At 45.1% G+C, this 50702-nt stretch overlaps 1 protein-coding gene across 1 annotated transcript; it reads left to right on the top strand.

The window, feature by feature from the left end:
• The first annotated feature begins 15263 nt into the window (after window positions 1-15263).
• LOC121567020 (cis-aconitate decarboxylase-like) lies at window positions 15264-28474 on the top strand. Its single transcript, XM_041876958.2, has 6 exons — window positions 15264-15690; window positions 16347-16404; window positions 17025-17212; window positions 18007-18099; window positions 24917-25122; window positions 27316-28474. Exons 1-6 carry the CDS (start codon window positions 15673-15675, stop codon window positions 28241-28243), a joined length of 1491 nt encoding a protein of 496 aa, XP_041732892.1. The 5' UTR covers window positions 15264-15672; the 3' UTR covers window positions 28244-28474.
• Window positions 28475-50702: the final 22228 nt, after the last annotated feature.

Here is a 50702-nt window from a genome sequence, read left to right as displayed (position 1 = left end):
ACACCTAGTGACTGAAAACAACTGAGGGCTAAATAAAGGGGGAGTAATCAAGGAGAAAATGATGAGCAGGTGGGTGTAATGATGGTTGCCAGGTGTGCGCAGTGTGGGTTGCCAGGACCGGTGGTTAGTAGACCAGCGACGTCGAGCGCCGGAGGGAGAGAGCAGGAGTAGGCGTGATATGGAGAGTTGGAGCGGAGAAGACATGCAGAAAGTTAGGAATACAGGATGAAGACACTGCATGTCTCCCAAATGGCGCCCTATATTATTTGTCCCAAAAAATTCCTATGCATAATAGAGATATATATGTGATCGTATAGAAAAGTGAGCAATGTTTGAAATGCCTATGTTTTAGTCAAATGTTATATCTGTTTGGGCTTCTTGCGGTCAATTTGCAGTCTACAAATGATTTGTAATCGGCCCTCGGCTGAATATGGTTGATGATCCCAGCACTATATTGTGAAGCACTACTTTGACCAGGGCCCATAGGGCTATATAAGGAATAGGGTGCCAAACACAACCTCCGCTTTTCACTCTCTTTATCTGTTGAAGCAGGTGAAGAGGAAGATCTTGGAAATTTCATGTAGCGACTGACCGATGAGCATGAGGAAAGCGTTCATGACCAGGAAAGCGATGGCGCAAGCTGTGAACCCTAAGAACCCTGCTGGAGAAATCTGTAGCATGAGACCTGAGAATAGAACAGAGAGTACTGGTTACTAAACAGGTCACAGAGCATGGAGACAACAACAGCAACACTGACTAACTTTGCTGAAAATCTCCTCTTGACATTATTGTACGATTTAGGCTAAACTTAAAGGCACATTCTTCCTGTTAGGATCTGTCAATGTGTGAAATGTGTGTGTATGTCAGTGCCAAAGATGAATTTCAGTTTTGTGTAATGGATAATAAAGTATTCTAATCTAATCCTTCAGTGTACGTCCCAAATGGTACCCTATTCCCTATATAGTGCACTACTTTTGACCAGAGCCCTATATAGGGAATAGGGTGTCATTTAGGAGACAGCACAAATCAACCGCATACCTGCGAAGGGGTACCATGTCCATGTAGCTCAGACAAGGATGGGATGAAGGATGGAATGACTGACCCAAACCTCTGTCCTCCCCTGACCTGCAGTCTGCAGACCAACCCATTTACCACCGCTCCCGACACCAGCATCAACGGAACGCTCAGCCGCAGGAACACTACCCTGTGACTGGACGAGGCCAAGTGGAGCGCCGAGAGAGCTGCCACCCCATTGGTCAGGTAGAATAGGGTGTCAGTGATCTGAATGGTTGGTGGTGACGATGACAGCGCCCCCTGGAGTTTTCTCGGGGAACAGTAGCAGCACAGGACAGAGAGGAGGCGGTCAGAGGAGATGAGCTGAGGACCACGGGGATCAGAATCTTCTCAGAAATGGAGTTGATGAGGCGGCTGAACGTCCCGTAAAGCGAGGCAACGGCAAACAGGGAGCAGGACACCCCGAAGAACATGTAGTACCCCTGGAGGGGGATCTGGGGGACCGTGGACACGGACAGCTGCAGGAACAATGCATTGTGGGCAACTTCCAGGGCGTCGTTACTCAGACTCACCACTAGGAAGAGCAGTGCCGCCGTCACAAAGAACCAATCACCAACCATCGCCGACCACGAAGGGCATGATGATGTTTACCATGGCTGAGCAGAAGGCCAATAGTATGGAGAGGAGGATGTAGGGGAGCAATCCCGCGATGGCCGACTGGGGGATGGGCAGGGAGAACATCCAATCAGGGCTCTGCAAGGTGCCATTGATGAGTTCTGCTGACAGGGATAGGTTGGTTATGAGGGAAGTGGGCATTGTCATGTTGCTCATCAGGTCATGTGACAGGGTCAGGTTGGTTGTGATTGGTTGGGAGACGCGTGTGGAGCCGTAGCTCCCCTAGAGTGCTGCGTAGCCGATGAAGGTGGTGCTGCTTAGGTGGTCTTATTTGCGGAAAGACAGGAGGCCGGCGATCAGCTGACACACTCCACCTATCAGGATCAGGCGAACACACAACACTGTTAGTGATGTTAAACAACCACCTAAAAACACACAACACTGATCCGAACAGGAACGAACTGATCCCATTGAATAACATGCCTAACACCCCCGGCCATAGAAACTGTCTGGAAAACCATCCGAGGTTGCCATGGCGTCTGTCGTTTTAGCTACAGCTGTAAAACAACAGAGACAGTAATAATATTATATGAACATGAGAGAGAGGACAGCAAAGAAAACATTTAAGAGAAAGACGGATGAATGATGAACATACAAGCTATTCAGTACCCTATTATTCCAGCATCGGTCTGGGGTGGTGTTTAACTATAAGGCTCTAGGCTGGGGTCCCAAATGGCACCCTATTCCCTATGGGTCCTGGTCAAAAGTAGTTCACTATATAGGGAATAGGGTACCATTTGGGACGCAGCCCTAGACTGGTGTGGTTGGCTGGTCTGTCTGTCAACACTCTCCTACAACCCAGGGCTAAGAATTCCTCTTGCTCTAAATTTAAACCCAATATTGGCTCATTCCTGTCCTGCCAGTTTCTTTATTCTGTGGAATGGAAATAAAGTATACATGTGTTTTGGACAATAAACAACCAGAGGATATATTTGCAGAGTTGATGATGTCACTGGCCCAGTCATGGAGGATAAATGTTATGTTGACACAGGTCCTACCCAGACAGAGAAAAACAGGCAGCATTTAAGCTTTCTCTCTCTCTCTCTCTCTCTCTCTCTCTCTCTCTCTCTCTCTCTCTCTCTCTCTCTCTCTCTCTCTCTCTCTCTCTCTCTCTCTCTCTCTCTCTCTCTCTCTCTCTCTCTCTCTCTCTCTCTCTCTCTCTCTCTCTCTCTCTCTCTCTCTCTCTCTCTCTCTCTCTCTCTCTCTCTCTCTCTCTCATCCACCCACTCCCAGTGACAAACACAGGAGCCACAGTACAGTAAGGGTGACTGGAGGGAGTCAGTGTACAGCAGGTGCCTAGAGAGATAGGAGGCTGCTGCCTAGCCAACCTTTCTTTACTTCCGTTCCCTCTTTCCCTGAGACAGTGACAGGAGACAGAGCACACTTATTTACACTGTATATGTCAGCCTGTCTATCATCATATGCAGTCTATCACATATATCTGTTAGACTTACATATATACAGTATGTGTCTGCAAGTCTATTATCAAGCAGTTGCAAGACTGGCTTTAGTACAGTAAGTAGTAGAGTAGACTGATTCTAGTAAGTAATATCAGACCTCTCTCTCTCCATCACTATATTACCATCACTACACTACTAGCCTCCGCTAACTTTTCAGACAACTTCTCCACAGTATTGTAAGCTGTTCTTTACATTATCTATGTTTTCATGACATGGTAAATATTTACATAAGATACCAGTTATTTCTAATCATGCCGTGAATGTTTGAATATAATATTCTGTTATCCTGAAACTAGCCTACACTGTGCATTAACACAGAAATGAGAGGAGATGGATACAGCATGCAGTTAAAAGGGAAAGAGTATTTACCTGTTTGCAGCTGATGATGATGATTATGATGATGATGATGCTCGGACGGAGAAAGAGAAGACGCGATGATGAGTCTGATCGGACAGAGAGAGAAGGCGTTGCTTGCTAGATGTTCTGGAGGAATGTTGAAGTTTATCAACATAAATATCCAATCCTGAAAGTGGGAGGAGCTCCAGGAGTTCTTCCGGCCTCACCCCCCTCACCCCTCGAAAGGTGACATCACACCTTACCTGGGTTGTTCCATGAAATTAGTGCCTGTTGTGTCCCTTTGATATTTTAAAGGTCCAATGCTGACGTTTTTATCTGAATATAAAATAATTTCTGGGTAACAATTACGTACCTTACCGTGATTGTTTTCAATTAAAATTGTGAAAAATAAACAAAAATTGCTTCTTAGCAAAGACCAATTTCTTTAGCAAAGATTTTGCTAGGACTGCATGGGAGAGGGGAGAGGAAAACTGAACATATGTTATTGGCAGAGACGTTTGGAACTCTTTCTTCCTGGGCTATTAGCCCTGTGTAGCTCAGTTGGTAGAGCATGGCGCTTGCAACGCCAGGGTTGTGGGTTCGATTCCCATGGGGGGCCAGTATGAAAAACGTATGCACTCACTTACTGTAAGTTGCTCTGGATTTGAGCAACTTAAATGACTAAACTGTAAATGTATTAACTAATTTACCGTCTGGTGATGTCAACAGGCAGGCCAAAACTCCATCCCACCAAAACAGGTTTCAAACAGTTCTTACACTAAATGGGCATTATCATAATTTAAACAATTTCACAGTATTATTCCAACCTCAGTGTGAAAATATTGTATATTGTACATAGCCCCCCCCCTTTCTAAACCCTAGCCCCTAGGGTTACAAAACAAAATCCTTAAAACGACCCGGAGGTCGCATCAGTCTCTTGTGCCTCCCCGTGACTCTCACCGGCGGACCCCCAGAACACTCATCTGCCCCAATGTCATTTCCAGCGCCCTCCGAAGAGGCAGCCCCCGCCCCAGGCTCAGGTTGTGCTAGGGTCTCCTCGCTAGACTGTTCCCGTGGGCTCACATCAGAGTCCTCACTTCCATTCCCTACCGTTTTCCTCCCTCTGTAGGGCGCCAATCGGTCCTGGTGGACCACCACCTTCCTGCTCCGTGGGGGAACCTCCACCCGGTACGTCACCTCCCCCACTCTCTCTATCACCAGACACGGCCCCACCCAGGCACTGTCCAGCTTTGGGCACCGCCCCTTCTTGCGCGTGGGGTTGTGAAGCCACACGCGTTCTCCCGCTCCAAAGTGTCTCCCCCTAGCGCGTGAGTCATAGTGGCGCTTTTGGCGCATCCCTGCGTTCTCGAGTTGCTCTCTTGTGAAGGTTTGAGCCGCTTCTAACCGGTTCTGCAGACGACAAACATAGTTCGGGCCAGGCAAAACCCCGTCGTCGTTATCAGGAGGGTGGCCAAACGTTAGTTTGGCTGGGAACACGACCTAACATTAGTAGCGCTGGGGAGCACGCAGTCGATTCTTGAACAGCCGACCTACATGCCATAAGAATAAATGGTAAGTGGGTGTCCCAAACTCTCTGGTGTTTTGAGGTGACGATAGCCAGCTGTTGCGCTAATTTCTGTTAAATCTTTCCACCAGCCCATCACTCTGGGGGTGAAGCGGAGTAGTGCGCGTCTTCTCCTCGCCTAACCGTCTACACAACTCTGAGAACACCTGTGACTCAAAGTATCTCCCCCGGTCACTGTGAATAGACTGTGGCACCCCAAACCGACTGATTATTCCCCCTATCAACGCATCAGCTACTGTCTCTGCCTCCTGGTCTGGGAGAGCGTAAGCCTCTGGCCACTTGGTGAAGTAGTCCATAGCAATTAGAATCCACCTGTTACCGCTGTCTGTGGTTGGAAACGGCCCCACTATGTCTAACCCCAGTCTCTTCACAAACCTACGATAGTAGGATGCCAGACCCAGGAAGCTCTTAACCTCTTTTTTCCCCCCTGGAACTGGCCACCCCCTCACAGCCTCCACTTTGTCTGGCATCGTGCTGATGCCCTCACCACCCAGCTGATGACCCAGGAACGCCACCTCCCTTTGCATGAAATTGCACTTTTCCGGGTGTAATTTTAGCCCCGCCCCCGAAATCCTCTCCAACACTCGCCTAAGTGCCCCCAGTGCCCCCTCAAACGATGTGCCGTGCACCAATATGTTGTCTAGGTACACGACACACTCGTCTCTCGGAACCCCCGCCAGCACTCTGTCCATGAGCCTCTTAAAGGTGGCAGGAGCATTACAGAGCCCGAAGCACAGCACCTTGAACTGCCATTGGCCCCTATCTGTGGAGAAGGCAGTTTTTTCACGTGCCCCAGGCGAGAGGGGCACCTGCCAGTAGCCACTGCGCAGATCAAGGGAGGAGAACCACGAGGACCCTCTGACGTGGTCTAGCGACTCATCGATCCTCGGTAGGGGGTAAGAGTCTTTAGTGGTGACAGAATTTAGGCCCCTGTAGTCAGCACAAAACCTAAGTTTACCCCCTTTCTTAGGCACCATGACGACCGGCGCGGACCATGGGCTATCTGATGGCTCAATGAAATCAGCCCGCAACATGTCAGCAATAGCTGTGTCTGCTGCTTCCCTCTTGGCAAGGGGAATACGACGGAGCCAAATTTTAATGGGTCGGGCGTCCCCAGTGTCGATGTCGTGCTGAACCAGGTGCGTTTGCCCTACCTCATCTTCCCCTCAAGCGAAGCTATCTTTAAAGTCAAACAGCAGCTGCTTTAACTGTCTCTGTTGTCTCTCATCCATACCTTGACAGTTTTTCAGCCACACAGCCTCAACGGCGTCGATAACTTCCTCCTTCCCCCCGTCGGGCTGATGGGGTGAAGGAGCCAGTGTGTTTTGGGCTACTGGGCTGCCTGTGCTTGCACCATTATGGGGAGTGAAGGTCGTTGCCGCCGGAGACAGCTGCTGGGATGGCACAATGACCAAGGGAGCAGCCGGGACGACCAATGGAGTTTCGGCAAGACAGAGGGACAGCCCTGCCCCCTGCTGGCCCTCCCGAAGGCGACATTCCCACTGTGGGCCCCCCCGACAGCCTCAAAGTGCCCGAAGCTAAGTCCAACTGAGCCCCACAGTTTTTCAAAAAGTCCATTCCCAGTATACAGGGGTCCTGTACCGCTGCTACCCACACCGGACACCCCACAGTTCTCCCCCCCACAGTCACAGACAGCTGACACTTCCCTAACATGGGGGCTAGCTCCCCCGTGACAGTCCGTAGCTGGACAAGGGTCGGCTCCACTCGCACCCCAACAGGTAGTATGTCTGGTCTCACCAGGGTTACTGTAGAGCCCGTGTCGACCAGGGCCAAACATTCCACCCCCTCTACCTTGACGATGACATTGCAGAAGTCCCCCACGGTAGTACGTCCCACCACAACTACCGGACTAGGAAACAAGGCGGCAGCTACACCCTGGGGGAGCAGGTCCCCACCCTCTTGCCTGTGCTGCTGGGTGCCTCTTCTGCTTACTGTGGGTTCGGGGGCGGGGGGGTGGGCCCGCGCTGCCCCCTGCGCGAGAACCCACTGTCGTTTCCCTGGTGACGGAAGAATCTGCCACACTCCCGCTGAATGTGGCCAGGCTGGCCACAACCCCAGCAGACAATGGGAGTTGAGCTGACACTGCGATGTTTCCTGGAGCCCCTCTCAATGACAAGCGAAGCAGTCTTGACTAACCCGCCCAACTCGTCGACCCACTCTGGTTTGGTGACCTCCGGCACCCCGGCCGCCGCTGCTCTCATCTCTGGTTGTCTGGCAACCTCCACTCCCACTCCCTCACCCCAGATCAGCTCCCTCTTCCTGGCTATCTCCACTGCAGCCCGCAGAGATGGTGGGTCCGCCATCTGAACATGCTTACCCAGTTCGGTGGAAGAGAGCCCTCTAATAAAACTGTCCCGTGCCAGCTCGTCTTGCACCCCAATCGGCATAGTTGCATAAGCCCGCCTGGTCAGGCTCAGAATACCACTTGCCAACGCCTTTAATGATTCCCCCTGAAGTCTCTTTTTGTTACTCAGTTCAATCCGCAGCATGTTGGGCTGCTCATCGCTGCCAAAACGGCCCCCCAATGCCTCCACTAGTGCACCGTAGTCGCCTCTCTCGTCCGGGGCTAGCGTTAGCAGGCATTCCAATGCCTCCTCTGCCAGGCTCAGGGCAAGCTGTAACGCTTTCGTCTCGTCAGACCACCTCCCGGCTCTAGCCAACAACTCGAATTGAGTGAAAAAAACTTCCCATTTACCTTATCCATTGAACTTTGGAAGTTTAGCCGCTACAGTGGCTAATGGCAATAGGGCGCTGCCATCTCTGTTTACATAAGCAGGCCCAGCCATTTCCGCATGCGGTGACGTCGACATCCCCGTGACGTCTGTTCTGGTCGAGCTGTGTGAAGGAAAACCCGCCAGTTCTGCCATCTTGTTGACTGACAATTTAACTTCCGCCATGTGGCTCTCCAGCTCTTCTACAGCAGTCGTCGCCTGACCCTCCCGACCGGATACCCCCGAGCCCACAACGGACACTTTGTCCGACTCTTCCTTAATCTTCCGCCTCGCCCCGAGCATCATGACCGTAGATGCGAGCCACGCTAAAGCCAACCACGGCCTATACTGAAACAGCTAACTTGCCTAATCTCGATCTATCCCGTAGTTCGAAAACACTTCTGACACCAATGTAATGACCCAGCTGAGTCATAAAGGAAAAGAAAGACGGGCACCAGGTGTACAGGCAGAACACAGGTTTATTCCTAAATGGGCTATTGTTCAGGCCACAGCCCACGCCGCTAAATCCCGAACGTACACAAATATAACATGTCAAGTTAAGGGTCCCGAACAGAAGAGAGAGAGATGAGACAGTAACCCCTATTTATGCATTTCAAAACCCCGCGGGATTACCCATCATACCCCCCGAACCTTTCCATCTGTCCAGGCATATTTAACCCCTGCTAGCACCCATGAGAACAATAACACACCCACGAACACAGAACACAATACTGGGTCATTACAATATACACTGAGTGTACAAAACATTAGGTATACCTTAATACTGCCAGATGTGCATAATGGTGCCGGAGGAGATGGCTGCCATTTTACAGGCTCCTAACCAACTGTGCTATTTTGTTAGTTTTTTCGCGTTCTTTGTAAATTATATTTGTAATTATTGTGTACATAATGTTGCTGCTACCATCTCTTATGACCGAAAATAACTTCTGGACATCAGATCAGCGATTACTCACCTCGCACTGGACAAAGATGTTTTCTTTAACGAGTCTGACACGAAGGATATACTGCTTTCTCTGGAACGGGCCCAAATCCCCATCATTTGCGATATAATTCACTGTGTCACAATTCTAGTGGGTCAGAAGTTTACATACACTAAGTTGACTGTGCCTTTAAACAGCTTGGAAAATTCTAGAAAATTATGTCATGGCTTTAGAAGCTTCTGATAGGCTAACTTAAATTTTTTGAGTCAATTGGAGGTGTACCTGTGGATGTATTTCCAGGCCTACCTTCAAACTCAGTGCCCCTTTGCTTGACATCATGGGAAAATCAAAAGAAATCAGCAAAGACCTCAGAAAGAAAATGGTAGACCTCCACAAGTCTGGTTCATCCTTGGGAGCAATTTCCAAATGTCTGAAGGTACCACGTTCATCTGTACAAACAATAGTACGCAAGTATAAACACCATGGGACCACGCAGCCGTCATACCGCTCAGGAAGGAGACGCGTTCTGTCTCCTAGAGATGAACGTACTTTGGTGCAAAAAGTGCAAATCAATCCCAGAACAGCAGCAAAGGACGTTGTGAAGATGCTGGAGGAAACAGATCCAAAAGTATCTATATTCACAGTGTAACAAGTCCTATATCGACATAACCTGAAAGGCCGCTCAGCAAGGAAGAAGCCACTGCTCCAAAACCACCATAAAAAAGCCAGACTACGATTTGCAACTGCACATGGGGACAAAGATCGTACTTTTTGGAGAAATGTCCTCTGGTCTGATGAAACAAAAATAGAACTGTTTGGCCAGAGTGAACATCATTATGTTTGGAAGGAAGATTATGTGGATATATTGAAGCAACATCTCAAGACATCAGTCAGGAATTGAAAGCTTGGTCGCAAATGGGTCTTCCAAATGGACAATGACCCCAAGCATACTTCCAAAGTTGTGGCAAAATGGCTTAAGGACAACAAAGTCAAGGTACTGGAGTGGCCATCACAAAGCCCTGACCTCAATCTTATAGAAAATGTGTAGGCAGAACTGAAAAAGCATGTGCGAGCATGGAGGCCTACAAACCTGACTCAGTTACACCAGCTCTGTCAGGAGGAATGGGCCAGAATTCACCCAACTTATTGTGGGAAGCTTGTGGAAGGCTACCCGAAACGTTTGACCCAAGTTAAACAATTTAAAGGCAATGCTACCAAATACTAATTGAGTGTATGTAAACTTCTGACCCACTGGGAATGTGACGAAAGAAATAAAAGCTGAAATAAATCATTCTCTCTACTATTATTTTGACATTTCACATTCTTAAAATAAAGTGGTGATCCGAACTGACTTAAGACAGGGAATTTTTACTAGGATTAAATGTCAGGAATTGTGAAAAACTAAGTTTAAATGTATTTGGCTAAGGTGTGTGTAAACTTCCAACTTCAACTTTACATATCCCAACCAGAAGCCATGGATGACAGGCAACACCTGCATCGAGCTAAAGGCTAGAGCTGCCGCTTTCAAGGAGTGGGACACTAATCCGGACGCTCAGACGAACCATCAAACAGTCAAAGCATCAATACAGGATTAAGATTGAATCCTACTACACCGGCTCTGACGCTCGTTGGATGTGGCAGGGCTTGAAAACGATTACAGACTACAAAGGGAAGCACAGCCGCGAGCTGCCCAGTGACACAAGCCTACCAAACGAGCTAAATCAATTCTATGCTCGCTTCGAGGCAAGCAACACTGAAGCATGCATGAGAGCACCAGCTGTTCCGGATGACTATGTGATCACGCTCTCCGTAGCCGATGTGAGTAAAACTTTTAAGCAGGTCAACATTCACAAGGCCGCAGGGCCAGACGGATTACCAGGACGTGTACACCGAGCATGTGCTGACCAACTGGCAAGTGTCTTCACTGACATTTTCAACATGTCCCTGACTGAGTCTGTAATACCAACATGTTTCAAGCAGACCACCATAGTCCCTGTGCCCAAGGACACTAAGATAACCTGCTTAAAAGACTACCGACCCGTAGCACTCACATCTGTAGCCATGAAGTGCTTTGAAAGGCTGGTCATGGCTCACATCAACACCATTATCCCAGAAACCCTAGACCCACCTAATTTGCATACCGCCCCAACAGATCCACAGATGATGCAATCTCTATTGCACTCCATACTGCCCATTCCCACCTGGCCTAGAGGAACACCTACGTGAGAATGCTATTCATTGACTACAGCTCAGCGTTCAACACCATAGTGCCTTCAAAGCTCATCACTAAGCTAAGGATCCTGGGACTAATCACCTCCCTCTGCAACTGGATCCTGGACTTCCCGACGGGTCGCCCCAGGTGGTAAGGGTAGGTAACAACACATCTGCCACGCTGATCCTCAACACGGGGGCCCCTCGGGGGTGCGTGCTCAGTCCCCTCCTGTACTCCCTGTTCACCCATGACTGCATGGCCAGGCACGACTCCAACACCTTCATTAAGTTTGCCGACGACACAACAAGTGGTAGGCCTGATCACTGACAACGATGAGACAGCCTATAGGGAGGAGTTCAGAGACCTGGCCGTGTGGTGCCAGGATAACAACCTCTCCCTCAACGTGATCAAGACAAAGGAGATGATTGTGGACTACAGGAAAAAAAAGAGGACTGAACACGCCCCCATTCTCATCGACGGGGCTGTAGTGGAACAGGTTGAGAGCTTCAAGTTCCTTGGTGTCCACATCACCAACAAACTATCATGGTCCAAACACACCAAGACAGACGTGAAGAGGGCACGACAAAGCCTATATCCCGACAAAGCCTATAGAAGATTTGGCACGGGTCCTCAGATCCTCAAAAAGTTATACAGCTGCACCATCGAGAGCATCCTGACTGGTTGCATCACCGCCTGGTATGGCAACTGCTCGGCCTCCGACCACAAGGCACTACAGAGGGTAGTGCGTACGGCCCAGTACATCACTGGGGCCAAGCTTCCTGCCATCCAGGACCTCTATACCAGGCGGTGTCAGAGGAAGGCCCTCAAAATTGTCAAAGACTCCAGCCACCCTAGTCATAGACTGTTTTTTCTGCTACCGCACGGCAAGCGGTAGCGGAGCACCAAGTCTAGGTCCAAAAGGCTTCTCAACAGCTTCTACCCCCAAGCCATAAGACTCCTGAACAGCTAATCATGGCTACCCGGACAATTTGCACTGCCCCACACCCCTTCCCCCTTTTTTACTCTGCTTATTATTTATGCATAGTCACTTTAACTCTACCCACACGTACATATTACCTCAATTACCTCGACTAGCCGGTGCCCCTGCACATTGACTCTGCACCGGTACCCCCCTGTATATAGCCTCCCTACTGTTATTTTATTTTACTGCTGCTCTTTAGTTATTTCTTTTGCTTAACACTTTATTTTAATTTGTTTTACTTTGCATTGTTGGTTAAGGGCTTGTTAGTAAGCATTTCACTGTAATGTCTACACCTGTTGTATTCGGCGCATGTGGCAAATACAATTTGATTTGATATGATTTGAAGACTGAAACAGGTTTCCCTCAAGAATTTCTCTGTATTTAGCGCCATCCATCATTCCTTCAATTCTGACCAGTTTCCCAGTCCCTGCCGATGAAAAACATCCCCACAGCATGATGCTGCCACCACCATGCTTCACTGTGGATGGTGTTCTCGGGGTGATGAGAGGTGTTGGGTTTGCGCCAGACATAGCGTTTTCCTTGATGGCCAAAAGGCTACATTTTTGTCTCATCTGACCAGAGTACCTTCTTCCATATGTTTGGGGAGTCTCCCACATGCCTTTTGGCGAACACCAAACGTGTTTGCTTATTTTTTTCTTTAAGCAATGGCTTTTTTCTGGCCACTCTTCCGTAACGCCCAGCTCTGTGGAGTGTACAGCTTAAAGTGGTCCTATGGACAGATACTCCAATCTCTGCTGTGGAGCTCTGCAGCTCCTTCAGGGTTATCTTTGGTCTCTTTGTTGCTTCTCTGATTAATGCCCTCCTTGCCTGGTCTGTGAGTTTTGGTGGGCGGCCCTCTCTTGGCAGGTTTGTTGTGGTGCCATATTCATATTCATGGGATATTCAAAGTTTCTGATATTTTTTTACAACTCAACCCTGATCCGTACTTCTCCACAACTTTGTCCCTGACCTATTTGGAGAGCTCCTTGGTCTTCATGGTGCTGCTTAGTGGTGTTGCAGATTCTGGGGCCTTTCAGAACAGGTGTATATATACTGAGATCATGAGACAGATCATGTGATACTTAGATTGCACACAGGTGGACTTTATTTAACTAATTATGTGACTTCTGAAGGTAATTGGTTGCACCAGATCTTATTTAGGGGCTTCATAGCAAAGGGGGTGAATACATATGCACGCACCACTTTTACGTTATTTATTTGTTAGAATTATTTGAAACAAGTACTTTTTTTCATTTCACTTCACCAATTTGGACTATTTTGTGTATGTCCATTACATGAAATCAATTTAAATTACAGTTTGTAATGCAACAAAATAGGAAAAACGCCAAGGGGGATGAAAACTTTTGCAAGGCACTGTGTATGTACAAATTACCTTGACTAACCTGTACCCCCGCACATTGACTCGGTACCGGTACCCCCTGTATATAGCCTCGTTATTGTTATTTTGTGTTACTTTTTATAATTGTTTTACCTTAGTTTATTTGGTAAATATTTTTTTAAACTCTTTCTTGAACTGCATTGTTGGTTAAGGGCTTGTAAGTAAGCATTTCACAGTAAGTTCTCCACCTGTTGTACTCAGCGCATGTGACAAATAATGTTCGATTTGATTTGAATATTGAGTTGCACCCCCTTTTTAGCCTTCAGAACAGCCTCAATTCGTCGGGGCATGGATTCTACAAGTTGTCCAAAGTGTTCCACAGGGATGCTGGTCCATGTTGACTCCAATGCTTCTCACATTTGGCTGGATTTCCTTTGGCTGGTGGATCATTCTTGATACACATGGGAAACTGTTGAGCGTGAAATACCCAGCAGTGCTGCAGTTCTTGACGCACTCAAACCGGTGCACCTACTACCAAACCCTGTTCAAAGTCACTTAAATGTTTTGTCTTGCCAATTCACCCTCTGAATGGCACACATACACAATTTATGTCTCAAGGCTTAAAAATCCTTCTTTAACCTGTCTCCTCCCCTTCATCTACACTGATTGAAGTGGACTTAACAGGTGACATCAATAAGGGATCATAGCTTTCACCTGGATTCACCTTGTCAGTCTATGTCATGGAAAGAGTTTTGTACACTCAGTGTATATAAAACACAGGAAAATCACAGTTTGGACTGCACTGATCCTTTAAGTAGAAAATGTGCACCAATATTGCTTTTTAAAAGCCATTTATATTTAATGACATGACCTTTAATATAGACCACATGGAGAATTCAATCAATCAGATTTATATGAATAGACCTTCTAAAGTGCCAAAATTCCGAATTTTACATCTCCCTCTCTGCACCCTCTGTTACTTCCAGGAAGATATTAATCCCACATGACACCAACATTTCTCCAAGTTTTCACCATCATTGTAAAGCCCTAGTTATTTTGTTGCTTTGACAATGTAATTTCTGAAGATTAATGAAAAAAATAAGTAAACCTGGCCCTCATTTGAAGATCAACCCTGTTACCTGAACTGAACTCTCGTTTTAATATGGTGAAACTATTCCTTTTAAATACTTTTTTCAAAAGAAACATTGAACATCTAATAGTCAAATCATAGTGTAAAAGCAGGTGGGCTGGTTCTACTCTTTTGGCCATTTTGTGGTGAAAAACTGGGTGGGTGGAACATAACACGTCAACACTGTTACCCATAGATAGACAGGTTAGACATGTTTAAACAATGTTTTTTGTTTTTTTACTTGCATTCAATTGTCCCTCCCTGTTGCACACAACAAGCTTCCATGCCCCTGTCACAAGTGGATTTACGGCTGATTTAAGGTGAAATCGTCAACCTGGTTACTTTATTTGACACGCAACAGGCACTTACTATAGTTATTTTTGTATTTACCCTCTTGAGAAGGGAAAACTTGTTTTTTTATTAGGTTCAACATGTGCTCTTTATGACATCATTTTTTCCCCCCACCAAGTTACACATCTCAAAAGGCACCGAATTGGTGGAATGACCCACCTGCCCCTCTCTGTCCTGTATCAGGGATCTTTTTCTCTCTGGAGTACAACATCACACCTTACCTAAGAAGAAAATGCCTTCTTCCTGATGATGATGGTGAGCGAAAATCCCAGCGTGTTGTTGGAGTAGAGGTTCTTGTTTGTGGAATTTCCTGCCCCCTGGAATTTATGTTCCCCTCCCTGCTCTTCTTTGTTCCTCTCTGTCCCCCTCCCTACCCCTCCCGGCCCGTCTCTGTTCGGTATCGGGGATCTTTGTCCCTCTGGAGTATAAAAGACAGAAGACCTCACCTGAGAGACAACCTGCCTCCTCTCCTCCATCTACACTTCATCCATCCATCCATCCATCCATCTCACCAACAGATCTACGAGGGAGAGAGAGAAGAGAGAGAAGGAGGCGAAACAGAGAGATGAGCCCAACACAACAAAACAGAGGACAGACAGTCAAACGAGGGAAGAGTTGAACCACAGTTTGGACAGACCTACTAATTCCAGGGCTTTTCTTTATTTATTTTTCAACAAAACAGAGGACAGACATTCAAACGAGGGAAGAGTTGAACCACAGTTTGGACAGACCTACTAATTCCAGGGCTTTTCTTTATTTTTTTTGCTATTTGCTATTTACTTGCTATTTCACAGTATACAGATCACATAAGGCCTTCATCTTCATACACCATTCTCAGTCAGACAAATGGTTTGCTGTTGATGAATAGTACTTCATCTTTCACTTGCTATTTCACAGTGACAACAGACAGACAGACATGCTCTTCAAAGTACAGGTAAGCACCAGCCAATATAGTCACTCACTATGCATATAACCTATATGAGAGTTATATGAAATTATTTATATTTATAGTATGGGTCTCTCTCTATTCTATCCCCTGTCAGTGTGTAAGGTTAGAGCTCTAGAAAGGACGTTGTTGACTATTGGTGATGTGTGGAACTGTAATGTGACCAATATGGACCCCATGCATTAATTGATCCATCATATATTGATATATGTGGGTCTCTCTCTACTCCACTGACAGTCAGTGTGTGAGGTTAGAAGCCCAGAGAGAATAAAGTTGTATGTATGTCTGTCTGTCTGTGATTTGTATGGTGAATACTTCAGCTGTTAGACTCCAGTTTTATCATCTTATACGATCAGGTGTTTTTTAAAATAATTGGATGTCATGGGGTGTTCTGTTTTAATGACTCACGTCACACTTGGCTACATAACGCTGTTTGGGTCAGTACTCGTCTCATTATCTGAACTGTCAAATAACACACAGGTGATTTTTTAAAACTGAAAACAACAAACTGTAAGGAATTCCGGTAGGCCTAGCCTAAAACTGAAAAGTACAAAATATATAAAGTTTTTATGTTCATTCTTTCCCTCTGTCTCTCAAGACTGTATTAATGCATACTGCTGTCTGTCTGTTTCTGTGTTTGTCAGAGATCCTTCAGACCCATGTCTGCTACACTGAGAGGACTCCACCAGTCTGCCCTGGACGGTAAGCTCAGCTCAGCACTCTTCTCTGTACTGTGTACTCTCTGCTGTTTCCATCCTGTGTTAGGATTTTCCTTTATCACAATATCAAAACACACACACACAAACACAAACACAAACACGTTCGTTAAGTGTTTCTTTCTGGCTTGGCCATGAGGAAGCTGATGTTTGACAGTAGTAAATATTGGTATGTTCTGTTCTATTCATACAGGCTGTGTTGGTCAGGTCTATACTGTACATAGACCTAGGCTACATAGACCTACATTGACATAGGCTGTCTGTGTTGGTTCTCTAACTCTCCGTCTCAGTTCAGACGTGAATAAACTGAGCTTAGAACATACTCGGGAGGTTTTAAACATTCCTGTCTCCTCCTGTCATCGTCTCCCTTCTTCTCCCCTCTCCTCGTCCTCTTCAACACCTCCTCTCCCCCTCTCCCTCCCTGCTCCTCTCCTTCTCTCCCCACTCTCTTCCTGCCCCTTTCCACCTCTCCCCCCTCACCCCCCCTCCGCCTCCTCCTCCTCTCCTTCCCCTCCTCCTCTCCGTCCTCCTCCCCACTCTTCCTTTCCTCCCCTCCCCCATCCTCCTCTCCTCCTTCCCATTCCCTCCTCTCCTCTTTCCCTCCAGTGATACAGCATCCAGCCTCAGAGGACAGTGTGACGGCCAGTTTTGGACAGTTCATCCAGGGTGTCCAGCCCCACCACCTGACCCCCACCCTGCTCCACCGTAGCAAGAGGATGGTTCTGGACTCCATCGGAGTGGGACTACTGGGCAGCACCACACAGGTCTTCCAACTGGCCCTACAACACTGTCAGGTGAGATAATAGAATAGATACTTTACTGTCCATTTGTAACAACGGAAACTTGTCTTCTGCCTTTCCCAACATCCCTAGATATACACACGCACACACGTTGAGAGGCACAGGGTCAGCCACACAGAGCGCCCCTGGATGCAGAGCAATTGTGGGGGGTTAAGTGCCTTGCTCAAGGGCCCAATGGCAGGGGATGGTATATTGGATCAGAGACCAGCAGCTTTGCAGCAGATTATTATGTGTCGCCCGGGACTTGAACCAGCACCTTTCAGCTTCCTTTTCTCCTCGTCTCCTTCCCTTCACCCTTAACCCTACCCCTAACTGATGTGAAAGCGGATAGCTTGAAGTGATGTCAATCTACCATGTTTGCACATCAGTGCACATGAAGGAGAGGACACAAGGAGATGAGGCAAGGACGTTTCCCTGACTGACAGCTCAATGAGTCCAGTCCAGTGCTGTAACAGTGTGTAAGAGGCAGAGAAAGCCTGCGGACAACACACAGTAACTGGAGCTAGGTTTAAGGTTAGGCAGAGAAAATTGACAGACTACATAACTTTTAGAAGCAGACACTCTGTCATCCCTTAAAGAGTCAGGACAGGAATGGAGGAATGGAGTGTACTCTGTAAAGATTGGTCACTCCCCATGGTGATTGAGTTCCTGTGTAGCCGTGTGGAAACACAGTGTGATATGGACACAGTGTTGTTAGGAAGAGGAGAAAAACAGTTTGTTTTAACAGTTCTGTTGTCTGTCTGTTCTGTCTCTATAACGCCCCCTACCGTCTATCCTCTGTCCTGCAGCACATGTACGCTCCCGATGACATCAGTTCTGTTTACGGACGCAGAGGAACCAGACTCTCCCCAACCCTTGCTGCCTTTGTCAACGGAGTGGCCGTGAGTAGATACATCTACAGTAGATCTGCATAGACATGAGTGTAGATATGTAAGGTAGAATAGCATAGACACTGTAGCGAAGAGACAGTGGATATACAGTACCAGTCAAAAGTTGACACACCTACTCATTCCAGGGTTTATCTTTATTTTTACTATTTTCTACATTGTAGAATAATAGTGAAGAATTCAAAACTATGAAATAACACATATGGAATCATGTAGTAACCAAAAATTGTGTTAAACAAATCAAAATATATTTTATATTTGAGATTCTTCAATATAGCCACCCTTTGCCTTGATGACAGCTTTGCACTCTCTTGGCATTCTCTCAACCAGCTTCATGAGGTAGTCACATGGAATGCATTCCAATTAACAGGTGTGCCTTCTTAAAAGTTAATTTGTGGAACTTATTTCCTTCTTAATGCGTTTGAGCCAATCAGTTGTGTTGTGACAAGGAAGGGGTGGTATACAGAAGATAGCCCTATTTAGTAGAATACCAAGTCCACATTATGGCAAGAGCAGCTCAAATAAGCAAAGGGAAACGACAGTCCATCATTACTTTAAGACATGAAGGTCAGTCAATACAGAACATTTCAAGAACTTTGAAAGTTTCTTCAAGTGCAGTCGCAAAAACCATCAAACGTGTTACGGATACAGGTATCCTGTATGTGTATTTGTTTTTCCTCTCCTTCAGTCGTAATCCCAGGTGTCCCTTGTTTTCCTGATTGGTGGTCGTTGGGGTGTCCCACCTGTCCGACATCCGTTCGTCTGCTGATTGCTGAGGTGGACCAATCAGTGGACACTCCTCCGTTTTGCACCACCTGTTTCTGGTTTTTCATTACCATGTCACATCCCCTGGTTTTAAAAAGCCAGTCAGTTGTGTTTTCTGACAGAGAAAACTCTTTGTGAGTATGGATCATGTGGTGTCTTGTTTTTGTGTACTCATGCAAGTGCAGTCTAGTCCATATTGGACCTATGTTGTTTGTTTGTGCCTGGGAAAAAGGGGGTTTAGCAAGTCGCCCTTGGGCATACACACTAGTTAGACCTGTCTAACACACTAGTTAGACCTGAGCGGACCACCCACTGTATTTTTGTATGGTTAGCAGTAGCTTAGTGGTTCTTGAGGCAGGCAAGATCAGTTTAGTTTTTTTTTACTTTATTGTTTCCTTCCTTGGGTCCAGCTCAGCCCCTTTTCCCCAAACTGTTTATTGTGTGTTTATAATAAACATTTTGTCTTTGACGGTAGCATATGGTTGTTGGTGTATTTTGTTCTCACTGTTCCTTGTCAATATTCTAATTCGCATGAGTTATGTTACAGGTCTCTTTTCCATCCACCCTAGACTTTTAAAGCCACGGGGTTCGTAACATAACGTGGGGGTTCGTCCGGGATATCTCAATGATACCCATGCCACTCATGCAAATTGGTTTAGTGTCTGGTTCAGTGTTGAGCTTGGCAGCTGTGACTAGCTGGTTTCGTGTGCAGTATTTGTCGGCTCGTGTTGCTAGCTTAAGATGGCTACTTTTGATTTGGATGCCTTTTTGGAAAAACCTACGTGGGAAGTTTTTGATAATTGCCGTAGAGTGGATCTACAGGCTTTGGCTGACCACTTTTCTATACCCATACCGAGGGTTTTAGTGAAAGCGGAAGTTAGGAAAGTGGTGTTAGAGGTATTATTGAACGATCGAGTGCTTGAGTTACCGCCGCCTGAGCCTGCTGCTCCTGTAGGGGATGTGGCTGCTGCTCCTGTAAGCCCGTCGGTGTCTGAGGACAAGGGCGAGGCTAAGGCTCCAGACATAGCCCCGTTTTGACCCACTCCCCACTGTCAGACAGTGATGCCAGGATGGATGTCCACTCGACACTGCTCCAAATGGAGGCGGAAGAGAGGGCACAAATCAGGCGAGAAAAGTTGGAGATGCGTAAGCTAAAGGCAGAACTGGAGACACGTAGACTTGATCAAGAACTGGAGACGCGTAAGATGGAACTGGAGGCAGAGACAGCGAGGTTAGTCACTGCTCATGCTATGCCTGCTAGGAAGCCGTCCTCACCAGCTGTGTCGTCTGCTACTTTTGATATTAGTAGACAGATCACCTTAGTACCTGTGTTTAGGGAGTCAGAGGTTGACTCCTATTTTAGTGTTTTTGAGCGTATAGCAGTAGCATTGAAATGGCCCGAAGAGGTATGTTGCCTATTACTTCAGTGTAAATTAAAGCCCAAGAGGTTCTGTCAGCGCTACCTCTTGAAGACAGCTTGAATTATGACGTGGTCAAAGCTACTGTTCTTCGTGCCTATGAGCTGGTTCCTGAGGCATATCGACAGAGATTTAGGTCTCATAAAAAGTATTCGACTCAGACTTCTTTGGAGTTTGCTAGAGACAAAGGAAATCTGTTTGACAAATGGCACACTGCTAGTAAGGTAACTGATTTTAACTCTACGGGAGTTAATCTTGTTAGAAGAGTTAAAAAATGGCTTACTCGGCCGCATTGTAGTTTACCTAAACGAACAGAAAGTATCCTCACTGTCGGAAGCGTCTGTATTGGCAGACGAGTTTGTGTTGACGCACAAGAGCGTGTTTTCGGCTCATAAGGAGAGCAGGGCTGCGGAGTTGCTAACTCTTAGCCCTAGTCGACCAGCAGTACATCCAGCACGCCCGAAAGATGTGTGTCACTGTTTCTATTGTCATAAGGTGGGACATATACAGTTGAAGTCGGAAGTTAACATACACCTTAGCCAAATACATTTAAAATCAGTTTTTCACAATTCCTGACATTTAATCCTATTAAAAATTCCCTGTTTTAGGTCAGTTAGGATCACCACTTTATTTTAGGAATGTGACATTTCAGAATAATAGTATAGAGAGTGATTTATTTCAGCTTTTATTTATTTCATCACATTTCCAGTGGGTCAGAAGTTTACATACACTCAATTAGTATTTGGTAGCATTGCCTTTAAATTGTTTAACCTGGGTCAAACGTTTAGGGTAGCCTTCCACAAGCTTCCCACAATAAGTTGGGTGAATTTTTGCCCATTCCTCCTGACAGAGCTGGTGTAACTGAGTCAGGTTTGTAGGCCTCCTTGCTCGCACATGCTTTTTCAGTCCTGCCCACAAATGTTCTATAGGATTGAGGTCAGGGCTTTGTGATGGCCACTCCAATACCTGTTGTCCTTAAGCCATTTTGCCACAACTTTGGAAGTATGCTTGGGGTCATTGTCCATTTGGAAGACCCATTTGCGACCAAGCTTTAACTTCCTGACTGATGTCTTGAGATGTTGCTTCAATATATCCACATAATTTTCCTTCCTCATGATGCCATCTATTTTGTGAAGTGTACCAGTGCCTCCTGCAGCAAAGTACCCCCACAGCATAATGCTGCCACGCCCGTGCTTCACGTTTGGGATGGTGTTCTTTAGCTTGCAAGATACCCCCATTTTCCTCCAAACATAACGATGGTCATTATGGCCAAACAGTTCTATTTTTGTTTCATCAGACCAGAGGACATTTCTCCAAATTTTGGAGCAGTGGCTTCTTCCTTGCTGAGCGGCCTTTCAGGTTATGTCGATATAGGACTCATTTTACTGTGGATATAGATCATTTTGTACCTGTTTCCTCCAGCATCTTCACAACGTCCTATGCTGTTGTTCTGGGATTGATTTGCACTTTTCGCACCAAAGTACGTTCATCTCTAGGAGACAGAACGCGTCTCCTTCCTGAGCCGTATGACAGCTGTGTGGTCCCGTGGTGTTTATACTTGCGTACTATTGTTTGTATAGATGAACGTGGTACCTTCAGGCGTTTGGAAATTGCTCCCAAGGATGAACCAGACTTGTGGAGGTCTACACTTTTCTTTCTGAGGTCTTGGCTGATTTCTTTTGATTTTCCCATGATGTCAAGCAAAGGGGCACTGAGTTTGAAGGTAGGCCTTGAAATACATCCACAGGTACACCTCCAATTGACTCAAATGATGTAAATTAGCCTATCAGAAGCTTCTAAAGCCATGATATCATTTTCTGGAATTTTCCAAGCTGTTTAAAGGCACAGTCAACTTAGTGTATGTAAACTTCTGACTCACTGGAATTGTGATACAGTGAATTATAAGTGAAATTATCTGTCTGTAAACAATTGTTGGAAAAATTACTTGTGTCATGCACAAAGTAGATGTCCTAACCGACTTGCCAAAACTATAGTTTGTTAACAATACATTTGTTGTTGAAAAACAAGTTTTAATGACTCCAACCTAAGTGTATGTAAACCTCCGACTTCAACTGTATATAATAATTGCTTTCTGCACGCCAGGCCGCCAACGGGTGTTGGGCTGATTCGTACGGTTGTAAGGCCAGAATCAAAACAGATGCCTCGTGGTAAATTTGGTTTGAAAGTCCCAGATCGCAGCTATGAACCGTTCATTTTTGAGGGGTTTGTTTCCATATCAGATGACGAAGCGTCTCAGCATCCGGTTAGAATCCTTAGAGATACTGGTGCAGCCAGTCGTTCATACTATCTGATGTGTTGCCCTTGTCCGATAATACATATTGTGGTTCCAGTGTGTTAATACAGGGAATTGAAATGGGATTCGTCCCAGTGCCATTGCACTTTGTGAACGTACACTCTGAGTTAGTCAGTGGATTGTTCAGAGTTGGAGTACGTCCTATGTTGCCAGTAAAAGGTGTGACATTTATAATGGGCAACGGTATTGCCGGAGGAAAGGTGATACCCGTATTGTAGGTATTAGATGAAAGTGACCAGTCTCTCTCAGAGGAGCTGGCACAGGGTTATCCACATTTGTTCCCCACTTGTGCTGTCACACGTGCTCAAGAACGACAAGTGGGTGACGTGATAGATTTGTCGAACACGACTCTATTCAGAGAGTGTGACCCAGAGGATGGCTTGTGTGCTACCTCTGGTAAGGTGGTGTGGTCTGACCAACAGCCCAAGGAAGGGAAGAAGTATGTGGAACTTGTTGCGGATGCAATACAGTTACTAGTCACTCGTGAGCAGCTGATTGCTAACCAAAAGGTTGACATTAGCCTGGCTAAATGTTTTTCTAGTGTTGTCTCAGAGGAGGAGCTAAAGAAGAAAAACATGGCATACTTCATTGATGGTAATCTCCTCATGCGTAAATGGGCATCCCATGTTGGCGCTGGCGGAGATTGGAATGCTGTTTACCAAATAGTGATTCCTACAGCCTTTCGACAAAATGTTTTATCCCTCGCTCATGATCACCAGTGGTCCGGACATCTGGGAGTCACCAAGACTTATGATCGGGTTTTTCGACATTTCTTTTGGCCCGGTTTAAAACAAGATGTGGCTCAGTTCTGTTGGACATGCCACACCTGTCAAGTAACTGGGAAACCGAACCAGGTTATTCCTCCCGCTCCTCTTTGTCCCATACCTGTCATAGGTGAACCATTTGAACATGTGATGGTTGATTGTGTTGGACCATTACCGAAGACAAAAGCTGGTAACCAGTTTCTGTTGACAGTTATGTGTGTGGCCACCAGATTCCCAGAAGCCATTCCTCTGCGAAGGATTACTGCTCCGGTGGTGAGTAAAGCCTTGATTAAATATTTCTCAACTTTTGGGTTACCTAAGGTGGTACAAACTGATCAAGGTACGAATTTCCTTTCTAAGCTTTTCAAACAAGTGTTAAAATCCTTGTCAGTTACACACCGTGTGTGAAGCGCATATCACCCAGAGTCTCAGGGTGCGCTTGAACGTTGGCATCAGACACTGAAGTCTATGCTCCGTAAATATTGTTAGGAATCTGAGAAGGATTGGGATGAGGGAGTTCCTCTAGTTTTGTTTGCTGTCTGTGAGACGGTACAGGAAGCCCAGAGTGAAGGAAAAGCAGCCAACAAGTGCTCAGCATATGTGGGAACTCCTTCAAGAGTGTTGGAAAAGCATTCCAGGTGAAGCTGGTTGAGAGAATGCCAAGAGTGTGCAAAGCTGTCATCAAGGAAAAGGGTGGCTACTTTGAAGAATCTCAAATATAAAATATATTTTGATTTGTTTAACACTTTATTGGTTACTACATGATTCCATGTGTTATTTCATAGTTTTGATGTCTTCACTCTGCAATGTAGAAAATAGTAAAAATAAAGAAAAACCCTTGAATAAGTAGGTGTGTCCAAACTTTTGACTGGTACTGTACATAAAATAGAACATTAGCCACGAGGGAAACACTGACCTAAAGCACATCATTACCACCACCACCACAGTCATTCAGCCACACAATCTGGAAAATGGAAACCCTCAACATTCACCTTCTGTTTGTAGGTTAGAGTTAAACAGACAGGTCTAAATATAAATATGAAGCGATGATGGGCAGATCCAGGCATGTGCACAGATAGAGGCCTAGGGGTGCTGGTCAATGCCTGCTATAGTTATTACACCTGTTCATCGCTGGCTAGGGTTAGCACATTATTGTTAACAGAGAGGGAGAGGCAGAGAACATAGATATATGTGGACACTATAGGGCTCCTATTACCACAGAGAGACAGACAGACAGACAGACAGACAGGTCATAAAGACAGAGTAGCCAGCATCCCATAAAAACTTCCAGCAACAGATTTAATTGTCAGTATTTGTCACTATTTACTTTCTCATGTGGTAAACCAACTGTGTTCAACCACCTTCCTTGGTTTTCTAACGAAAATAACATTTTGATCATTAAAGCAATGAGTCTGATAATAACTGTGGTCTTTCCATTGTCTGTCTCCATTGCATGTCTGTTGTCCAAGATAACTGTATGTTGTCTGTCTGTTGTCTCTGGGCTAACTGTGTCTATTGTGTGCCTGTTGTGTGTCGGTTGTCCTGTCCAGGCCCACTCCATGGACTTTGACGACACCTGGCACCCTGCTACTCACCCGTCGGGGGTGGTCCTTCCTGCCCTACTGGCGGTCAGCGACATGCTGCCCAACAACAGAAAGCCTAGTGGGCGGGACTTCCTGTTGGCCTTCAACGTTGGGATAGAGGTCCAGGGACGCCTGATGAGGTTCTCCAACGAGGCTCACAACATCCCCAAGAGGTGAGGACTGGACCATTACTCTGGTGCTCTCTATTGGGCTGTAACATAAAGTATTCTCAATGCCTACAGGTCTGTTTGTGTGGTATTCTACCAGCCTGTCTGTGGGATAGGAGAGGCTCAGTGGCTAGTCTAATTTGTTTAGTTTAACAGGTGGATTCCCTCAGACATATAGGTGTTTATACACCATTACAGACACTCTACTTTGTTTACACTGTGAGAATACGCTGAAATGACTTATAATTTGTTAATTCCCTCAAGACCGCTGAAACAGACTCTCAGCCTCTCCTCCCTACGCAGGCCTATACTGTATAAACCTGATGACTGTCCTGTAGTATTCTGTTCTGCACTAGACAGACACCTGTCCTCACTTTAGACAAATGCAGGTTAGCGTTTTTGATCAGGAATCTTGTTCTGGAGGCAGCTCTGCAGAGTGATCACTAACTGGCATAAAATCTGATTTGAAACCTAACCCTAACCACACTGCTATCTCTATTGCCTAACTCTAACCTTAAATTAAGACCAAAAGCTAATATTTGTTTTCATGAATATAGCCAATTTTGACTTTGCAGCTGGCCTATCTAAGGGGAAAGTGCTCAGTTCTGCCTCCAGGACAAGACTCATGACAATAAACGTCCACCTGCTAGACAGACACCTGTACTCACTGGCCCAGCACTCATTTAATAATGACTGAGCTGTCAGACACTTTACTCAAGATTACTCAATTGGGCTGCTACTAAAAAATACATGTTTATTTTAGTTTTAGTTTAGTCATCAACCTGTGCTTCCAGAACATCTGGGCCCAGATTCACAAAACACTTCTTATGCAAAAACTTAAGAAGCTTCTTAAGGAAAAAAATGAGAAGTTCAAAAGATAGTTCGCAAGTGCAATTCCTCAACAATATCTTAAAATTGTATGATTTTCTTACCAACTTCTCAAATATCTTCTTACAAATAGTCTTAAGATGTTTGTTGCTAGGCAACCGTTTTAGCTAGCTATCTAGCTAGCAATGGCAATCATGTTAGCATATTTCTTATTAAGATTACAGTTCTAAAACATGTTCTTGGGTTTAAAATAATCAATATTGAAACTATCAGATGAAGTTTGTGAGTGAATTAAACATGTTCCATTGCTTTCATTAGCTTTTTCTCTCACTGCCCTGAGTTTAAAACAAAGGTTTAGCTATCTTGGAATTAAGAACATTTCCAATAACTTTATTTTCAAGAATCTAATTTCTTCTTAACTTTTTGCTTAACCTCTACGGGATCGTTGTCCTGTATACGGGACGGTTGAGCTAACGTGCGCTAACGTGATTAGCATGACTGTTGTAAGTAACAGCAAACTTTCCAGGACATAGACATGTCTTATATGGGCAGAAAGCTTAAATTCTTGTTAATCTAACTACACTGTCCAATTTACAGTAGCTATTACAGTGAAAAAAGACCATGCTATTGTTTGAGGAGAGTGCACAACAACAATAAACTTATCACGGCAACTGGTTTGATACATTCATCTCTGAAGGTAAATAATGTACTTACATTCAGTAATCTTGCTCTTATTTGTCATCCTAAGGGTCCCAGAGATAAAATGTAGCATAGTTTTGTTTGATAAAATGTAACAATTGACCAATTCAGCACATTTGGGCAGACTTGATACAGAATAGTCCAGTATTGCAATGCTTCACTGGATCAATCTGACATTTTGCACACACTGCTGCCATCTAGTGGACAAAATCTAAATTGCGCCTAAACTGCAATATCATATTGTGGCCTTTCTCTTGCATTTCAAAGATGGAACAAAAAAATAAATAGAAAACGCATGTTTTTTTTGTTTGTATTATCGTTTATCAGATCTAATGTGTTATATTCTCCTACATTCATTTCACATTTCCACAAACTTCATAGTGTTTCCTTTCAAATGGTATCAAGAATATGCATATCTTTGCTTCAGGTCCTGAGCTACAGGCAGTTTGATTTGGGTATGTCATTTTAGGCGAAAATTGGAAAAAAGGGTCCGATCCTTAAGAGGTTAAGGAGAAACATAAGAAATAGCGCAATAACATTTCCAATAACCTTTTTGGGGAATATCAACTTTGCTTAACTTTCTTCTTAAGTCTATAATTAAGGAAAAAATGGTAATTAAGAAGAAATGTATTCTTAAGAAGGTTTTGTGAATCTGGGCCCCCCTCCCTCCAGGTTCCACCCTCCCACCGTCGTGGGTACTCTGGGTAGTGCTGCAGCCTGCGCCCGCCTCCTCTCTCTGGAACGCTCTCAGTGTAGCCACGCCCTGGCCATCGCTGCCAGCCTATCAGGAGCCCCCATGGTGAACGCGGCCACCCAGTCTAAACCCCTCCACATTGGCAACGCTGCGCGGCTGGGGCTGGAGGCAGCTCTACTGGCCTCAATAGGACTGGAGGCCTCGCCCAGAGTCCTTGATGACACCGCCGGGGTAGCGGGGTTCAGCGCCTTCTACGAGGACTACGCCCCACGACCTTTAACCTCTCCAGAGGAGGAGGGGGTGCGGTTCCTGCTGGAGGACCAGGACATGGGGTTCAAGAGGTTCCCGGCCCACCTGGGGATGCACTGGGTGGCCGACGCTGCTGCCTCTGTGCATAAGCTGCTGCAGGGGAGGGGGCAGGGGTCACAGGTCGTAGGTCAGGTCCAGGACATCCTGCTGAGGGTTCCCTGCTCCAAGTACATTAACCGTCCGTTCCCGGAGTCAGAGCACCAGGCCAGACACTCCTTCCAGTTCAATGCCTGCTCTGCCCTGCTGGACGGGGAGGTCACCGTGTTCTCATTCTCCCAGGAGGCACTAAAGCGCCCCGACCTGCTGGCCTTGCTGAGGCGTGTCCGCGTCGAGCATCCCCATGACAACCCGGCTAACTTCGACCGCATGTACGGCGAGGTGCAGGTGACGCTGGTGGGTGGGGATGTGCTGAAGGGACGCTGTGATACTTTCTATGGCCACTGGCGCAACCCGCTGACCAATGAGAGCCTGAGGAAGAAGTTCCGTAGCAACGCGGGGGCGGTCCTACCCAGGGAGAAGGTGGAGGGGCTGATTGAGGCTGTAGAGGGACTGGACAGACTGGAAGACTGCTCTCTTCTACTGGCACAGCTGCAGTGACACACACACACACACACACACACACACACCTCATCACATAACTATTTTCTGACCAGCTGATCTTTCTGCATTTCATATCAGGTGTCTATAGACATATACAGACCATGAGCTTGCATCTTCAGGTGTGCATGACTTACGTAGGTCTTGGATGTTCTACCTGTTTACCAGTGGTGTAAAGTACTTCAGTAAAAATAGTTTAAAGTACTACTTAAGTAGCTTTTGGAGGTATCTTTACTATTTATATTTTTGACTACTTTTACTTCACTACATTCCTAAAGAAAATAATCTACTTTTTACTCCATACATTTTCCCTGACACCCAAAAGTACTCATTATATTTTGAATGCTTAACAGGACAGGAAAATGGTCCAATTCACACACTTATCAAGAGAACATCCCTGCTCATCCCTACTGCCTCTGATTTGGCGGACTCACTAAACACAAATGCTTCATTTGTAAATTATGTCTGAGTGTTGGAGTGTGCCCCTGACTATCCGGAAAAAAAAATAAAAAGAAGAAAATCGTGCCGTCTGGTTTGCCTGATATAAGGAATTTGAAATTATTTATACTTTTGATACTTAAGTATATTTTTGAAATTACATTTACTTTTGATACTTAAGTATATTTAAAATCAAATACTTTTAGACTTTTACTCAAGTAGTATTTTACTGTGTGACTTTACTTTTACTTGAGTCATTTTCTGTTAAGGTATCTTTACTTTTACTCAAATATGACAATTGGGTACTTTTTCCACCACTGCTGTTTACTATGGTGTCATGAAGGGACTTTGCTTGTTGCATTTTAACACTTTCTACTGTGAGACAAGTTAAAATGAAGAATCTACTTCCAATGTGAGGGAGGTGGGAGAGACTATAGGTGATTAACTTTAACTGTATATTAAATGATCTAAACAATCAAAGCTAAATTATTATAAAGTACTGTACCTTTTACTGCATCAATTTATGTATAACATTTTATGTTTACTTGACAATGTATCTCTACCGTTCTGTGTGGATTGTGAGAATGGAAACAATGAATTTGAAGGATGGCTGTGCTATGGATGTATATGTACATAATATGAATATACCACGAATGAAGTTTGAAAAATACTGTTACTGGTTTATTTTCTTATTCTGTATTTTGAGAGGAGTTACACTGTCTTATATTAAATCAAACATGTATATTATTCTTGTTCTATACTTTCATTTTAATTAAAAAGGTTGAAAATCATGCTTCTCACCTGTTTTGTCCTCTTTATTTAACTCACTGTATCAGAAGCACTACTTTCACTCTGCTAACAAATGCATTGTCTTTAAGATATCGTAAAAAACATGAACCATCAACTCACTGTCACATATTTTCCTGGTTGTAGTTCCTAAGGAAAAACATTCATTTTATTTGCTCATCCTCGATTTCAGATTCTAATGGTCAGTATACTATTGTGGTTGGTACTCTGTATTCTAGTAAAAGCATGAGCTGGCGCACACCCAAAAATGTTAATGGGGGTGCTGACTAACAGAGAGTAAACTGTAGGCTATAAAAATAGGTGAAGGCTACGGATACGGTTTTCTATGAGTCTGCCACTTAACTTTACATTGTGTATCTGTGTACGTTCGGAATTTAGCGGCGTGGGCTGTGGCCTGAACAATAGCACAGTTTAGGAATAAACCTGTGTTCTGCCCTGCATACCTGGTGTCCGTCTCTTTTTCCTTTATGACCAGCCCGGTTCATTACATTAGCGTCAGAAGTGCTTTCGAACTATGGGACGGATCGAGATTAGGCGAGTTAGCTGTTTCAGTATAAGCTTTAGCGTGGCTCGCATCTACGGTCATGATGTTCGGGGCGAGGCAGAAAATGAAGGAGGAGTCGGACAAAGTGTCCGTTGCGGGCTCGGGGGTACCCGGTCGGGAGGGTCAGTCGGTGACCGCTGTAGAGGAGCTGGAGAGCCACATGGCAGAAGTTAAATTGTCAGTCAGCAAGATGGCAGAACTGGCCGGGTTTTCCTTCGTACCGCTCGACCAGAGCAGACGTCACGGCAACGGGGATGTCAACGTCACCGGGTGCGGAAATGGCTGGGCCTGCTTATGTAAACAAAGATGGCAGCGCCCTATTGCCATTAGCCACGGTAGCGGCTAAACTACCGAAGTTTAATGGACAAGGTAAATGGGATGTTTTAGGTGGTCTGACGAGACAAAGGCGTTACAGCTTGCCCTGAGCCTGGCAGAGGAGGCGTCGGAATGCCTGCTAACGCTAGCCCCAGATGAGAGGGGCGACTACGGTGCGCTAGTGGAAGCATTGGGGGGCCGTTTCGGCAGCGACGCGCAGCCCAACATGCTGCGCATTGAACTGAGTGACAGAAAGAGACTTCTGGGGGAATCGTTAAAGGCGTTGGCGAGTGGTATTCTGAGCCTGACCCGGCGGGCTTATGCAACTATGCCGATTGGGGAAGACAAGCTGGCACGGGACAGTTTTATTAGAGTGCTCTCTTCCACCGAACTGGGTAAGCATGTTCAGATGGCGGACCCACAGTCTCTGTGGGCAGCAGTGGAGATAGCCAGGAAGAGGGAGCTGATCTGGGGTGAGGGAGTGAGAGTGGAGGTTGCCAGTCAACCGGAGGTGAGAGCAGCGGCGGCCGGGGGTGCCAAACCAGAGTGGGTCGACGAGTTGGGCGGATTAGTCAAGACTGCTTTGCTTGTCATTGAGAGGGGCTCCAGGCAACGTTGCAGCGTCAGCTCAACTCCCATTGTCTGCTGGGGTTGTGGCCAGCCTGGCCTCATTCAGCGGGAGTGTGGCAGATTCTTCCGTCACCAGGGAAATGACAGCGGGTTCTCGCGCAGGGGGCAGCGCGGGCCCACCCCCCCGCCCCCGAACCCACAGTAAGCAGAAGAGGTACCCAGCAGTGCAGGCAAGAGGGTGGGGACCTGCTCCCCCAGGGTGTAGCTGTCTCCCGAGTGGCGCAGTGGTCTAAGGCACTGCATCGCAGTGCTAGCTGTGCCACTAGAGATCCTGGTTCGAATCCAGGCTCTGTCGTAGCCGGCCGCGACCGGGAGACCCATGGGGCGGCGCACAATTGGCCCAGCGTCGTCCAGGGTAGGGGAGGGAATGGCCGGCAGGGGATGTAGCTCAGTTGGTAGAGCATGGCGTTTGCAACGCCAGGGTTGTGGGTTCGATAAAATAATGTATGTGCTAACTGTAAGTCGCTCTGGATAAGAGCGTCTGCTAAATTACTAAAATGTAAATGTAAATGTAAATGTAGCTGCCCCCGTGTTTCCTAGTCCCGTAGTTGTGGTGGGACGTACCACCATTGGGGACTTCTGCAATGTCATTGTCAAGGTAGAGGGGGTGGAATGTTCGGCCCTGGTCAACATGGGCTCTACAGTGATAAAAGTGAAGAGAGTATCAAAATGTGTTAAGTGGTTAACTGAAAAAATAAAATAATAATAAACTGTTCATGTTGGAAATTACTACTAGCTTTGTTTTGTTAGTGAATTGACAGCTCCTGTCCTATTTTATAAAAGGGAAGATGTTATGGGTGGAAGATGGCACGATGATTCCATCTGTTGGTAAATGTTAATTACTGCAACTCCAGTGTTTTACCGGTGTACTTGAGATACCCGGATGTATTGCAATATACTGAACAAGACTGGTTACTCGCATCAATGCCTCTGTCTCGTCATTTAACATTGAAACATCCACCTGTGGTAAAATCAATTGATTGGACATGATTCAGAAAGGCACATACCTGTCTACAGTGGCTTGCGAAAGTATTCACCCCCCTTGGCATTTTTCCTATTTTGTTGCCTTACAACCTGGAATTAAAATGGATTTTTTGGGGGTTTGTATCATTTGATTTACACAACATGCCTACCACTTTGAAGATGCAAAATATTTTTTTATGTGAAACAAACAACAAATAAGACAAAAAAACTGAACTTGAGCGTGCATAACTATTCACCCCCCTAAAGTCAATACTTTGTAGAGCCACCTTTTGCAGCAATTACAGCTGCAAGTCTCTTGGGGTATATCTCTATAAGCTTGGCACATCTAGCCACTAGGATTTTTGTCCATTCTTCAAGGCAAAACTGCTCTAGCTCCTTCAAGTTGGATGGGTTCCGCTGGTATACAGCAATCTTTAAGTCATACCACAGATTCTCAATTGGATTGAGGTTTGGGCTTTGACTAGGCCGTTCCAAGACATTTAAATGTTTCCCCTTAAACAACTCAAGTGTTGCTTTAGCAGTATGCTTAGGGTCATTATCCTGCTGGAAGGTGAACCTCCGTTCCAGTCTCAAATCTCTGGAAGACTGAAACAGGTTTCCCTCAATAATTTCTCTGTATTTAGCGCCATCCATCATTCCTTCAATTCTGACCAGTTTCCCAGTCCCTGCTGATGAAAAACTTCCCCACAGCATGATGCTGCCACCACCATGCTTCACTGTGGGGATGGTGTTCTCGGGGTGATGAGAGGTGTTGGATTTGCGCCAGACATAGCGTTTTCCTTGATGGCCAAACAGCTCCACTTTAGTCTCATCTGACCAGAGTACCTTCTTCCATATGTTTGGGGAGTCTCCCACATGCCTTTTGTCGAACACCAAACGTGTTTGCTTATTTTTTCTGGCCACTCTTCCATAAAGCCCAGCTCTGTGGAGTGTACGGTTAAAGTGGTCCTATGGACAGATACTCCAATCTCCGCTGTGGAGCTTTGCAGCTCCTTCAGGGTTATCTTTGGTCTCTTTGTTGCTTCTCTGGTTAATGCCCTCCTTGCCTGGTCCGTGGGTTTTGGTGGGCGGCGCTCTATTTGCAGGTTTTTTGTGGTGTCATATTCTTTCAATTTTTTAATAATGGATTTAATGGTGCTCCGTGGGATGTTCAAAGTTTCTGATATTTTTTTATAACCCAACCCTGATCTGTACTTCTCCACAACTTTGTCCCTGACCTGTTTGGAGAGCTCCTTGGTCTTCATGGTGCCGCTTGCTTGGTGGTGCCCCTTGCTTAGTTGTGTTGCAGACTCTGGGGCCTTTCAGAACAGGTGTATATATAACAGATCATGTGACACTTAGATTGCACACAGGTGGACTTTATTTAACTAATTATGTGACTTCTGAAGGTAATTGGTTGCACCATATCTTATTTAGGGGCTTCATGACAAAGAGGGTGAATACATATGCACGCACCACTTTTCCGTTATTATTTTTTTTTTTTTCACTTCACCAATTTGGACTATTTTGTGTATGTCCATAACATGAAATCCAAATAAAAATCATTTTAAATTACAGGTTGTAATGCAACAAAATAGGAAAAAACGCCAAGGGGGATGAATACTTTTGTAAGGCACTGTAGGTTTGCGTTTTTGGTAAGTAGGAGGCACTGTGTCTTTTGGGGGTTTAGTTTTACTTGCCACTTGTTTGACCACTGTTCTATTTCTTCTATGCACTTTGTGAGTTTCTTTGAGCCTATCTGTGGGCACTTGGAGCTGGTCCAATAGCACAGGTCATCAGCAAATTGTGCTACCTGTCCAACGGAAGGTGGGGGGTAGTAAATGTCTGAGATGTAGATGATGAATAGGAGTAGGCTGAGGACTGCACCTTGGGGGACTCCAGCTTCTGGGGTGAATGGTGGAGAGATGGCTGTGGACACATTAACTTTTATTTGGCGCTGCCTGTTCACCCCGCTATGATCCAGAAGGTGAGGTCAGTACAGGTGAATCAAAGCTGGGACCGAGAGACTGAAAAACAGCTTCTATCTCAAGGCAATTAGCCTGTTAAACAGCCGTCACTAGCACATTAGAGGCTGCTGCCTATAGACACAGACTAGAAATCACTTGCCACTTTAATCATGTTTACATATCTTGCATTACTCATCTCATATGTATTTACTGTATTCTATACTATTCTACGGTATCTTAGTCAGTTTAATAATGTTTACATATCTTGCATTACTCATCTCATATGTATATACTGTATTCTATACTATTCTACTGTATCTTAGTCCATGCCGCTCTGACATTGCTCGTCCATATATGTATATATTCTTAACTCATTCCTTACTTAGATTTGTGTGTATTGAGTATATGTTGTGAAATTGTTAGATATTACTTGTTAGATATTACTGCACTGTCGGAGCTAGAAGCACAAGCATTTCGCTACACCCGCAATAACATCTGCTAAACACGTGTATGTGACCAATAAAAGTTGATTTGATTTTGATTTGAAGTGTATCCGAAATGCAGCTGTACAGTAGGCTACACCGAAACTATAGCCTACTGTAGCCTATCAAAACTAATTGCACACATTTGCCTATAATGTCAGATATAAAGACAATATTACATTGAGTGAGGTAGCCAACAGAATGGAGCGCAATGGCACATGAAAGCCCATAATCTTTTAGATCTACAGTATATATTATAAAAAAATAGGATATCTTAAGGTTTCTAGCGAACCTAAGGTTACGTATCAACTGTCAAAATTGAGTTCAATAGTTGCCTGGGGTGGTCTGGCGATTAAGGCCGCTGCCTTGAGTGTGCACATGTCCTACCCCTTCCCTCCCGATCTTGATAAGACATTACCATACCATACACTTTTATTTTAAAGGCAGCTGTATTTAATGGACAACATAAATAGGAAACAAATAAAATAATAACAGTAAGTTACACCAACATTAGTTTCCATTCATACAAAGTGTCGGGTAAATTGCCACAGTAGATTTGTCGTGGTGAACGAGGAAATACTTTTATTTCAATTATATGGAATGCTTGTCAAATAGATACTGTAAATCGCGCTTAGTCTGTTTAAAAATGACTAAATTGTTCAGACTATAATACCAGGGCAAACATATCTTGAAATACTTTGTTTTCAAGCTGGACTAAGGTAACACTGACATCATCTTTTAGGGAGCGGTAATGAGGTGACCAAAAATTATTGCAAATGAGATCAGCTGTGCTGCTGAATTTATAGCGTATTGATGGTTTAAGGAGACATCAGCTGGCAATAATCTAGTGCCAGTGATGGTTATATAAACCTCCTTGTTATTTGATTATATTCCAATTCATTCTGTAGGCTACCTGTTAGCCTATCCATTGTTGCAAAATGAAAGGTGTGAAAACCGATAATAGGCTACAATTTGTTTCCCTGGTTGAGTTGATGAGATTTCGGCCATCAGTTGATTGACAGATGTAGGCCTACTGTAGAACGATAAACTTTCCTCCAGTGTGGATACTCACCCATGTTTTATAGTTAGGCTATGTGTTATGTTTAAAAAAAACACAAAAAAAAACACTTGTTCTCAGTTGAAGCTGACGTTTATCTCAACGAGTAGCATCTCAAAATACAACGGAAATAGAACCACCAAATCATCTAGTCATTTCCGATAAAAAAACATGTAAACAAAATAGACTGTCCAATCGATGATACGAATCATAGATGCTATACTAGACAATCAGTGATGAACACAACACAACATTTCACCCCCTCTTTTAAACTAGGAGGTGATAAAGTCTTGAAGGTGAGCAGGTCGAGAGCTCATCCTTACAGGCTGCAGAATGGGTGCTGCAGCGACAGTCACAGGTGCATGTGGGGCTGGAACTTGTACTTCAGTTGGGGCCAAGGGAGCGTGTGCCACCGGTAGTGAACCATTGAAGGTGTGGGGACATGCAAGGGGTGGCACCTTCCTCAGTCAGCTGGCATGCCAGCGAGAGACGTCAGTCAGTTGAAATGTTGCTGGGCCCAGCTGACGTTGAACTTGACACGGTGTTGACCAGAAGGTGCGGAGCTTGTCTGCGCGGTGTGGTCGTTGCACCCTGATCCAATCCTTCACTTTTATTCCAGGAAGCCGTGCTCTCTTTCTTGTGTTGTAGTGCTCCTGACTTTTACACTGTTGGCTTTGCACTGCTGCATTGACGGTCGAGGCTGTCGGGTTGCCAATAGAGGGACGGAGTCTGTGTAGGGGCAGCTCTAGTTCACGTCCTAACATCAGCTTGGTAGGAGAGACTCCGGTGGTGGAGTGGTGTGCAGCTCTGTAGTGCAGAAGAGTTTGCGACAATGACTCAGTGAAGGAGCAACCCTGAGCTAGGTGAGGTTGAACCCCCTCCCACTCCAAGTTCCCCTATACCCAGAGAGTAGGAACCTGACAGCCTTCGTCACCCATATCAGGGAGTTCTGTTTCCAGAAGATAATGTTCACGATCCTTGCCGGGGTCTCTGGAGTGGCTGTCTACTTGGACAACATCGTTGTCCATGGCCCCAACACTGCCGTCCATGACGAATGTCTGCATGCAGCCTTTGCAGCGCTCAGTCAACACAACCTCATACTCAACACTGAGAAGTGCCTGTTCTCAGTGCCAGATATCGACTTTGTCTGGTTCCGTGTGTCAGCCCGAGGGCTCTCGCCGCTGCAGTCAAACGTGGAAGCCATCCATTGTGTCCCAGAACCGACATCTGCTACACAACCTGCCTCATTTCTGGGAATGACGGGTTACTACATGCGCTTCCTGCCCCAATACTCGGCCATCACTTCCCCTCTGCATCAGCTGTTGAAGAAGGAGGTGTACTGGGCCTGGACACCCGACTGTGCAAAGGCTGTCCACTCTCTCAAAGAACTGCTGACCACTTCACCTGTCCTGGCCCACTTTAACCTCACCAGCCAAACTCTGGTCACCCCCTCTTTTACGCTGCTGCTACTCTGTTTATTATCTATGAATTGTCACTTTAACTCTACCCACATGTACATATTACCTCAATTACCTCAACTAACCGGTGCCCCCGCACATTGACTCTGTACCGGCACCCCCTGTATATAGCCTCCCTACAGTTATTTTATTTTACTTTAATTATTTTCTATTTTTATTTTCTATTTATCTATTTTTTACTTAACACTTTCTTCATTTTTTCCACCATTGACACGCCTGGGTTCTCATCAACTGCACTGAGGCACTCTTGTCACTGTCTGAGTGACAGCTACTGTCTGAGCACTGAGACTGCTGCACAGCTTGAACAGCACTGGAAGCATGTGTCTGCACCGTGAGCTGCTGATTCCACTTGGGAAGCTATGGCTACAGCTTTTGCTAAAGTCAGATCATCATCTTCAAGGAGAAGCCTCTGCCGCATGAGTGAGCTTGAGGTTCTTTCAATTAACTGGTCCCTGATCATTTCATCTCTAAGATAACTAAACTGACATGACTGCGCTAGCCCTTTAAGATCACTGACGTACTGTGTCACTGACTCACCCACACGCTGTGCGCGCTGCTGAAAATGCAGCCTCTTCAGAAGCATACTCTGTGTTATAACGAGTTTTGATAAAGGATTCATTAATGTGTGTAAACTCCTAAGCTAGATGAGGGACACAGGACAAGGACACACCATGTGTTAGTGGTGTCACGAGTGAGTAACAGAAGGTCAGTGTGCCAAGATAGATTGGGGGCCACTGTTGCTAATCTTAGGAGGGGTGCGTGATGGAATGGCCTGGCTAGGGTGCCACATGATACCAAGGAGGTGGATGATATGGTGGTAGATGAGTGACAATCAATAATGGTTAGCAACTGTGTAAGATAAAAGTAGATTGGAAGGGCATTATATAAACTGAGATATTTTGTATGGAAGTCATTCATATGACAAGAGGCGAAGCACTTGCAGCTTGTCATAGAATCCAGTACTGAAATAAATGTGAATCAACTTTCCAGCTGAGTGTCGACTGCTCTCTTACATCCTGAACTTCTCAATACCAGAAACTCATCATAACACTCTGTTTCTTTGCGAAGAGCTGACGGCGCCGCGAGCTGTGTTTTCTGTTTTGGCTGGATGAAGAAACATGGCGTCTCACAGACAGCTGTGGGATAAGGAGACGTATACCTGGATGACGGAGGAGGAATGGAAGGAAAAAGAGAGGCAGAGGAGGTCTAAGAGAGAGAGGGAGGAAGATTGTGAGCTTGAGTCTGTAAAAAATGGCAGGAAAAAGGGAGAAGGTTTGTTAAAGAAGAATGGTAGGAAATGTAAGTAAAGTGAGCTGAAGACAGGAGGAGAAATGGAAGTGAATGAGGGTGAAGTATCGGAGGTATTAGGTGTGGTGAAGTACTCGGAGACCGAGCAATGCACAGAGGGTCAGGATAAAGATGAGTCTGTGACGGTAGGAGTGAAGTTTTTGGAAAAGGTGGACCCTTGCCTTTTGGCTGATCCATTTGTGGTTTCAAGATGGGTGAAAAAAGCGTTGGGTATAGTGGAATTGGAAGTGGACAAAGAAATGTGTAGCATTGGGGAAAGTAGTTGTATGTGCTAATTGTAGGGGTGGCCATGGGGCTGGGGATCAGAAATGTCCTGTGCGAGAGAAGCAGGTTGAGGTTTCCAGGGTAAGAGTAGTGAAGAAGTTGTCATATGCTGAGGCAGTGAAGAAAGTAGAGGAAGAGGGGTCAAGGGGGGGAGTGCGGAGAGTAGTAGATATGTACCAGTACAGAGGGATAGGCCAACAAGTGATATATGTATCAGTAAGATTGGATTTTTAGCGTTTATAGCGATGGTTATTAATTGTACTGCAGGGATGTAACGTAAGTCTTAAGAAAATTGAGGTTGTGGTGGCAGCTGCAGAGAGGTATTTGGGTGTGCGAGACTTGACATCAGAAGAGTTACAGGGAGTGTTAAGTGGTGATGTCCCATCATTTCAGGTTGAGGGCATGAGGTAGGAATGAATATATTTAAATAGTGGAGAAGGGAGGTGTTAATTATTAATCATATTTTTGAATTTGTGAATGTAGTGTTAGATGGTAGGGTATTTCTTTATTTTATTTTATTCTTCAAGCAAAATATAAGGGAGTTGTACTCCAGTCTAGTAGGTGGCGGTAATATACGAATCATGGATGCTATACTAGACAATCAGTGATGAACACAACACTATGTATCATTTGTCAATATAGTTATGGTCTTTGGTGTGGATGGCCCTTACAGTAGGTGAGATTTCCATTGCTAAATTATTATATGCCGGCTACAATAGCATATGCCTTCTGTGCTTTCAGTTTGATGCCGGCATTTGAAGTCGTCCTTGTTGTGGATTGAAAACCTTTATTGTGTGACTTTAATATTTAATTTCGTAAAGCTGTCAAGATTTTTATGCATTTGAGCCTATCCAAATACGATTTCGTTGAGCTGAGACACTTTTCTTTGATTTGTAAATGATCAGAGTATTTGTTTTACTTCTTGAAAACATTTAAATAAATGCAATTAACTTGTGGGCCTAATGTAGGCTATAGGCTATCTAAATTAATTGAAAAATGTATGATCCGATGGTGGAACTCCTCCACTCATTCAGTCCATGTGTTACGGATACAGGTATCCTGTGTCTTTTTGTGTTTTTCCTCTCCTTCTGCCCTAATCACAGGTGTCCTGTATGTTCCTGATTGGTGGTCGTTGGGGTGTCTGCTGAGGTGGACCAATCAGTGGACATTCCTCTGCATTGCACCACCTGTTTCTGGTTTTTCAATCACACATCCCATTGTTTAAAAGCCGGTGTTACGTTCCCCAGTTTCTATGTTGTGGTTTGTGTATTTACATGTAGGTATTTCAGGAAATGGGTTCCTGAAATTCCCCAACAAGCAGCTGATTGGTTAAAAACATTGATGATTGGAGAGCTGACACCGCGCCCTTGTCAGGACGCAGCTGTCTCCAATTTAACAACTCCTCCTGAAGCTATATAAGCCCCAGTTGCTCAGAAAAGGCAGGAAAAAAGGGGAACTAATTGCTGAGAGGTACAGCATGTTGGTTATATGCTAAGAGTTGGTATGTACTGTGTTGTTGTTGCTCTGAGAACCAATTATAATGTTTTGTGTTAGTTTGTGGCTCAGAGTTTTCTATAATGTCCTGAGTTAGTTTTTTCTCAGGTTTTTGTTGTGAACCAGTTTATGCTATTTTTGTTTCATTTGTTCCCAAGGGGGGAAGGGGAAGGCACCTAGGGAGTGCTTAGGCAAGAGGCCCGCGGGCATACATTACCCGTAGAAGTTGACTGTCTATAAACACTAGGAAAGACCTGGGCGGACCATCCTTTGTATTTTGGTTAGTGCACCAGGTGGTGCTAGTTCAGTTAGTAGTGGGTAGGCAGGTAAGGTAGGAGAGGGGGCTTTGATATTTACTTTCTTTGCTTTGGTTCCGTCCAGCCCCTTTTCCCCAAACTTACCGTGCGAAGGAATAAATTCCCTGTAAACGGTATTCTCTGCCTTTTGTCATCCTTACTCACACCTACAGTCCCATACCTCTTTCACACCATGGAGAGTTGAGTTGTAGCAGGGTGTTGCGTTCCCTCTTCCGAGAGGCGTGCGTAACAGCCGGTCAGTTGGGTTTGTTGTGAGAGACTATTTTTCGTATGTGAGTATGGATACTGTGGTGTCCTGTGTTTTGTGTACTCACTCATTTGCTGGTTACTCTGTTTGGTAACTTTGTGTGTTTCTGGGAAAAGGGGAATTTAAGCAAGTTGCCCTTGGACGTACATTACCCGTAGAAAGAACATTGTCTAAAAACACTAGTTAGACCTGAGCGGACCACCCACTGTAATTTTTGTATGATTAGCAGTAGTTTAGCGGTTCTTGAGGCAGGCAAGATCAGTTTAGGGGTGTTTTACACTATTGTTTCATTTCTTGGGTCTATGGATGATTTTCAAGTACATATGTTGTAGAATTAAACACCTACATGCCTTAAAATGTTTATGGATTGAGAACCAGTTGAAGGGTTAATACAGAGCAGAGACATTTATGTGTTTTTCATAAACTCCCTGCAGCTGGTCTGGGTATGTCAATGACATGTGATGGAGATACAACTCCTCGTGATGGCTGTGTGGAGATTGGAGTAACCTTATGTAACCTTATGACCTTATGACCTGCCACATGCACATAATCTCAAGGGCCAGGGAGGATGGTAAATGTTTAAATGTATGTGGTTGAGAATGGGTTATGGATGACATGTTTAAATCATGTTTAAGTATTAATTGATATGTTTTATGTGTTATGAAATGATAATGGTGAAACAGAATGAACATAATTGATACTTTGTACTCCAGATGCATGCCTGGATAGTGAATATAGTCAATACAGAGTGTGATTGTTCTTTAACGTACGTATGTACATAATTTTTTGAGTCATGCCACTAATAAGATACAGAGGCCCTACTTAGAGAAGCGCAAGTAGCCCTCGTGAGTAGCCAACATGTGATACTGAAAGATGTTATTCATTCACATGGGGAGGAGGAACTATCAGCTGTATCAGTGTGGCTATGCATGTGTCTGTATAAAAAGGAGCACTCGGCTTTGTTATGCAAATAATACAAGTCTAAATGCACAAGTTCCAGTCTCTTCAGAAATATTTTGAGTCAAATATTTCTACGACAGGTCCTGCTCAGCCCTTTTTCCCAAACCTTTACCGTGTGTTCAAAAATAAACCTTTTATGTTTGACGGTATAGCCTACATAATGAGATTATCATTGACAAAATAGCGAGATTATTTTGTCAAACGGCAGCCAAGAATGAATGATCAGGTCACCAGAATAAGGCACAGCGTGCAGATACCAGCTGGCTAGAATCAGGGCGCAACTTTGGTTTTAGAAGTGGGGGGAACATAACTTCGCGGGTGATTTGGGGGGCATCTTATTTTTTTTGGGGGGGGGGGGCATCTATAGCTAATTTCCTGCATTTCTACACAATCTAATATGACCCATGGCCCTTCTAGCCGTCTCTATTTAGAACAACAAAAAGTAAACAAAAATGCCCACAGTCATCAAGCTAGGTAAGATACAATTATTAAATATGTTTAAGTGATTGATAAGACTGAACTAGATCAATGATAATTAAATAATCAATAATGTGTTGCACCTTTAACCAATAGCCTATCAAATGAACAACTCTTACAAATAAAGTACAAATAATTAATTTGTTATTCTTTATCAAGACATCCTCTATATCAAATTTCAGCCAGAACGCCCAGCCAGCCCGAGCCGCCTGCACGCTCGACCTCCACCAGTCAAGTTAATAACTAAACTCTCTCCCCAACACAACTTATTTTTATGTCTCAAGGGAAAGGTTTGGAAAACATAAGTTTAATAAAACCACACATACATTAACACACAGAAACAGTACATCCTCCATACAATTCATATCATAGGCCTAATAGTACTGTAGAGCTATTTTTACTTGCACACAATATAGCTGGATCACCCCATCCTGTCCCTGGGGGTCCACCGCCCTGCAGCGCCCCAACCCAACACACTCCACTCAGCTTTAGGATCTTAGTGAAACATTCATTATTGGTTTCAGGTGTGTTAGGTCAAGGCCAGAGAGACAACCAACAGAACGGCAGACCCCCAGGGCCAGGACTGAGCAGCCCAGTAGCTACGGATTGCCTAAATGGGTATCTCCCCTGAAGTGGGCATGTTTTCATTATATACTCCCTTTGTTGTACAGTATTCCATATAAGGCATCCAGACCTTATGACAGTTGCACAGTATACCCGTAATCTTGATATGTATCACTAGATTTGATTTATTACTTGACATTTCTTCCATCCGTTGTGGGAGGATAACCAACCTTCCAATTAATGGCAATGCATTTCTTAGCCGCTATAAATTCTAGGTTACACAATTTCTTATAATATAATAATAATATGCCATTTAGCAGACGCTTTTATCCAAAGCGACTTACAGTCATGTGTGCATACATTTTTACATATGGGTGGTCCCGGGGATCGAACCCACTACCCTGGTGTTACAAGCACCATGCTCTACCAATTGAGCATTGTCCTGCTGGAAAAACCAATCATCAGAGTTGGGGAACAATGTCAGAGCAAAAGGAAGCAAGTTTTCTTCCAGGACAACCTTGTACGTGGCTTGATTCATGCGTCCTTCACAAAGACAAATCTGCCCGATTCCAGCCTTGCTGAAGCACCCCCAGATCATCACCGATCCTCCACCAAATTTCACAGTGGGTGCGAGACACTGTGGCATGTAGGCCTCTCCAGGTCTCCGTCTAACCATTAGATGACCAGGTGTTGGGCAAAGCTGAAAATTGGACTCATCAGAGACGATGACCTTACTCCAGTCCTCTACGGTCCAATCCTTATGTTCTTTTGCAAACCTCAGCCTGGCTCTTCTTTGCTTCTCATTGATGAAGGGCTTTTTTCTAGCTTTGCACGACTTCAGCCCTGCCCCTAGGAGCCTGTTTCGAACCGTCCTCGCCGTGCACTTCACCCCAGCTGCCGTTTGCCATTCTTTTTGTAGGTCACTTGATGTCATCCTACGGTTGTTGAGTGACATTCTAATGAGTTGGCGGTCATCCCGGTCAGTAGAGAGTTGTTTTCGCCCTCTGCCGGTCTGTAGCTTTGTTGTCCCCAATGTCTGCTGCTTGACCTTGTTCTTATGAACCTGCGTCTTTGAAATTTTAAGGATGGAAGCAACCTGACGCTCACTGTATCCCTCTGCCAGTAAAGCCAGAATTGAACCCTTCTTTTCCTCACTCAAAACATTCCTTTTCAACTCTTTTGGTATGGTCAATAGTTATTTTTTGATTAATATTACTTTTGAGGTACTATTAGCACTGTTTTTGCCATCCAGCTGGTCCTATTGCAAGAGGATAGTGATGACCACAGCAGTGTTTTTTATACTTTTCCTCGTTAAATAAGATTTGGTTCATGTGATCACCTAATCAGTACCTAATTCAGTAGAATGAGGTGTGCCTGTGTTGGAATTCAACAGACACTGGAATGGAATGGCTATCATACATGTAGAGGTGCTGATTTAAGAAAAAGTTGCAGTGGTCTCCCAGGTCTTGCTCACATTTTTGTTTTACATGTTTTGTCATCTGGAAAAGCCTATATCAACTCTTGATACAGTTTGGAAATCAGTCTTTAGACTGCCTTAAAATAGGTTTAATCTTTTGAAGCTTCTTGCTTCTCCAGTGTTTTCTGCACAAGAGACAATAAAGCATTGTATCTGCAAAATTCACTTCCCTGGCTACCTGACGCTGATGAGACCCCTGTCACCATCTGATCCTGCTCAGATGAGGTATGACAAAGAATTACCTTGGTGTACATTTATACATTATATTATCCAATAATATAATCAATGGTTCAATAATTGAAATTACCATTATTCCCAGAACCCAGATGGTTGCCTACCCATCAACTCAAGATGGAACGTTGTATCCATTCACTAATTGTTATAATATACTGCAAAATTCACCTGCGCTCCATAAACTGGTCTTCCCTGGCTGTCTGACCCTGCAGGGACAGCTGTCACCATTTGATCCTGCTAAGACATGATGAGCATAGTATTGTGTTCTGACTGTGCATCATAACAGTGAAGACTGTAGAGCTGTTTATACCGTGTTAGTGTGAAAAGTAGGGAATTAACTAGGAAAACGGACAGATCAATAACGTTACATTGCTATTCTGACTAATAAAAACATTGCGCTGAAAAAACTTCAGAATATCGGTCTTCGGTTTCATCGTTTGATTCAGGTCTGGTGTGATTGAGGCAAAAATAATAGCTAAAGTTAGTGAGCTAGCTAGCTAACGTTAGCCAACATTTGGCTAGCTCTAGCTAATGGTATATCAAATGTACTTCTGTTGAAACGGGACAAAACAAAGGCTACAAAACATTTCCAAACACACAACAGCTGTTAGATACTGCTACCTGACGGATAGCTAACCAGAGCTGAACTGGCTGTGGTAGCTACTAGCTAGCTAACTAACTGCTAGTAGTTCATTCATTTCAGTCGAGAGGGGATGAAATATTAGCTAACAGTAACGTAACACATGTCAGTTACACTACTAGCTCAGCACTGGGAATAAATACTTATTTTTCTGTCAAACAGCAGTTACCAGCTAGATCAGTCATCTAAAGAGTAGCCAGTTTCTGCTCTGCTTGCTTTTACAACTCGAAGAAAAAGCATAACACAGACAGCAGCTGCCTCTGTTCATCTCTCTGAGCATGTCGGGCAGAACACGTCAACCCTGTTAGCCATAGATAGACATGCTAGAAATGTTTTAACAATTTCATTTTTTTTGTGAAGCTTGCATTCAGTTACCACTCCCAGATGCACACAACATGCTTCAATTCCCCCTGTCACAAGGGGATTTATGGATGATTTAAGGTGAAATCATCAACCCTGTTACAGTCAACCCTGTAACTTTATTTGGCAATTAATAGGCACTTACTATAGTCATGTTTTTAACCTCTTGAGATGGGCAAATGTGTTGAAAGTGCTCTTTATGACAGAATCTTAAAATTAGGTGAAATCAAATGTTTTTTTGTTTTTTTTACTAAGTTACACTTTGTGGAATGACCCTTTTACCACTTGGAAAGTCCCTTGATGTGTTACAGCACAATGGTATGAACTCCTGAGAGGTGTGAAGAAAAAGTAGGCCTACTGGAGTGAGTGCATCCCAGGACACATTGGGAATGGATCGTAATGGGGGTCATAGTCATGATACTAAATGTGTAATAAAATGTACGACAACAATTTTCTTACTGGAGGAATAGAATAGTTTCGAGTGGACTAATATGTAGTAAAATCTAGTTATTGCTCTTGTTAGAAAGGGCTTTGTTTCCTCGCGCCAAAGCTCCAGTCTCGAGCCATTAATCACGTTCACATGTGTTACGAACCCCGTGGCTCTACACATCTAGGGTGGATGGACATGAGACCCGTAACATAAATTCATGTAAATTATAAGTGTGGCATGGAATAGTGAGAACAAATAAGACACAACTACCATGAACTACCGTCAAACACAAAGTGTTTATTTATGAACACACGGTAAGGGTTTGGGAAAAAGGGCTGAGCAGGACCCAAGAAATGAAACAATAGTGTAAAACCCCCCTAAACTGATCTAGCCTGCCTGAAGAACCGCTAGGCTACTGCTACCATACAAAAATACAGTGGGTGGTCCGCTCAGGTCTAACTGGTGTTTATAGACAGATTTCTTCCTACGGGTAATGTACGCCCAAGGGCAACTAGCTTAAACCCCCCTTTTCCCCAAAAACACACAAAACTACTAAACAGGGTACTCAGCAATTAAATAAGTACACCGGATACAACAGTATCCACACTCAGGTAAAGAAATATATTCTAATAATGTTACCAATAGGGTAACCAACAACTTAGTGCGTACACAACACACAGGACACCACCGTGTCCATACTCACATATGGCAAAAAGTCTCTCTCTTGCAACAAACACAAGTCTGGTTTTTATAAAATGGGATGTGTGATTGAACAAACAAGTAACAGGTGGTGCAATTCACAGGAATGTTCACTGATTGGTCCAATCAGCAGACACCTCAACGACCACCAATCAGGAACATACAGGACACCTGTGATTAGGGCAGAAAGAGTAGAAACACACAAAAACACAGGATACCTGTATCCGTAACACTCCCACCCTTAAAAGAGCAAACCAAAATGGTTTGCGACACATGTACTATCACAACACCCAAATTCACAAATCATCCTATCGGGATAACAAAAAAAAACCTAGATCATTACACACGAGACAAAGCATCTGCCAACACATTATCTAACCCCTTTTTGTGGCGGATCTCCAAATTATAATTTTGCACGACAAGTGCCCAACGCATAAGGCGTTGGTTCTGGTTGTACATCCGGTGGAGAAAAACTAAGGGGTTATGGTCAGTATACACTACCACTGGTAATGCACTGGAACCAACATAAACTTCAAAGTACTGCAGAGCTAACAACAAAGCTAGAGCTTCTTGTTCAATGGTGGAATAGTTTGTCTGACATTTGTTAAATTTCCGTGAAAAATAACAGACAGGATGGTCCACTCCACTCTGGTCTTGCTGCAGTAGAACAGCACCAGCACCTCTGGCACTTGCATCTACCTCCAGTTTAAACGGCCGCTCAAAATCTGGCGCAGCAAGAACAGGAGTACTACACAAGAGTGCTTTAGCAGTGTTGAAAGCAGTACAACAATCTTCAGACCATACAAATTTTCTCGCCGGACTGAGCAAATCCGTTAATGGAGCAACTACCGCAGAGAAATTTTTACAGAAACTACGGTAGTAGCCAACCATCCCTAAAAAACGGCGTAGCTCTCTTCTGGTGGTAGGTGCGGGAAATGCGTTTATAGCTGAGACCTTGGCATCTACAGGGCGCACCTGACCATGGCCGACCTGTTTACCAAGATACGTAACAGTGGCCTTCCCAAACTCGCACTTTGCTAAGTTCAGGGTTAGAGAAGCGGTTGCTAGACGTTCACACACTACCCTTAGAGTGTTAACATGATCAGACCACTCAGTTGAATAAATGACCAGATCATCAAGGTAAGCACTACAATTAGGAACTCCAGCCAATACTGTGTTAACCAGGCGTTGGAAAGTGGCTGGTGCGTTCCGCATCCCAAATGCCATGACAGCATATTGTAGGAAGTGATCTGGGGTCACAAATGCAGAGATGTCGGAGGCACGTGGGGTTAACGGCACCTGCCAGTAACCTTTTAGAAGATCTAATTTGGTTACATAGGTAGCAGCACCAACAGTATCAATACAGTCATCCAGTCTGGGTAACGGGAACGAGTCGGGCACTGTGACAGCATTGACTTTCCGATAGTCCGTACATAATCTGGATGTCCCATCAGGTTTAGGAACCAGAATGCACGGAGAACTCCAAGGACTTGAACTTGGCATAGCCAGGTTATTCTCCAGCAAATAACCGACCTCACCCCTCATTATCTTTCTCTTAGCGACGTTGACACGATACGGATGTTGCTTGATAGGTGCAGCGTTTCCAACATTAATGTCATGTTCTAACACATTTGTACATGTAGGAACATCATTAAAAAGACATGGAAAGCTGTGTAATAGTCTCACAATATCATCTGACTGTCTGTCCGTTAAATGAATCAGGCTTGACGGGAGAGACAGCAGCATCTCTGAATTGGGCAATCTAGCACACTGCTGCTGAGTATTGCGCAACTCCAAACCATCTCCGTCCACATCATTAACATGACCTCCCACTACAGCCGTAGCAGCAACAGAGACAGCCAACTCGGCCAGTTTCTCTGGACTGTCTACCTGAGTGACGGGTCTGGTGTGGTATGTCTTCAACATGTTAACGTGGCACACACGAGATTGGCGTTTTCTATCAGGAGTCTGTATCACATAGTCAGTTTCAGTTAGTTTCTTTTCAATGACATAAGGACCAGAGAAACGTGCTGACAATGACGCTCCTGGCACAGGCAACAACACAAGAACTCGGTCACCTGGCTGCAGTGAACGAGAAACAGCCTGTGTGTCATAGTGTCGTTTCATCCGTTTCTGTGAGGAAGACAGCGCTTCCTTTGCTAGAGCACAGGCAGCATGTAGGCGCTCACGAAAGCGACTAACGTAGTCCAACACATTTTCTTTCACACACAACTCTTGTGACAAAAACTGATCCTTAAGGACTTTCATAGGTCCTCTCATGGTGTGTCCAAACACCAGTTCAGCTGGGCTGAACCCTAGGGATTCCTGTACTGTCTCACGGACAGCAAACAACACTAGAGGAACTCCCTCATCCCAATCTTTCTCAGATTCCAAACAATATTTACGGAGCATAGACTTCAGGGTCTGATGCCAACGTTCAAGCGCACCCTGAGACTCTGGGTGATATGCGCTTGACACACGGTGTGTAACTGACAAGGATTTTAACACTTGTTTGAAAAGTTTAGAAAGGAAATTCGTACCCTGATCAGTTTGTATCACCTTAGGTAATCCAAAAGTTGAGAAGAATTTGATCAACGCTTTACTCACCACCGGAGCAGTAATCCTTCGCAGAGGAATGGCCTCTGGGTACCTGGTGGCCACACACATAATTGTCAACATAAACTGGTTACCAGATTTTGTTTTTGGTAATGGTCCAACACAATCAACCATCACATGTTCGAATGGTTCACCTATGGCCGGTATGGGACAAAGAGGCGCGGGGGAAATAACCTGGTTCGGTTTCCCAACTACTTGACAGGTGTGGCAAGTCCGACAGAACTGAGCCACATCTTGTTTTAAACCAGGCCAAAAGAAATGTCGCAAAACACGATCATAAGTCTTGGTGACTCCCAGATGTCCGGACCACTGGTGATCATGAGCGAGGGATAAAACATTTTGTCGAAAGGCTGTAGGAATCACTATTTGGTAAACAGCATTCCAATCTCCGCCAGCGTCAACATGGGATGTCCATTTACCATAGTGTCACGAACAGAAGAGGACCCAAGAGCGCAAGTTCAAATTCAGAGTTCTTTATTCAAGGTTACAGGCGGGAAGAGGAGTCCCAGGGGTGTCAGGGGTCTTTCAGGGTCCTCCTGTGGGTACCTGTGCTCGGGGGTCACCAAATGTCCGGGGGTGTCCCAGTCCAAGTGCTTAGTGTGTGTGTTCCCCAGTGATGGAGCGGCGTATCGGGCTGAGGGTGGTGAAACGTCTGGGCACGCTCCTCTGGTGGTCGGAGACCTGGGGGAACACACACACACAACAGCAATATGAATGGCAGGCAGAAGTACAGATCAGGGCTGGGCAAATATCGTGGTGAGAGACAGAAGGCAGAAACGAGTTACCGGAGGGGCTGAAGATCGGAGAGTAGTCGAGGTCCAGAAGGCAGGTTGGGATAGACGGGGCAGTAGAACAAGGAGGCAGTCAAGAAAGGATCGGTATCACAAACAGGAGTCAGAGCGCAGACAGGCAGGATACTGGTCCGGGTTTGAAGACGATCTGACAGGGCTTGGCTGAAAAACAGGGCTTGATATACTGGGAGAGGTAGTGGGGAAATGCAGTTCAGCTGGCAGAGTAATTAGAACAGAGTGAGGCAAGGTGAGGATGGTGAGTGGGAAATGCAGTGCAGCTGGCCAGGTAACAAGAGCAGAGCAGGGCAGGTGGAGCTAGTTAGGCTGAGTAGAGAGAGGGAGGTGAGCAGAGTGGAAGATAATTGAATGCAATTAATGTTGCTACCAGGGAGAGAGAGTGCTCATGACAGGACCCCCCTCCAAGGGACGGCCCCAGAAGTCCCAAGAACAACATCATGCCGGGAGGGTGGAGGGGAGCAGGCGGCGGGTCAGAACTCCTCCGAGCGGTCCGAGTGAATCTCCTCATCCTCAGAAGGAGCTGGAGGGTCACGGTCGGGAGACAGGACAGGCACGAGACAGAGCAGGGCGGGCCGGACGGCTAGGAACCCCTCTTGGACGGCCCCTACGGATTGCAGGCTGATCAGGATGTAGTCGGTGGAAGTCAGTGATAAGGGTCCGGTCCACTATCCTCCTGGCCGGGATCCAGGTCCTCTCCTCTGGACCATATCCCTCCCAATCAACGAGGTACTGGAGACCCCTACCCCTTCGCCTAGAGCGGAGCAGCCGCCGGACGGTGAAGACAGGACCGCCATCTACGAGGCGCGGAGGAGGTGGCGCCGGAGCTGCAGGGACCAGGGGACTTTCATGGACCGGCTTGACCTTGGAGACGTGGAAGGTGGG

The sequence above is a fragment of the Coregonus clupeaformis genome, chromosome 5 (genome assembly GCF_020615455.1).
Source record: "Coregonus clupeaformis isolate EN_2021a chromosome 5, ASM2061545v1, whole genome shotgun sequence".
Taxonomy (NCBI): domain Eukaryota; kingdom Metazoa; phylum Chordata; class Actinopteri; order Salmoniformes; family Salmonidae; genus Coregonus; species Coregonus clupeaformis.
The sequence above is the reverse complement of the archived record's forward strand: the minus strand, read 5'-3'. Positions and strand labels throughout refer to the sequence as shown.

Coding starts and splice junctions, on each gene's coding strand:
- LOC121567020 (XM_041876958.2), top strand. Junction 18,100..24,916: donor CCTTTGTCAACGGAGTGGCC/GTGAGTAGATAC, acceptor TGTCCTGTCCAG/GCCCACTCCATGGACTTTGA. Junction 25,123..27,315: donor GCTCACAACATCCCCAAGAG/GTGAGGACTGGA, acceptor CCCTCCCTCCAG/GTTCCACCCTCCCACCGTCG.